A 72089-nucleotide genomic window follows, 5' to 3' on the forward strand; every position below is an offset into this window, starting at 1 on the left:
CTTCTATCCCACCTGGTGTAACAAATATTAGTGTTGAAATTTGGGTCGTTGGAGTGGCAATCTACAAGTACAATTCATGTTATACGACTTTTCTGGTAGAACAAAATGCAAACAACTTTTTCTTTATAGCTATTCGTGATGCAAGAAAAATAAAGATTGTTAATGTGGTGCTTGATTGAGCAATTGGCCATGAGACATGTCAACATGTTCAAAAATAATTTGACAAGATATGTATGTAAGGCAATGCAAAGTAAGTGTTACGATTGCAACAACAGTCCCAGATATTGTTGCAAAGGCTTCTATGGCTTTCAAGGAAACCCGTACCTCCTTTATGGTTATCAAGGTACACTAAAAAAATGTTTATTACAAAAAAAAAAATGTTGCAATAATATTAGAGTCATTGCAATAGTTTATGCAAGGTGTTGCAATAAAATTTAAGGTAATATGTTTGTAACGACCCAAGGAAAAGCGCTAGTCACATCTGCGCTATACCTCAAAAGGACTAGTCACAATTGAAGCTCTTTGTAGTTGTTAATAAAGCTCGGATCTACCTAGTAAATACCCGATGTGGGACTCATCACACACCCACACAGATCACACAATCAATCAAATTGGGGCATCACAATCTTCCCCACTTAAATCCCTAAAGTCCTCATTAAAGCCCACTTTGTAGAGTAGTGTCTCCGAGCCCACACGGGGTTACTAGGCCGGCTCTAATACCATATATAACGACCCAAGGAAAAGCACTTGTCACATTTGCGCTATACCTCAAAAGGACTAGTCACAATTGAAGCTCCTTGTAGTTGTTAATAAAGCCCAGGTCTACCTAGTAAATACCTGATGTGGGACTCATCACACACCCACACAGATCACACAATCAATCAAATTGGGGCATCACAATGTTTGTGCTACAAAAAATTTCATTGCAATAAACTTTCTCTCACATTTCCAAGTGTTTCTCTCTCACATTTCTTTTCCTCCTTCAAAACATGGCTTTGCTACTTTTGTTGGTAATCTTAGCCGCCGATGTAGAAGTAGCATTTCAGTCTGATTTTAACTGCATACGCAGCTAAAGGTCATGCATCCCTTACTCTTTTGAAACTACTCTTTTGAAACATGGGAGGGTTGCTACCAAGGAAGTCAATTTCGTATCAAAGATCGCACCGGTTTGGTAAGAAAAATGAAATATTTCGATACCGACTAATATCTGTATACCATTTCGGAATTATTGCTAATTATATATATATATATATATATATATATTTATATATACCATTATATATTTATATATTAATTAGTCAAACTTCATACGATTTAATGAAAATATTTAAAATTATAAACTTATATCTCATTTAATAAATATATATATATATATAATTTTATTTTTCTTCTTTTCTTTGTCATTTTCAAGATTGCACGACAATAGTAGTTAGTGTGTACAGTTCATAGTTGAACTTAGGAGAAAAAAATGAAAATGGAGCAAAAGAAAAAGTTATTTAAGTTTGATTTGATGTTCACATGGGTCACTAACTCAAACACACAAAACAATAAAAGTAAAACAAGAAAAAATTATTTAATTAACCTTGTGTCAACAGACTCAACACATAAAATGAGAAAAGACAAGTAAAAAGTTTTTTTTTTTTTTTAAGAATAAACGGCAGACAAGTAAAAAGAATTTGAAAAGGCAAATGAAATAGAACAGAAGAAAGAGGCAATTGGTATGGTCGTATGAGGAAGAAGAAGAAGGGAGTTCGACCAAATGGGATCACCTTCAGTAACGTACTCACAACGGCAATGTGAGGGAAAATAAATCAGAATGTTACTAATATTAGATCTGTAAGAAATTTTTTTTCTTTTCTTTTCTTTTTTTCAAATCTGAAAGTCTTGATTTTTCTGTTTTGGACCTGTATAAGTTTTTCGGCCAAAATACAATATTTGCTCCGATAAGGCCGAAATAACCCGATATGACCGGTATTTGAACTGGTACGAAACAAATGTGTTTCTGTACCGGTTTTGATTCTGGTAAGAAAAATTCCAGCTGTACTGACCAGTACAGTACAAAATTGACTCTCTTGGTTGCTACTTCAATAAGTAATTCCTCATCATTTGTTCTAATTCTTCAAGGACTTCAAAGCCTCTTCTTCTTAGTAGTAATAATACAAGGAAAGAAAATGTACTTCCATATCCTTAGACAGTGAGCTAAGAGTCCCCACATTTGTGGTTTGAGAGTGCTACAACACGTCATTTATTGAATCGAGGCACAAATCATTACAGCTCATCACATCAAAGTTTTCCATCTCGTTTAAGAAGAATAAGTTCACAGCGGTCAGTTATGACATCTATGTCGGTTTTAGCGGTTCAATCACTTATATGAACGATACTTCAATGATACAAACTTACAAAAGTGTTTCAAGAAAAACAATGTAATAAAATTATCTATCATTTGTAACTAAATTATACACTTAACCTTGGAACCAAAAATAGGTGAGTTCCAGTTAGCTCAACTGGTAAAGTCTCTGATGAGTGTATAAGAGATCTGGGGTTCAATCCCCACCTACACCAAAAACTGATTGGTGTCTTGGTCTGATGATAAAGAGTTATCATCAGGAACGAACGCTATAAGTTGAAACTCTCTCAAAAAAAATCTTGGAACCATAAATAGAAGTAATACTTTTCATATTATTCTTGATGTAAACATTGGATATATACATTGAAAGCAGTAAATGTGACATCTAGCCCTTGTCACTGTTCTTAAAATGTAAACCCTTGATTCTTTATCATCTTATCTACAATAGTGGCTTCCATCCTCTTGTTCTTCTCAATAACCTCTTCCTTATTATCCACAATACATCTGCAACTTTAAAAAGGAATCTCCTCTTTTGTTGTAGTTATCACCTTTGGTTAAAACTTTTTTCTTTTGCAGTGTAAGAAGTCTTACATTCAACAATTGATAGAGGAGCGAAAGCATTATGGGCGTTACCACTATTTAATTACATGCATATCAATTTGACTACGTAAGTGTTTCAAGTTAGAAGTAAGATCTAAAGTTTTCTTCAAGATATATATATGTGTGTGTGTGTGTTAAAATCCATTTGTTCAATCCTTTTGTTATCAATGCCTCTATTCTTTATTCATTTATTAGTTTAAAATCATACCCAAGTTTTTGTTTGATGTACCATACTTGTTCATCCACAATGGTTCACAAAATTCACCTTCTATACCTTCATCGTTCACCCCCACTTATTCAATTGCTAAGAACAAACTTCTCACTCCCTCACTCTGTGTTCCTTCAAGCCCATAGTTAGCATGCAATGAATCAGATCTATATTTTTAGCTCTAATACTTGCAAAGGATTGTAACACAACATGAGCAGGTTAGGGCTTTTAATCCTCAATATTATATTAGAGCCATCAAATGGACCAATTAATAAACCCCCCCCCCCCCCTCGACTAACTACATAATTTGATAAATTACAACCAATTAAATAGTAAAGGAAAAAAAAATAACGAAAAATTGTTACAAAATACAATTCCTTACCGCAGGGAATTTTTAAAAAAGCAAAATGAGAAGGCGTGAAGGGACAGAGTTTTGGTCTAACTTTGTACTGGGTTTTTTTTTTTTTTTTAAGAGAGAGAGAGAGAGAGAGAGAGAGAGATTCTATTAGATTTTTTTTTAAAGAGAATAAACTCCTTAGTTAGTGGGCAAATGTTAATGATTCAAGGAAATATTAAAGCAAACAAAGAGTCTTGACTATTCAATTACCTTATATCTCGGTTTAAGGCTAATGAGTACATAAAATTTGAAGTTAAAACTAGTATTTTATTACGAACCAGTGTAACAAAATGGCCAACCAATTGACCTGGCAGTGTTTCTCAACAAAAAAAAAAAAAAAAAATGGCCTGGCAGTGCCTTAAAAAGATGAGTTACCAAAGATATTATAAAATTTAAATAAATAAATAAACCATATGTGTTACAGGAAACAAATTATATTAATTATTATTATTATCCTAAAGAGAAATGATATGTTCACAACATTTTTACAACATTTTTACAACAAATCCTAAGTGCCAGGATGTTACTGGTTGTTATTGTTGGGGCAAAAAAGTAATCTTAGTGTTAGGTTCAAATTTGAACCAATTACAACTAACCACCTATGATTTGTTGTAAAAATATTGTGGACGTAGCACCTCTCTATCCTAAAATTCAAATGAGAATGGCAATAAATAGTAGTGTGAAATTCAAAGTGGTACGAGTGGTGTAAGTGTATTTAAATAGAAAGCTTTTCTTGTCTCATAAAAATAAGTAAAACAACTGACAATTTTTTTCCTTTATTTGATGTGTAATACAAAAGGACGTGTATGATACTTATGGGTCATATTTAATTGTCCTAATTTAAACCCAAATCACCTTAAATATGGTAGAATATTAATGAAATTAATTGTGAATATTTAAGAGCATTTAAGAGCAAATGTATTGACATGTATAAATAATTTTTTGATACGGCCGGGGCCTAATTCGTCCATAGACGAAGTTTAGCTACAAAATTTGTTGTAGCTTTAGGCTACAAACTCATGCAATAAAATAAATATTACTATATATTTTGAAAATCTAACCATTAAATTGCATATTCTTTACGCTCTTAATACACATGTCAAATTTTGTGTCAATCGAATGTTATTTACTATATAATCTATAAACTTATATTTTATGTATGATTTTAAATTACAAAAACTTGCAATTTAAAATTTTATTGATGACATAGCTATTAATCTTTAATTTTCTTGAAAATTTGCAAATATGGAGGATATAAGAAGAAGATGTTATTCAATAAAAAGATATTGAGTGAGTTTGTAACCTAAGGCTACAATCGATTTTGTAGCCTAAGGCTATAATTGATTTTGTAATTAAACTTTGTCCTTCGTCCTTTGTCCATATCATATCAATTTAATATAGGAAGTTGACATTTGTCTTTGAAAATGAATAAGTGTTATCGTAATATGTATTCACCAATTTTGGAATCTAACTTTTATAATATATTATTATAGATATTATAAAATATAAATAGATAGATAGATAAATGTGTTTTTTTTTTTTTTGATACTTAATAAATGTGCATATTAAACATCTAAATTTGCATGGTCTCACATTTGTTTCTTTTACATCATTCATTAATGATTCAGAACAATAATATTGGATCGATCAAACAACAGAATTGAAGACTGTCAACTAACCTGCTGATAATCTTCCTAGGCAGATGTAAGTTGTAACTAATACCATAAAGAATAATTTGTATCAGGATAATCTTTCAGAGTCTGACTGTTATTATTACTCAGATAACAGAAAACTATAAGTTTCTGTAGTGCTTTAGAAAATAAAAAGTAGAAAATCGAAGGAAACAATGGCAGGAGCTCCAAGTTTCATTTTGTTACTTCAAATTTCAAACTCGTATTCAGAGAAATTCACACTCCCAATATAGTTTCGAAAATACTTTTAAGGGCTTATTTAAGACTTAAGAGCCTGCCTGCATCAGTGCTTCTATTTACACTTCAAGTTCACTATTTATTACATAAATTTTTCAAGGGAACCAAACAGAAAATAGTCTGAAAAAATTAATCAAAGAAAAACATTGTAAAATTAAATCTTACCTTGGAATTTGAGTTCCGTAGTTTGAATGTTGAATTGATTCCCAGTACTCACAACTATGAATATTAATCCAAAAGATGAAAACAATGTCCAAAAAAAATGTACTAGTTAAATTATTTCTTTGATACATCTAGTTGAGTTTGATAGACTTGAATCTTAAATATCTTTGTTTGAAATATCAAGAAGTAACAATCAATTGAATTACAAGGCGAGGAAGGAATTAAGTCTAAATATCTATTTTGGAAATTGTGAGAGGTGATAGTTTGTTTTTTTTTTTTTTTTTTTTTTTTTCAACTTATAGTGCGGGAATAGAATCTCAGATTTTTTATTTGAAACAAAAAATTTTACCAATTGAACTAATTAGAACCCACAAATAACAATTGAATTACAAAGTTTTTGGCAAGAAATTGACTAAATTGATACCGCTCAATTTAGGAAGAAAGGACCAAAAATAATATTTTACCTAAATTGTAGTCGGTAAAACCGTAAAAGTTTTTTATTTTTTTGAGAAGATAGTTGGTAAAAGTTTGATTTACCAAGAAACGTTATTCACGTTTGCATGTCGTCAACTTCATAAACCAAGAAATTCCGCAAGTGCTTGCTTCCTAACGCGGCCACTAAGTTAAAGAAGTGGGACGGCAACGTTTTCAAAAGTGAATTAAAGTTATCAGTTTTTTTATAGTTAAAGGACCGTTGTACAGTTCATCAAAAAAGGACTGTTATACAGTTTCTCAGTTTTTTAAAGAATATGGGTTTGGTATGGTACGAGGTGAATATGAAATGTCTAACAGTCACTCCAATAGAAGGGAAGATTCAAATTAATAAAATCCTTCTTTTGCATTCCTTAATTTCTTATATAAGAGCGAATAAACAAGGTTGATTTACAATCATAAGTTATGGCATCCTCTTTATATCATTTAAAATTTGTGTACTTGATTTCTCTCCTCTCAATGTTTCATCTCATAGCCATTCACTCGTTTTCCTCAATGCAGCATCTTTGCCATGGTCACGAAAGGTCTTACTTGTTGCAATTTAAGGAAAGCTTTGTCATCATCAACAACGACAAGTCTATTTCCTTTGATCCTTGGGCTTATCCCAAGGTTGCATCCTGGAAATTAGAAGGAAACAGCAGTGACTGCTGCTCATGGGATGGGGTAGAGTGTGATGAGTTCACGGGCCATGTCATTGGTCTTGACCTCCATAGCAGCTATCTCTACGGCTCTATTAACTCTAGCAACAGCCTTTTCAATCTTGTTCATCTCCAAAGGCTTAACCTTGCTGACAATCATTTTAACCACTCTCAAATTCCATCCACAATTTCCAATCTATCCAAACTAACATATCTCAATCTCTCTAATTCTACTTTTTCTAGTCAAATCCCATTAGAACTTTCACAATTGTCCCAAATGTCATCCCTGGATCTTTCTTCCAACCATTTGGAAATCAAGAAGCCAAGTCTAGGGCGACTACTTGAAAATTTAACCCGCCTAGAAAATCTTGATTTGAGTTTGGTGAGCATAATATCCACTGTGCCTAATATTTTGGCAAATTTGTCTTCTTTAACGTCCCTTCGTTTACGTGACTGCAAATTGCATGGGGAATTTCCAGCAGGCATCTTTAAGCATCCAAATTTACAAGTTCTTGATGTGCAACTCAATGAAGGTCTCACCGGTTATCTGCCTGACTTTCAATGGAGCAGTCCCCTTGAGGAAATGATTCTTGCACAGACAAGTTTCTCAGGTAAACTACCAGCTTCAATAGGAAACCTTGGCTCTTTGACTAAAATTGATATGAGGAGATGCAACTTCTCTGGGCACATTCCATCTTCACTTGGTAACCTCACTCATCTAAATTTTCTGCTTCTTTCGCTTAACACTTTCAAGGGCCACATTCCATCTTCCTTAGGAAACCTCATCCAACTTTCTTTTCTACACCTTAACGAAAATGAACTAACTGGTCCAATCCCTTTTGAGCTTGCAAACCTGACACAGCTGACTCACCTTTTTCTATTTTATAATTTTATTAGTGGTCAAATTCCTTTTGGGCTTATGAACCTCACAAAATTATCTGTCTTGGAACTTGCGGGCAACCACCTTTCAGGCCAGATTCCAACCTCAATCTTTAACCTTAAGAATCTTGAATGTCTTGATCTTTCCATGAACAACTTTACTGGCAAAGTGGAGTTTGACAAGTTTGTTAAGCTCAGAAAATTAACTTCCTTGTATCTATCTGATTGTGGGGTTTCATTAATTATTAGTGAAAATACTACACATCAAAAGTTCGAAAATTTAGGATTCGATAGGTGCAACTTGAGCAAGTTTCCAGACTTCCTAGCAGACCAAGTTGAACTAAAATGGCTAGAACTAGGCACCAACAACATTCATGGTCAAGTACCGGAATGGTTTTGGAACGTGAGTAAAGAAACTTTAGAGGTTATCGACCTTTCTGAAAACTTTCTTACAAGCCTTGGTCAACATCCAATTCCTCTTCCTTGGACCCGTCTAGCCATTTTAGACCTCACGTCTAACAAGCTCCTAGGATCACTTCCAATTCCATCCTTCTCTATCTTGGAATATCATGTATCAAACAATTCATTCATTGGAAAAATTCCAGAGTTGATTTGTAACATGAGTTCTCTTCAGGTCCTTGATTTGTCAATTAACAACTTAAGTGGTTCACTTCCTCAATGCTTGCACAACTTTGGTGATTCTCTGCTCATATTGGATTTACGAAGGAACACAATCGAAGGAAGCATCCCACAAACTTGGACAAATGGAAGCAAATTATTGATGATTAGCTTCAGCCAGAACAAGTTTCAAGGGAGGTTACCAAGATCTTTGGCCAAGTGTATAATGTTGAAGGCCCTTGATTTCAGTAATAACCAATTCAAGGATACTTTTCCGTCATGGTTAGGAACCCTTCAAAATTTAAAGATTCTCATTTTGCGGTCCAACAAATTCCATGGCCCAATAAGGACTCATGAAGAAAAATATGAGTTTCCCAGCTTGCAAATCTTTGACCTCTCTTACAATAGTTTTACTGGAAGTTTGCCATTAAAATTCTTTCAGTATTCCAATTCTTCTAGATTTGATCATGCAAACCACTTAACATATATTGAAGTAACTTCATCCTTCATTTTGCAAAACAATTTTCTAAATCTCGAATGGGGTTTTGATTATAGTTTCGCAATAATAATGACAAACAAAGGAGTGGTCACGATTTACATGAAGGTCCAGGAATTGTTCATAGCCCTTGATTTCTCAAGTAATAGATTTGTCGGAGATATTCCAAAATCCATTGGAAATTTAAATTTAAAAGGACTTCGTTTGCTCAATATTTCCAATAACATTCTCACTAGCCACATCCCACAAAGTTTAATAAACCTTGTAGATCTGGAATCACTAGACCTTTCTCAAAACAAGCTATTTGGGGAAATCCCACAACAGCTAACGCAACTTACTTTCCTGGCATTCTTCAATGTTTCTAATAATCATCTCATGGGACCTATTCCACAAGGAAAACAATTTAATACTTTCCCAAGCAATTCATTTGAAGGAAATCTAGGATTGTGTGGAAGCCCATTGACAAAGAAATGTAAGAATTATGAGGTTTCACTGCCATCACCTTCAACTCCTGAAGAGAGTCAAGATTCAGGGTCTCCATTTCAATTTGGTTGGAAAATTGTTTTGCTTGGGTATGGATTTGGACTAGTTGTTGGAGTGACAATTGGGCACATTGTGAGTGCAAGGAATCCAGATTTGTTAATGAAGACCTTCGGATGAGAAAACTGGTGAGGGGATTGATTTAAGTTGTTGGATAGATGTCTTCTGAGGATATGACATTTTTACATTATGCTCTTATCAACTTTTTTTCCTTGTTTAGTAATATTAGTGATTATGTTGTAACTTGTAAAGTCTCTTGTCGTCGAATAAGAGATTTTGGGTTCTTGTAGTTTTTGTTGGGTTGAAAGGGAAGCAAATGCTTTTGCCCATGTTATGGCTAAAGTTGCTACCCTCAAATCCTTTTTCAATTGTAATAAGAACTCTATGCCTGAGTCTGTTCAGGATGGGTGGAGGAAGGATGTTGTCTTTGTTTGTGCTTAATGAATTTGATGCGTAAAAAAATAAAAATTTCTTTGTTGGTGTGCTCCTATTTTTCTTTATTGTTTTGATGTACGTTGGACCAACCAGCATTAATGTATCGTACGTAAAAAGTAACTATGACTGTATTGATTCTTCTTTTTTAGATAGACTTTAGTTATTTATTATGTATGGAATAGAATTGTTCAATGACCACAATTTTTCTCTATCACTCACAATCAACCACTCTAGAATTGTCATAAAATTTGTAGGGGTAATTGCATTAAAGCTACATGTGATTTGGCCAGTTTTAACAAAGCCTACTTGTGGTTTAAAAGTTATCACTTAACCTACTTGAGATGCCCTCCATTAGACAACTGTAACTCACCTCTCTCATTTCACCGATAAAAACTATAAAAAAAAAATTTAAATCATGATCTAAAAGTGACATTTGTAAGAATTGTGAGAGTTTTTATACTTTCACTCAAGAACACTAAAAGCAAAACCCAGATCAATCCAAAACTAGATCTAGAACCCAACTTAAAACAAAAACTTTCTAAGACTCAAGGTCAATGCCAAAACCTTTGTCAAAGATCAGTGATTGAAAAAAAATTCACAAAATACTAAAAACCCAGGTCTGTTAAGGCTTGTAAAAATAAATAAATAAATAAAAGCTCATCTTCTTCTCTTTTTCCTTGCTCCAAAACCACTTTTATCTTTCAAGTGTTCCATTCAAAACCAAAAACCCACATGCTTAGATGCCCTCCCAACCATAATTAATCCTCCATACACATTCAGATTCAAACCTCTTAACCCCAGTTTCAATTTCACAACAAATGGGTTTAAGTTGTTCTCTGTCAAGACCTCACAGCCCACCCTAATGCAAATTTCACCAGAAATTTTGTTGGATGAGCTAACCACAACTCTCTTCTCACTTCTGCCAAAAGCAAAGGACACTGTGTTGGAAGCCAAGGGTCATCGCTGAACATGGTAGTAGAAAGTGGAGCAATGATGCTCGGAGTCATCAACGAAGAAAAGGGAGAAAGTGAGAGATCAAGAGAGTAAATGGAAATTTTAGCAAAATAAAAGAGAGAGAAATTAGATAGAGAAAAAAAATTTCACAATTGTAAATCTAACTAAGCAAGTAGATAGAGATTAAAAAGAGACAAGGAAGATTGTATCAGAGAAAAAAGCGAAAAAAGAGGAGTTAAGAAGGGAAAAGAGGAGAGAGACATAAATATAATGAAAAAGATACATTTACCCTTATTTTTAATAGTAAAAATGGTGAGGTGGGTTACGGCTGTCTAACAAAGGGCACCTAAGGTAGGTTGAGTGATAACTTTTAAACCACGGGTAGGCTTTGTTAAAATTAGCTAAACCGCAGGTGGGTTTACTGCAATTACTCCAAATTGGTCAAACAAATTGTATGACTCACAATTAACCACTCTAAAATTGTCATAAAATTTGTAAGACAAATTGTGTCAATCGATTTTCTCTGTGGAATAATGCAGCTAACTAAAGGTCAATGAATAATTGGACTTTGCCCACCACAAGTGTGTAAGATATGGATTAGCAACGCTTCAATGAATAGTTGGACTTTGCCCGCCACAAGTGTGTAGTATATGGATTAGCAACGCTTCATTGGAAGTTTATGTTAGGCTGTTTTTTTTTTTTTTTTTTTTTTGCTCCTCTTCTCTTCTCTTCTCTTCTGTTTTCTCTAAAAAGCAGTAGTCTGCAATCTCTTTGTTTTTGGCTTGGGGCTCACTCAAACTCTATGTTGGGTAGTTTATAAGACTATAGATACTTTTATTAGTTTTATATATGCCACACGAATGTATCAATAAGTAATAAATATGAACGAACCTTGATTGTTTTACCTTTGACAGTGTTTACACTCTTTACAATATGTGTAGAGTGTGCACATTTTTTTAAAATGTGGACATCTTGTGTGAACATTGTGTGAAGTAGTGTACATGTAAAAGTGTGGAATAATTATTTTCCTTTAGGAAATATAGCCTCCTTTTTGATGCATCAACCATCTCAAATATTCTCTAAAAATATAGCAATTGGTCTGGGCAATCAGTGAACCAAAGCAAGTTGAGCATCTTTTTTTCGAATCACACTCTTTCCTCCACCCGTAGAACCATCAGTAGGCAGTAGCATTCTTCAAATCAAAACCCTCAAGAAAGATGCAGTCTACCTAGGAGCACCTCTTTTCTTATCCAAGTCTCCATCAAAAGACTTCGCATATCTCCAATCCAAGCTGGAAACAAAGTTGTCTAGGTGGAGAAGTAAATGTCTCTCCTGGGCTAGGAGAAGAACCCTCATCACATTAGTTGCCCAAACCTTGCCCAATTACACCATGTCCACCTTTAAAGTCCCCAAAAATATTTGTGACACACTTGACTCCCTCTCTAGAAGATTCTGGTGGAAACCCAATAAACATGAAGGCAATTTCCTTGCATGGAGAGCTTGGGATAAACTCTGCCATCCTAGGGATCTCGATGGTCTTAGATTCAAGAAAGCTAAAGACATAAACAACGCCGTCCTTGCTAAACTGGCCTAGATCATTGCAATCAAAAGGGATAGCCTATGCATGGAAATTCTAAGGGCCAAATACAAAATCAGCAAGGATTGGCTTCGCGCTGATCCCCCCAAGTCCGCTTCTCCTGTATGGAAAGTGATCAAGCAGGCAAAGAAAGTAATCGTCAAGGGTGCATGCTATGCCATCAGGGATGGTACAAACATTAATGTCTGGAAGGATCCTAGGGTAACTTGAATTGAAGGCTTCACCCCAACCCCAAAAGTGGCTGCCTACAACTATTTACCTATCTAGGTCTCTCAGCTAATCAACACAAATATGCACTGTTGGAAATCAAGCCTCATCCTTGAGCTCTTTGCTCCAACCTCAGCTCAGGCTATCCTTAGCATGTCAATCCCAACCACACCCACCCCAGACAAGCTGATTTAGATACCTAAATCCATAGGATGCTTCTCGGTCAAATTTGCCTATCACACAATACTTACTCATTCAAATCCACCCCATCCCACAGACACAGACTGGAAAAAGCTTTGGAAACTTAAGTTGCCTGAAAAAACCATAATGTTTCTCTGGAGACTGGAGTTAATGTCCTTCCCACTAGAGATAACCTCTCAAGGCCCCTCCAAGTAGCTAATACGAGCTACCTACTTTGCAGAGAAAACATCGAGACTCCTACCCATTTATTCACCAATTGCATTGCCTCTAGAGCATTCTAGTTTTATGCTTGTTGGGGATTCAGACCTGAACAGATCACAATTTCGAACACCGAAGACATCATCAAGCTTGTCCTTCACCCACCAAAGCTCCTTAACCTTGCCTCTGATCAAGAGAGAGTCTCACTCAACATAGCCTTAATTCTTGAAGAGATCTGGCAAGCAAGGAACAGGGTGCTGCATCACAATATCAGCTAGGATATTCTTGATTCCACCCGGCTTATCCATACCAGGTTCCAAGTGCACTCAGCATCTCTCTTCTCTCCCACCAACCCCCAAATCCACCCCACACAGCAACAATGGACTCCCCCTCCTTTGGGATGGATCAAAATCAATTTGGATGCCGCTATCTCATCCAATCTTGCCTCCATTGTTGTTTTCGCAAGGAGCCACTTGGGCACCCCCATCAAAACTTGGGCAAGAACCATCAGGAAATCCACCCCTCTCCAAGCTAAAACCAAAGCACTTCTATGGGCTGTTTAACTTGCTAGAATAGAGAAATGGAGCCATGTTTTATTCGAAGGGGATGCCAAGCTGTGCTTCGATGCCATCAATGCCCTGAATTCCCAAGTTCCTTGGTCTATTCTTGTCCCCATCTCTGATATTCGTTGTTTAGCTATTTATTTTGTTTCCTTTTCTTTCATTTGGGCCCCTAGATCCTGCAATGGTGCTGCGCACCATGCAGCTAGGGCTGCTTTAGACTCTAGGATGTCTTTTTGCTTCAATAAGGATAATCTTCCTCTTGACTTGTTGGCTGTGTGTAAGGAAGATTTCCCCAATTGTATTTTGTGTTCTTAGTAATGAATTGTAGATTATCAAAAAAATAAAATAATATAGCCTCCTTTTCAATGGTTCATAAAAAATAAAAAATAAAATTATGGTATCAGAGCTTTATAGTCAATTTTTCACAATTGTTCTTTCTAATAACCAAGTTAAATTTTTGTTAATGGCTATCGTCTATCGATTCTTCCTTCATCTTCCACAACCAAGTATCCTTATCCGCCATGTCATGTTCCCAACCCAATAAATGAGTTAGGCACACTACAACGGTCAAACTTACAAAGTTTTAACCTTACAAATGTGCAATGCTTTCTCACTTCTTACAAATTAGTCCATATTTAATAGATACATAAGTTGAAATAATCACATGCTATCGTTTTCTTTAAGCATTTGTTGTTAATGACATCACCATGGATGGGTGTATGGTTTAAATTGAATTGTGTATGAAAATATTCCATTTTAATTTGAAACCTTTTTTTTTTTTTTTTTGATTTGAAACTTCCTAAGGAGTGAGATTTCATTCAAAACCAGCTCTAAACTATAGGTTTAAAATGTAATTTGCCCCATCCCCCTACTACTCTATATTTAAGTGTGTGGAGAATCAGAAAATCTGAACATTGTTGAGAGTATTTGACACTTAATAGTAACATACTAGTATTTTTTTTTTAGGTAAGATGATAGTTTTATTATTATAAAAAGCCTAAAGAAAGGCACTGACAACAAAGGGGAAGGAAATCTTTCCATCAACATGCTTACAAAAGGCCCAAGAATGGATAGATGAGATGAGTTGGGATCCCCAAGTTAAACAAAAAGAAGCCAAATGAGCAAGCAAATGAGCCTAGCCATTGGAAGACTTAGGGCAAAAAATAAATTTAACATCAAAGAAATAGAGGAGCAAGAGCTATATATCGAAAATGATGGCCCTAAGATCCCATAAATGACTAGAGCTAGGGGGGACTTAATTGAATTAGTAACAATCTTTGCATCACCTTCAAAAAGAGCCTGTATGATATCAGGGCTAGCTACAATGGAGACTACCAAGAGAGCCACTTTAACTTCGGCCAAGGTTAGAAATGAGAAGTTCTCTTTTGTAGTGGTACTAAGAGGAACTGACTAGTCGAGTCATGACAAACTACTAAGAGGAAGGAAGTAGTAGGAGTGATGGTTGTATCAAAATTAAATTTCACCCTTCAAGGAGGAGGTTCCCAAGAGGGGACATGAAGGTTTAATTTGAATTTCCAAATGCTAGAATGGGAAAAGAAAACCCGGTTGATATCGATAGCAAGCTCTATTAGGAAGGAGGGGAGGAAATGTTTCCAAAAGTTAACTTGTTCCCACTCCAAATTCGATTGCAAGTTATCATTGCCAAGAGAGAAAAAGCATGTTCATCTTGAGAGTGTTTGTTTACCAAACCCTTTAAAATTCAAATAAATGAAACGATTTTATAATCTTCTCTCTCTTTACCAAAAGCTAAAGCTAAAGTGCAGTTCAATGGTAAATCAATTGCTAAAAGTTGAAACTTGAAAGTTACAATTCACTTTTAATGATAATTTTTGTATTATTATTATTTTTTTAACTTTTTAACCCTTTTTTAACAATTTATCCTACTTGTTTTTACCTTTGATAGGGATAGGGCCATAGGTATAAAGAATCCAATTAATAAACAATTATATTTATTTAGGCGTGCAAGGAAGGTAGGTCTAGTCCAGAATTTAACAAAGCCCAGCCCAGTCATTCAAAACAATGGCACAAAACAACGTTTGTTTTATCGTACACAAGGCAGGTGCATTTTAGGGGAACGTCACATTACCATGGGCCATAGTGGGAAATGTGATGTCTGGCTTGGTTAAAATAGAGTCCAAATCTTCTATCCCATTTTTCCTACTCCACTATATACTTCAAAAATAAAAATAAGAAATGATATATCCACAATATTTTTACAACATTTTCACAACAAATCATAAGTGGCAGGTTGTTACTGGTTGTTATTGTTGGGGCAAAAAAGTAATCTTAATGTTAAGTTCAAATTTGAACTAGTAATAACTAACCACCTATGATTTGTTGTAAAAATGTTGTGGATGTAGCATCTCTCAATAAAAATATGTCACATATTCATCTATTTTATTAAATACTAAATTTATACCTTATATTATTTCAATTACTTAAATATGATGGGTTATTTATTTATTTATTTATTTATTTTAGAAAATTGAAATAATAGAAGGCATAAATTTAGCATTTAATAAAATAGATGGATATGTGTTATATTTTTATTTGTGGAGTATATAGTGGAGCAGAAAAAGTGGATAGAAGATTTGGACTCATATTTAATAAATACATGAGTTTAAATATTCACATGTTATTTTCTTTAAGCATTTATAACTCTAGTATATTCTAGGGGTGGCAAAATTGGAGACAACCCACGAACCCAACACGACACGACACGAAATTAGCAAGTTATGAGTTAATGCTTAATGGGTTCATGTCATATTCGGATAAACATAACTAACTCGTTTAATAAATGGGTTGGATTAGTGTTCAACATATGGAACCCGTTTGACCCGTTTAATTAAATGACATTTTACCAATATACCCATCAAACCCAATATACATAAACTTATTAGTTGTTGTGGTTTATTTTCTTTGACATATATTTAATTGATTATTTGTGATATTTATATATACTTTAGTTTTGAATGATTATTTGTGATACAATTACTCGTTAGTTCTGAATTTTGTATTAAAAATATTTATTTGTTTGTTTTTTCATAAATATTTTTTTTTCATTTTGATAAAAATTGATAAACAAGTTGACAAAACTGATGCGTTAATAAATTGGTCGTGTTAGGGTTGAGGAATCTTGGCCCGTTTAATAAACATGTCGGGTTAGTGTTGACCTATATAGTTGGATACTCAAGAATTAACACAAAACGAGCCCGACACGCGAACACAAATTGTCACCCCTAATATATTCCTCTTTTTAGGAACTATAAAAAAAATTATAAATTTAAAATTTAAAACAAAATATACAAGCTCAACAATAATTATTACCAATAGTAAAACTACAAAAATTAAGCCTAATCAACCAATTTTAACCAAAACAAACAACTCAGCCTTTTAAAAAATTTTAAACAAAATAATTTTATCATTACCCAACAATAGATGCATGCAAAAAAAAAAAAAAAAAAACACACAACCTCAGTTACTAAGACGTTGTACACAACTAAGAATAGAGCTACCCTAACTCCAAATTTTGGCTCCGTCGCTAACCATGGATGGGTGTACGGTTTAAATTGAACCATTTCCAAAAATATAACATTTTAATTTGAAACATTTTTCTTTTTTGGTTTTGATTTGACACATCTTAAGGAGTGAGATTTCATTTAAAACCTACTCTAAACTATAGGTTTAAAATTTAATTTTCCACATCCTCTTACTACTTCATATTTAAGTGTATGGAGAATCAAAAGACCTGAGCATTGTTGGGACTTGTATTTGGCACGTGATAGTAACATATTATGTTTTTTTTTTTTTTTTTGATATGTAATATGATAATTAATTAAGAAGGCCCAAAGGACGACATAGACAATAAAGGGAGAACATGTCCATTAACATCCTTATAAAAGGCTTAAGAAGGGATAAATAAGATGTGTTGAGGTCCCCAAGTTAAACAAAAAAAGCCCAATGGGTAAGAGAATGAGCCAAGGCATTGGCAGACCTGGGGCAAAAATTAAATTTAACATCAAAGAAACGAGGGAGCAACCAAGCAAGAGCTATATATCAGCAATGATGGCCATGATATCCCATAAAGGAGTAGAGCTGGGGGACTTAATTGAGTCAATAACAGTCTTAGCATCACTTTCACAAATAGCCTATATGAGATCAATGTTAGCTGTAGTGGAGACTACTAGGAGAGCCATTTTAGCTTCAGCAAGAAGGTCTCATTTGCATTTAACTGAGAGGAGCTAACCATTTGAGTAATGGCAGATTGCTGAGAGGTAGGAAGTAATAGGAATGATGGTTGCATCAAAATTAAATTTCACCCAACCAAAAGGAGGAGGTTCCCAAGAGGGGGCATAAGGGTTTAATTTGGATTTCCAAGCATCCGAATGGGAAGAGAAAATTCAGTTAATATCCATAGCAAGCGATGAGGAAATGTTTTCGAAATTTAGCTTGTTTCGACTCCACAAAATTCGATCACAAGGTATCATTGCCAAGAGATAAAAAGTATATTCATCTTGAAAGTATTTGTTTACCAAATCATTTAATATTCAGATAAATGAAGGATTAATCATTCATTTTAGGAAAGTTTTTATGAAAAATTGAAAAATCTGTTAAAATAATTAATCACTTTTTCAGTTTTACTTTTACATAAAAAGTTTCTTAAAATGGTTTACTAATATATACCCTTAGGGCATACGGGTCTGTAAAACCCATAAATGAAACAACTTTTTAATCTTTTTGCTTTTCCAAAACCTAAAGGAAATAAATGACACTAGGATTTAGATTTGATGCAATACATACATACATATATATATATATATATAGAGAGAGAGAGAGAGAGATGGGTTCAAGTTGCACCCGGTGTAACTCTAAATAGTTACACATTTTTTAAACCATTGGATTTAAGTATATCCAACAGTAAAAAATATACCATTATTAATGTTAATATTTTAATTGATCTCATTTATTATCTCTTATTTAATACATTCCATACTTAATTCTAAACCCAAAAAAATTTATAGGTCTGACTCTCTCTCTCCACTACACGACTCTTTCTTTCTCTTTTGCACGTATTTCTCTTTGATTGTTGGTATGGCTATTCAGTTTTTAGCGGGTGACATTTTTTTCTTATAAGATTGGCGTGGAATGTGACGATGCTGTGATTTCTTTGAAATCACACGTGGAGGAGAGCAATTACGCTGAGAAATTAGGTCTGAGGAAGTGGATAGATGAGAATGATGTGGCTGGAATGGTGGATAGGTACACTACTAAGTGTTATGAAACTGTTGGATCACATTGATAGTATAGCAAAGCAGTATAATATGACTGAGCTTGTCACTAGGATTAAGTATTTTGTGATAGAGACACCTGTTAACGATTCTGTGAATTTGAATTCAATGTCTTTGGTTGAGTCTTTGCCTTATACTGAGAGATCTTTGAGCCTAAGGATTAGCCATAACTTTGTCGCCTGTGAAACTGCTAGTTTTTCTATGACAAAGATGTTTGGATGTGTTTCAATTAGTTTTAAGAAGAAAAACTGTTTCCATTCTACCTTAAAAAATTGCCTTTGTTTGCTATGACAAAGATGCCTGTGATGTTCAGCATTTTCATTGGTAAATCACTATTTTCAATTGTAAATCAAATATTGAACGGGAGTCATTCTCATCCATCCATTTCTTCAAACTTAATTTCTCAGCATAATTGCTCTCCTCCACATGTAATTTCAAAAAAATCACAGCATCTTTACATTCCACGCCAATCTTATATGAAAAAAAGATGTATAAATTTTTTTGAGTTTAGAAATAAGTATTGGGTTTAAAAATAAGTATGAAATGTATTAAATAGGAGATAATAAATGAAATCAATTAGAATATTAGCATTAATGAGAGTCTCTTTTTTACTGTTGGATCTACTTAAATCTAATGGTCTAAAAAAGGTGTAACTATTTAGAGTTACACCAGGTGTAACTTGAACTCATCTCATATATATATATATATATATATATATATATATATATATATATATATATATATTACATTATGGAATTGCAATTCTCTGTTCAATACTTCTTGTAAGGTTAATATGATATCACCATTGGAATATGTCACCTCTGCCGGGACAAATTCCTGAAGGGATGTTGCACTACTGGATTTTATTCCAGAAGATGCACCTTCATGCATTACAAAAGGATGTCCCGCTGGGAACTTTTCGTCTTGAGGAAAGTCCTGAGCAGGTGCTTTCCCCTTATTCTTCTTCTCTGCCGAAGAAGTCATAATATTCCACTTAGTAGTGGTAGTATTAAATCTTACTTTCTCCTGCCAAGTAAGGGAGAAGATGTTAAGCCAGTTGGCCATATTCAATAGCTCAACGATAGAATGTTTTTTGGGAAAATTAGAGTAAATATTATCATTAAAATTCTTTTGAAAAATATGTTTCAAAAGCCAAAGTATAGTAGTAATATATCTTAGTTGTGCAGGACAATAAGCTTTAGGATGACAATGATCATTTTTGGAAATATTGGGGTAAGAAGAAGACTTGTTCCAGACATACTTGATCCATTCTAAGGACTTGGTCAAAAGTTTAGTGCAAAGGATTCTTTTTTGAATTGTAGAATTTGTAGGACATTCTTTGGTGAAGATATTCTTTTCACTAAAGTTTTTGTCATGATGCAAGTCAACAAGAAAGATATCAATATTGTCGGGGTAACTATCATTCATCAAGACTTTGTGACAATTAGCAATTATTGTTGGCAACAAATTATCAAAGAGTTGTTCACTAGTTTTCTTAGAGCTATCATTTTGTTTAATAAAGTTAAGATGTTTATTAACGAGATTAAAAGCATTATCAGTATGGGTTTCACACTTTGAGCAAAAATCAAATTTCACTTTTTGTCCAAAAGGATCAGTAGTAATTCCATCATCTTCAGTAAGAAAAGGGTATAAAGAGTTAATAAAAGGTAAACCAAGAATCACTTTATCAGTCATGTTTTTAACAAGCACAGAGGGGATCTTAAAGCAAACATTATCATGGCAAACATGAGCATTGTTCAATTCATACTTAATTTTCATTTTAGTTCCATTAGCAGAAACTAATCTTTCAGTAGATTTTTTAAAATATTTAGAAAGAATCAGTCCTTCTTGAATACAATTAACATCAGCACCAGAATCAATCATAGCAACAACATCAAAAGCACAATCATGAGCAACAACAATTTTGACCTTAGTGTACCATTTGGGTAGCATATGTTTAACAAGAGACAATTGATTATCAATCAAATTAATCAAGACACGATCAGAAACATTACCAGAAGGAGAAGCTTATTGATCGGATTCATCTCCGTCTTTTTACTCATCATCATCAGATTGGTGTTTATTCATATTTTTATTAATCTTTAGAATTAACAATTCTTGTTTAAGATGATCATTATCATGTTTAATAGTTTTAACATCATTTTTTAACTGAATTATTTCTTGTTTAACAGTTTTTATTTCATATTGAAGATCGTTAACAGTTATCTCTTTTGATTTATTTTTATTAAATCTTTTCAGAGTTTCTTTAAAACTTATTGTAAATTTAGGTTTTTTTACCTTTTCATTTTTTGTTAAGTTTTTCATAAACTTGTCAAGATATTCTTTCTGTAAATTAGGGTCTTCAACTTTGCTTATTAATGTTAATAGTATATCATCACTTTCTTTACTTTTAGTTAACATTTTAACAGGTTTTATCACATTACAACAAGAATCTCTACAACCAAGTTTAATATTAGGAGATTTAGAAATATCACTACAAGAGTGATAATCAGAATCAGATGAGGAGGAGAAATCCTCTTCAAAAGAATCAGTTGAAGTAGCAGATTCAAGAATTTGAAATAGTTCATTTTGATCAATATCATTAATGTTTAATATGTTCAATTTATTTTTCAATTTACCAGGCATTTGGTTATAGTCTTTACTGAAATGGCCAGATTTGCCACAGTTAAAGCATTTACCTTTACCTGATCTTTGTTTATTATGTTTTCGAAAAGTAGATTTCTTTTTATCATAAAAATCATTGGGTTTAACAAAGTGGGTTTTGTATCTTTTATACTTTTTATAAGAATAACTTTTGTAAACCTTATCATGTTTACTTTTTCCTTTTTGCCTAGAAGGGGCAATAGGAGGTAAATCATATTGTCCACAGATATTACCTATTTCATATTTAGCTTTCTTTTTATCTTTTAACTGTTGTTTTAACCATTTTTCATCATTGCACATATTAATTCCAAGTTTTTAATAGTGTTGAAAATATCACCATAAGTTAAATTATCAAAATCAATAGAATCATTTTTACCAATTAATTTATTTTTTACCTTATGAGCAAAGATAGGAGGTAGACCGACAATAACCTTGGTACCATCTGTAATCAAACATAGTAGGACATCTCAAATTATTCAAATAATCAGAAATTCGAGACGAAATATTAGATGGAGTACCAACAAAATGTTTAAGAATGGTGTAAACCAAAGTATTGACACCATCAGGAACACCACGATTAATATTTTCATAAAAAATAGACATACCATCAGTATCTCTTTTAACAGCATGTTTAATAGATTCTCTGGATTCTTTCATGAAATGTGAATCCCACCAACCTCGAAGAGAACTAGTAAAACCAGATGCAAGCAAATCAACAATATTAGGATGATCAAGATTGTCATGGTTATTCATGTATGCAATACCAACTATAGACATGTGAGCCATTTTGTTAATAATTTCTTGTTTAAATAAACCATCAATATTCCATTCATAAAGTTTATCAGTAGAAACAGAAAATTGAGTTTGAGGTGATCTTTCTTCAAACTGTAAATCAGGAGGAGTAGGTTTAGAATACCAATTTTTTGTAAAAGACGTGGGATTGGGTTTTCCAACAAATCTTTTAATTTCAGGCAAACTTAAACCATCATCAAAAGAATTTTTTAAAGAATCAGAAGATAATGAGTCAGAATTTGTATCTTCTTCAGAAACAATTTCTTTCTCATTTCGTGAAATAGCACAAGTAGAGCTTCTAAAAGTAGAAGTTTGCTCAGTTTTAACTTTTAAATCAGCAAGCATTTTTTCAATCTTTTCAACAATTGATCATTGGGAGTTAACTAAATCAAAAGTCTTACTCTAAGAAGTTATAAAATCAATAATTTTTCTTTGACTGGGTAAATCAATTAAAGGTTTCTCAGGTTTTAAAACAGCAGTTTTTTCAACAATTTTTTCTTCAATACGATCAAGTTGTTAACCAATAATATGCAAAGATTCATTAGCAAAAAAATTTTGTTCAATAATGGCAGAAACAAGAGTTTTATCATCAGCAATTTTGAAAGGGGAGGCTTTCACCTCAGTGCTTTCTTTATCATTTTTGCAAGTAATCAAAACAGTTTCAAGAGGTAGATGACAGGATTTAATAATGGTTTTATCAGGTTTAACAAAAGCAGATTTTCTCATTACGTTCAAGTAATTGGTATGAACCTCATTTCTTGAAATATAATAATTCTCAAGATAATAAAAAAAAAACAAAAAAATGTTGTTTTAGCAAATTCATTTTTTCTCTTAATTTCCTTTTGATTCTGTCTTTTTCAGACTGAGAAAAAGTACTTTGGTAATATTTTCTTTTATCACGGTTTGCTTTAGAAAAGAATTCATTACTTAAAGCAACCATATCAATTTGAAAAGCAGGGATTTCAAAATCCATATCAATCAGATTAATCACACGTAATTGATTGTCAAAATCAAGGTTTTCAATAGGTGGAAAATCAGATCCAAAAGGAGCATCAAATTTAGCATCTTCTTCTTCTTTGTTAATATCAGAAGGAAATTCAGGTTTTGTTGAATAATAAGTATTGCTAACTTGAGAATTGTTGCTAGCAACTCCTTTTAGCTTCAAATCACGTGGTTCAAAATTCTTTTTCAAAAATTCATCAACATCAGAATTTCTTTTAACAAAACTTTCAGATCCAGCAAAGGACTTTCTTCCTTCATTGATTCTTAAAGGTTTGTTAGTAGAAAAACATTTGGTATCATTAAAAAATATTTTAACAGTTCCATCAGTGTATTGTGCAATTTTAGTAAGATCAAGTTCATCAAAAACAGGTTTAACAGGTGGTGCTACTTGTTCCAAAGTCCATTTTCTAGGAAGAGTAATATCTTGCCATTGAATCATTTTAGAGACTTGGATCTTAGAATCAGGGGTGGAACATTGAATTAGGATCATCTAAAGCTTTAATAATAGGATCATCTAAAGATGATTCAAAGTTAAAACTTTAATAATATTAGGATCATCTAAAGCAAGAGCAAGATCAGGATAACAATCAAAGTAAACAGAACCATCATACAAAGAAGCAGTAATCATACCAAGAATGCTATCATTAAATTTCTTAAATCTAGCATCTCGTAAACACATAAGCACAGAAGTATCAATTCCTTTTCTGGTTAAAGGTTAAACAACAATTTGAATCAAACCAATGTGTAAATATTTAAGATTTTTCTTGAACAAAAACTCATTAATATTTTTCTTGGAAAATAAACAACATTTTTCATGAGTTTTAGAAATAGAAAAGGTTTGTTCAACAGCTCTAGCTCTATATTCAGAGAAAATACTTTTTTCAATCCAATTTAGATCATAAACAGTTTTAGTAGAAATCTTAGGGATATTCCATTTTCTAAAATCTGGGTACTCACTTTCTCCAACAGTGAGGTCTTCTTCATTCACAATATTAGGAGGACAACCAGTCCTAGAGCTAACAGAGGAGTTAGATCTCCACATCCTATCAATATCTAACTTAGTTATATCGATAGTGTTGTTATGTCTTTCATATTCTGTCCGTGTCTGCCTGACCTTGTGATACTTCGTTGTTGTGTCGATCTTACCATCGTTGGCGCCACCGCCATTGTAAAAAGTCCCAGATCCGAACAGTAAGGCCCGTGAAGCCAGGAGAGCGTGAAGGCGTGAGAGGAATAGGGTTAATGAACGATATGTGTTACGAGATGCAACGGTTGTGAGAAAAACATGATAATTGAGTGTTATAACTAAGTTAGATATTGATAGGATGTGGAGATCTGACTCCTCTGTTAGCTCTAGGACTGGTCGTCCTCCTAATATTGTGAATGAAGAAGACCTCACTGTTGGAGAAAGTAAGTACTCAGATTTTAGAAAATGGAATATTCCTAAGATTTCTACTTCTCCAACAATGAGGTCTTTTTCATTCACAATATCAAGAGGATAACCAGTCCTAGAGCTAACAGAGGAGTCGGATCTCCACTTCCTATCAATATCTAACTTAGTTATAACACTCAATTATCGTGTTTTTCTCACAACCGTTGCATTTCGTAACGATTGTGAGAAAAACATGATAATTAAGTATGAATTTGTTATACTAATAATTATTGGTAAAAAATCATCTAATAAGTTGATGATTTACAGATGATTTACCAAACATTAATACTTGATAGAATGTTTTTTGGGAAAATGAGAGTAAATATTATCATTAAAATTCTTTTGAAAAATATGTTTCAAAAGCTAGAGTATAGTAGTACTATATCTTAGTTGTGTAGGACAATAAGTTTTAGGATGACAATAATCATTTTTGGAAATATTAGGGTAAGAAGAAGACTTGCTCCAGACATACTTGATCCATTCTAAGGACTTGGTCAAAAGCTTAGTGCAAAGGATTATTTTTTGAATTGTAGTATTCGTAGGACATTCTTTGGTGAAGATATTCTTTTCACTAAAGTTTTTGTCATGATACAAGTCAACAAAACAGACATCAATATTGTTGGGTAACTATCATTCATCAAGACTTTGTGACAATTATATATATATATATATATATATAGCAAATCAATTGCTATAGGTTGAAAGTTACCATTCACTTTAAATCTTACTTTTTGGATTAATTTATTTACTTTTTAAAAACTTTTTTTAACAATTGATCCAGCTCGTTTTTACCTTTGATTGGGCCACTAGTGCAAATGATCCAATTAATAAACAATCAGATTGATTTAGGCCTGCAGGGTAACGTAGGTCTGGTCCAGAATTTAACCGAGCCCAGCCCACAGTCATTCAAAACCCTAGAATCACATCCAATGGACAATACAAACCCTGAGAAACCAATCGTGGCCGTTAAATCCGTATCGCAAGCACTATATAAACCCGTAGCTCTAAACCCTAGCTTTTCACTTTGCACTGTCAGAGCGAGAGAAACAACATCGCGGCTCAGCGCCTCTCTCTCTCTCTCGTTCATTTTCTCTCTTTTTCTTCGATCTTGAGGTAACATCGTTACTTTGCTTCTGATTCTGTATAATTCAATGTAATAGGTGTTTGGATTCCTAGAAAATATGTGAAATTTCGTTTCTTTTGAGCCCATTTTGGAAAATTTTATGAGTTTTATGTAATGAAGTGGTTTTATGCTTTTGTTTGTGAGGTCTTTGAGGTATTTTTCTCAGTAAGCTTTTTGGATCCCGAGAAAATTAAAATATGTTTTGTTTTTAGCTTTTTTTTATTTATGAATTATGTGTTGGATATTTCTCTTAGGTTGATATTACTGGATCTATATTTATAAGGAAAAAGATAATAATTTTTGATGTATTTGTAAGCAAAAGTTTTTAGAGCTTATTGAAAGCTCTGGATTTAGCCATTTAGGTAATAAATTTTGATGCTTAGTTTAGTGTATTGTCTCTCGTTGAAATGAATTTGTTTGTGTATTGAATATTTGAAATGTGTGTATGTATTATGACATGTATGCATGTGTATGAATTTCAATTCATGTATATATATTTGTTTGTGAGAATGCATGATTGTGTTTCATAGTTGAAGTATATGTTAATATGTATGTATGCTTGTAAAGATGTTTATTATTCTGTAAAATATGTGTTTTATGTAAAGCCTTGATCTGGGTTTTCGTGATTTAAAGGTATTTTTGAGTATACTATTTTGTGCCCATGGCATTGTGAGCATTTTGATATTGCCCATCTCCCTTTGATGATTGGAATGACAAACCCTTAAAAATTTTGGTGAATAATCAAGGCTGGAGTCTCGAAGGGGCTCTTTTTTGCCAAAACCCTCAAATGGGTTTTTGTAAAGAAATACCAATGAGCCCGAGAATTGGCATAATTATTGCCATAGGTCTTTGGTCTGGGATCATTCCTTCTCATTTGGTGGAGATTGTGGTAATATCGTGTGTTTGCAGGTCTAAGGCTCATTTTTTTTCCATATTAGAAAAGAAAACTATACATGATTTGAATACTAATTTCTAAATCTTTTTTTGTTCGAAATTCTGAACTTTGGAATTTCTCTTTGAACAAAATTCAAATGAATTTGTTTTTACTGCATTTCTTGATTTTGTTTTTGTCATTTCGAAAATTTGTAAATTCTGAGGCTATGAATTGTGTGTGGATTTTGTATTGTTTACAGAATAAGTTTTTTGTTACTTGTTTATTTAGCTCGCAAAACTTTAACAATTTTTAGATTTTCCATCCATTCTTGTATTTTATAGTGTGTGGAGAGTTGTGATAGAGCTTAGAAGCAAGCCTGTTTGTTAATTCTAACGTGATACAGAAGAAACTATGATAGATTGCCGCATTTCCTTTCTTTTGTTGTTTTGTTAAAGTGTGTTTTTACTCTAACTAGATTAATCAAAATACATGTATATTCACATGATTATGAGCTGTTGTTTATACTTCTAATATTGTTGTGAAATTTTATGATTGAGTTAGTGAGTTTTGCAGATAGTGTTACCAGAAAGAAACCATGTCTCATCGCAAGTTTGAACACCCAAGACATGGTTCCCTTGGATTTCTTCCTAGGAAAAGAGCTGCCCGTCACAGAGGAAAAGGTTTGTATTCTTTAAAATATAACGTGCCTTAATGTGATGCAGTATTCCAGTTTTTAGATCCACCTGGATTGGAATATGTTTTAAAAGAATATTTTTCCAACTGTTATGTTTATGCTTTATTGATTGTATTGTTCCATTCAGGATCTGTAAAATTTGTTAGACCCATATTATTCTTTTTGTAGGACCATTTGTGTCAACTTGAATTAAATTTAAACACTTAGAATTATTCTTTGATTTAAAAAAAAAAAAATAAATTTCTTGTTACTTCTAAACTCTGTTATGGTACTAGGTGCATCGTTGAACATATTATATTTGAGTACAATTTGATATGGTCAATTGCTTTAGTTATGTGAACATAGAACTCTTTATATATATGTCAACAAAGTTATTGGGGTAGGCTTTTGGGTTAACTGACATAGAATGTGTTGGTGTTACCTGCATCTTCTATTTGTTGATGGATTCCCACTATTTTCTGATGCAATGTTGATTTCTGTTACCTGATTAGATGTTTGATTTAAAGCCTAGTGTTTAGTAGTGCAAAACCAGTTTCCTCTACATTTTTAACTTTAATCCTTTTGTTATTAGTTCAGTGCATGGTTTATTTCAATTCATTATATTCCCAGTGGTTGAGAAACTTGTCTTTTGTTTCTGATATTTGAATTTTCTTTTGTTGTTACACAGTGAAGGCATTTCCAAAGGATGATCCAACAAAGCCCCCCAGATTGACTGCTTTCCTGGGTTACAAAGCTGGGATGACTCATATTGTTAGAGAAGTGGAAAAACCAGGATCAAGTGAGTTTCCTTGTTGAAGCTAGGTTTCTTCTTGATTGGGATTGTTACTGAGCATTATCCCAATTTTTTCGTTCTTTTTGTTAGTGTTTCCAATGATTTTATCTGGATATTTTTTTTAACCGTATATCAAAACATCAAAGTGGATTTGCTATAACGAAGTTCAGGAATGCTGCTGTAATGTTCTTATTCTTGTCAATAGTTTGTATTGCATTAGCTCTTATTGATGAATGCCTTTTTCTCATTGTAGAGCTCCACAAGAAGGAAACATGTGAGGCAGTGACTATTATTGAAACACCACCTCTGGTTATTGTTGGTGTTGTTGGTTATGTGAAGACCCCACGTGGTCTCCGTTCTCTGAACACTGTCTGGGCCCAGCATCTTAGTGAGGAGTTGAAGAGGAGATTCTATAAGAACTGGTGCAAGTCTAAGAAGAAAGCTTTTACCAAGTATAGCCACAAGTATGAGAGTGAGGAGGGGAAAAAGGACATTCAGTCACAGTTGGAGAAAATGAAGAAGTACTGCACTGTGATTCGTGTTTTGGCCCATACCCAGGTATTACATTTTGCCAATTTTTATCTGATGTGCTGTTATAAATATTCCTTGTTCTAATTAATTTGTATGTGTCCATCTTTTGCTCACCCTATCCTTGTGTTCTGTGTCTGTCTGCAATATTTTTCAGTAATGTAACTTAGTCTGTATATAATGTTTGCATTGCCTTCCTTCTTTTGTTTTTGTAGATAAGGAAAATGAAGGGATTGAAGCAGAAGAAAGCCCATTTGATGGAGATTCAGGTGAATGGTGGGACTATTGCCCAGAAGGTGGACTTTGCTTATGGTTTCTTTGAGAAGCAGGTTCCTATTGATGCTGTTTTCCAGAAAGATGAGATGATTGACATCATTGGTGTGACTAAGGGTAAGGGTTATGAGGGTGTTGTGACCCGTTGGGGTGTTACTCGTCTCCCCCGTAAGACCCATCGTGGTCTTCGCAAGGTTGCCTGTATTGGTGCCTGGCATCCTGCTAGGGTGTCATTTACGGTTGCTAGGGCTGGGCAGAATGGTTACCATCACAGAACAGAGATGAACAAGAAAATTTACAAGCTGGGCAAGAGTGGCCAAGAGTCTCACTCTGCAATGACGGAGTTTGACAGGTTAGTCACATATTTTCTCATCACTTCTGGGAACTTTAAAATTCAAACTAGGTTTGTTATTTGTTTTTTTTTTCGTAAAACTGCAATCAATGTTCCTTGCGGTGATGTCTACTAATGGATTTTTTTTAATGAACAGAACTGAGAAGGATATTACTCCAATGGGAGGGTTCCCTCACTACGGTATTGTGAAGGAGGACTATCTGCTTATTAAGGGTTGCTGTGTTGGTCCCAAGAAGCGTGTGGTCACCCTGAGGCAGTCACTCTTGAAGCAAACATCTAGGGTTGCCTTGGAGGATATCAAGCTCAAGTTCATTGATACATCCTCCAAATTTGGGCATGGTCGCTTCCAGACGGTTGGGGAGAAGGCTAAGTTCTACGGGCGGGTTAAGGCTTGATCTGCTTGCTAGAAGAGATCTCAACATCGTTTTTGCATTTATTTTTTCCAGAGTTTTTGTGGTTTTGTCCCTGTTCGGATTTATTTATGAACTTGCCTTTTTATATGCATATGCATGTTGGATTTTGTGATACTGTGGAAAGAATTTGGTTTTTGACATTCAATTGGCTAAATTTATGGACCCCCTAAAATCTGTGGTGTTGTTGAGATTGTTGTCTACTTATTTTCTATTTTATTTGATTCAAATCATACATTGAACCCCCCAAAAATCCTGAAGATTGCTCCACTAAGGTTCTTCTTTTCTTTTACTAATATAATAGTAATATAATAGAACCCGAGGATGATTTTTGTTTGATTCCACTCCAAACTGCATAGTTCTGGCAATTTGTGCCAAAAGAATTTTTCAAGGCACTTTTAATCACTTTTATTTTCTGCTTTTCAATTGAGTGAATAATAACAAAAACCTAGATTCTGAGCTTATCTTCTCTATCGACCCATTCAAGGATGTTAGAGATGCGCTCGGCCCCCCTGGACGGTAAAAGATCTGCCAACTTATCTGAGTTCACTAATTTATTGCTCGGACTATGTTTTCGCAATTACCTTCGCGGACGACAATGAGTTCCAAATTGGAATTTCATTTTTGCACCAAAAAAGTGGCTTGAGCCTCATCCCAATTCGTAAAACCAAAAACTTGGGATCCAGTTCAGGCATGGCGTAGGTTACCCAGATTATCGAGGGGGAAGAGGGTTTGTGGGAGTGTGGGGTTGCCAAGACGTCGGTTTTAGTCTGAATTCCTCTTCCTAGGCCATAAGGTTTGCTTCGTAGGTCTTGCTTATTTCCTTCCTACTATGCACTAATCTTAGTAGTCTGTTCCTCCCAACAAAAAGGGTGAACATGTATTCTCTTTATTCCTCTTTTCTTAATACCCAAGTATCAATTTGAGTATAGAATAGTTCTAATCCTGTCCAGGCAGTCCTCAATCAGCTTAGAGGGCATACCAGTGTCAGTAGAGTTGATTGGCCAAACTGAATTCCAAATTATGACTGAAAAGGGGCGTTTGAAGAATAGGTGCATCAAGGGCCCGTGTCATCTCCCCAGTATGGTGGATTCCAGCATTGAGTGTGGACATGGAAAGGATAATATTCCTGGCTATTTTCCATAGGTTGAGTTCCAACCTTTCTTGGATTTTGTGCTTCCGAAGATTTTTCCATTCTTCCTTTTTAAGCACACTTGTGTTTGTGTTAGTTAATTTAGCTCTCTTACCTGATTTTACATTGAAATTTAATGATGAATTTTAGGACCACAAATTTTATCACATATTTTTTCACAACTATCTTATATGGTAAGTTTCTATCATTTTCACATAAATCTATTACTTTTTCTTTAGTGCTTATAGCTTGCCACATTAGAATTGTGGCATGGTTGTGGTCCTAGATTTTTTCTTCTTTTTAGGCACTTGATCATTTTGTCCACTAAGGTAGAGCTAAGGAGCTAAATTTTGGGGATGATGTTTATTGTATTATCATAAAAAAAAGAAAAAAAAAGAGCTAGTTTGCTGCATTCCCATTGCTCACTTTGATGATTAATGATAAGATCATAGACCCAACTAACATACATGTATCATCACATGAGCAACTTTAAATTTGGATACGAGTACTTCATTATTTATTTTCTCGAAAAATGTCAAAGCTATTATTAATTTAACAGTCAAAAAAGAACTTATAGACTAATGATTATGATCGCTGATTGGTGAAATATTAATAATATAACATTTTTTTTTTCATGTTTAAAAGTTGATTCAATAAGATTTATAACATGTTTAGTACTCTTATTTTGATAAACATTTAATGGCTTACACACAAAATAACATCACATGAGAGTTTGGTGTTACTCTCAACTTCGTGGATTGTGTTTTACTGAAAATTTATAGAAAAGTTTTGTGCATTTTTTCTTGATGTAATTATCAGTGAACTGCATTTAAACATGATATTATTTCAAACTTATAGCATATGTTCTATGATAATTGCTCTTTATCATCGAGATATCAATTGATTTTTGGTGCGTTCCCATTGCTCACTTTGATGATTAATGATAAGCTCATAGACCCAACTAACATACATGTATTATCACATGAACAACTTTAAATTTGGGTATGAGTAATTCATTATTTATTTTCTTGGAAAATGTTAAAGCTATTATTAATTTAACAGTCAAAAAAGAATTTATAGACTCTCATGATTAGGATCGCTGATTGTTGAAATATTAATAATATAATTTTTTTTTTTTTTTTTGTATTTAAAAGTTGATTCAATAAGATTTATACCATGTTTAGTACTCTTATTTTGATAAATATTTAATGGCTTACACACAAAATAACATCACATGAGAGTTCGATGTTACTCTCAACTTCATGGATTGTGTTTTACGGAAAATTCTTAGAGATTCATTTTTTCTTAATGTAATTATCAGTGAACCACATTTAAATATGATAGTATTTCAAACCTATGACATATGTTCCATGGTGATTGCTCTTTATCATTAAGATATTAATTGATTTTTGGTGTAAGAAATTATTAGATCTCATATTACTTAATCCACGACAAAATATTTTAATATGTTAATTCTAATATTCCCAACTGAGGGAATGTTGGTATTGTAGCCAGAGTACTCTTTGTGTGCATTATGTGGTGAAGCAATGAGCCAATGACAAGAATTTTGTTCGTCCATCGTTAGATGGGTCTTTTATGTCTGATTTGGTTGTGCTGTAATTTTCTATTCTTCTGGCACTTTCACATCCATTAATGTAATGTACCAAACGGTCTTGTGGGGAACCCATGTCTTTTGTTTGAGCAGCTACTTCGTTGTTTTGAAACTAATTTCGTTTTCAACCTTTCATTATTACCTATATCCAAAGTAGGATAGCAATTTTTCTTGGTCTGCAACTATGCATAATTGAGTAATTGACTAATTTATGTACAAGTTGGGGAGTGTCGTGCTTCATGTTTATTAGCTTAAAAGATCCGGTATTATTGGGTTGTGTCGGGTTATATAATGGTTTTTTTTTTTGAATAATGGCAAAGTAATAAACTATGAAATAATAATTGTTACAATTTCTCTCTATTGTGAAAATAGTTATAATTTCTTTTTCTTTTTCTTTTTTTAAGTTCGTAAACTTCGAAAGTTCAAATGTTTTAATTTTGAGTAAGGATGACAATAAGATGAGAGGGGTAAAGGCAAAGGCTTTGGGATAGGAAAAATTTGTACGGAACAAGTTGGAGATATTTGATCAATCTCTAATGAAGTGGCTCTTTGGTATTGATAATACAGAGACGAGAGAGAGAGTGTGGAGGGGGGGTCATGAGTGTAAAGAGCATGACAGAAGTTTTGAGATAATAGAATATGTACAAAAAATTAAATTATAAATTATATATATATATATATATATATATATATATATATATATATATATATATATATATATATATATCCTAACCTTTGAGCACTCGCGCGCATGCTCAAAGTCTCTTCCAATTTTTGGGGTAAAAGTAAAAAATTTGCATAAATTATAAATTGAGATTAATATATTTTCCAATCACAAAAAAATATTAGGTGCGATGAGTAGTAAACATTTGTAGTGAAATAAAGTTGCCCAAAGGCTAGTGTTTTTTTAATTTTATGTGACGTGAGTAGTTTTTTTTTTTTTTTTTTTTTTTTTTTTTTTATATAAAAATTTTTATAGGAGCCAAGGGTGGGTAGCCTTTCTTTCTTATTTTTGGTTAGAAATGTGGAGTAGTGGGGGTTAGGAAGTGGGAAGTGGGAACTAGGAACTAGGAAGTATGAGGGTAATGGGAAAATTTTAGTTGATTTACCAACTTAACCTTATTTCTCTTTTTAAGGAATAAGAATAGGTTAATTAAATTAGGAGTATTTTTTACACTAAAAAAAGCAATAACTAACTTTTCGAATTCTCTTAATATATACTAGCCTCTGAGCACGTGCTCAGATACTCTTCTATTTTTTGGGTAAAGATTAATAATTTGCATTTATTATAATTTGAAATTTCTACTTTTTCCAATCACAAAAAAAAAAAAAAAAAAAAAATCTAAGAGTGTGATGAATACTGGGGTGAGTTTTGTAGATTGGAGAAGTTTTAAAACTAACAAAAGAGTAATCCTATTTTGTAAGGAGTTAGTGAGTAGATATAGGAATTTAAATCAACATAAAAGTAGGTGTTTATTAGAAGCAGGAAGACATTTTAACGTAGATGTAGGAATTTATTATTTTTGTCAATTTACTAATTTAACCCTATTTTTAAGTTTTAGGTAGGGGTATTTTTGACAATAAAAAAGTAATAACTAACTTTCTTTTGCCAATTTACTATTTTAACCCCATTTTTAAATTGTTAGTTAATTAATTTAGGGGTATTTTTGACAGGGAAAAAAAGTAATAAGAAACTTTCTGAATCCTTTTAACATATACAGACGACTAATCTCTGAGCAAGCAGCCACGCACTCATGCGCATGCTCAGAGGTTTTTTTTTTTTTTTTGGGGGTAAAGGTTAATAATTTACATCTATTATAATTTAGAAATTTTTTTTATTTTTTAAACAAATAAAAATGATAAACTTTAAAGATAAGCAGTAATTGTAATTTTTTTTTTGAACATGAAGAAGAAAAAATCCTAAATTTTAGGAATTTTCTTTTTGAAGTCAAAATGAATTTTTTATTTGACATTTATGACTCTATTTCTAAATGAAGTTATCTTTTATTAATAGAGGTATTTTTGAATCACATAAAAGTTAAATAGGAGAATTTTCTTTTTATATATATATATATATATATATATATATATATATATATATCTGTATATATTAAGAGGATTTAGAAAGTTATTATTTTTTTTTTGTCAAAAATACCCCTAAATTAATTAACCAACAATTTAAAAATATGGTTAAAATAGTAAATTGGCAAAAGAAAGTTAGTTATTGCTTTTTTTGTCAAAAATACCCCTACCTAAAACTTAAAAATAGGGTTAAAATGGTAAATTGACAAAAATAATAAATTCCTACATCTAAGTTGAAATGTCTTCGTGGTTATAATAAACTCCTATTTTTACATTGATTTAAATTCCTACATCTATCACTAACTCCCTACAAAATAGGACCACTCTTTTGTTAATTTTAAAACTCCTTCAATCTACAAAAGTCATCCCACATATTCATCATACCCTTAGTTTTTTTTTTTTTTTTTTTTTTTTTTTGTGATTGAAAAAAGTAGAAATTCCAAATTATAATAAATGTAAATTATTAATCTTTACTCAAAAAATAGAAGAGTCTCTGAGTACACACAGAAGTGCGTGCCCAAAGACTAGTATATATATATAAACATTTGAAGTTGGCGAGTGGGGAGGCAAAAAACCCGAGTCTTTTGGGTAAATATTGGTAACAATGAAGTTTTTTGGGGTTATAGTCACTGTTCGAAGTTATTTGGGAAAATGAGGAGAGAGAGTGAATTTCGGCAACAGTGTTGCCGAAATTCGAAGAAAAGTATGAGAGAGAAAATCCAAACTGAGGAGAGAGAAATTTTGAGAATTTCGGCAACAGTGTTGCCGAAATTCCTTCTGCCCAAACCCTGCCCGCTTCACTGAGTGCCCATGCGCGTGAGTGCCAAAAGGAAAAAATAAAAAAGGTTTGTGGCAATCCCATTGCCGAAAATGGAGGGAAAAGAAAAAGAAAAAAAAAAAAAGTGGCCATGTAGTGCCGAAATAGGAAAAAAAAAAAAGGAAAATTCGCAATGGGTTGCCGAAATAGGGGGAAAAAAAAAAGTGGCCATGTAGTGCCAAAATAGGAAAAAAAAAAAGGAAAATTGGCAATGGGGTTGCCGAATAGGGGGAAAAAAAAAAGGAAAATTGGCAATGGGTTGCCGAAATAGGGGGGAAAGGAAAAAAAAAAAAAGAAAAAAAAAGAAAATTGGCAATGGGGTTGCCGAAATAGGGGGGAAAGAAAAAAAGAAAAAAAAAAAAAAAGAGGAAAATTGGCAATGGGGTTGCCGAAATAGTGGGGAAAGAAAAAGAAAAAAAAAAAAAAAAGAGGAAAATTGGCAATGGGGTTGCCGAAATAGGGGGAAAGAAGAAAAAAAAAAAAAAAAAAAAAAAAAAAAAAGGAAAATTGGCAATGGGGTTGCCTAAATAGGGGAGAGAAAAAAAAAAAAAAAAAAAGGTGGTTATGTAGTGCCACATTTGTTTTTTTTTTTCTTTCCCCCTATTTCGGCAATCCCATTGTCACATTTTCTCTTTTTTCTTTTTTTTTTTTCCTATTTTGGCACTACATGGCAACTTTTTTTTTTTTCCCCCTATTTCGGCAACCCATTGCGAATTTTCCTTTTTTTTTTTTCCTATTTCGGCACTACATGGCCACTTTTTTTTTTTTTTTTTCCTTTTTCTTTTTCTCTCCCCCCTATTTCGGCAATCCCATTGCTGTAATTCTCTCTTTTTTTTTTTTTTTTTTTTTTTTCTTTTCCCTCCATTTTCGGCAATGGGATTGCCACAAACCTTTTTTATTTTTTCCTTTTGGCACTCACGCGCATGGGCACTCAGTGAAGCGGGCAGGGTTTGGGCAGAAGGAATTTCGGCAACACTGTTGCCGAAATTCTCAAAATTTCTCTCTCCTCAGTTTGGATTTTCTCTCTCATACTTTTCTTCAAATTTCGGCAACACTGTTGCCGAAATTCACTCTCTCTCCTCATTTTCCCAAATAACTTCGAACAGTGACTATAACCCCAAAAAACTTCATTTTTACCAATATTTACCCAAAAGACTCCAAAAAACCCCCTAGAAAGATAATATAAGGCGGGACCAGTTGAGAGAACCAAGCATTTTTGCCATCCCTACATGGAAGGCATTAGTGTTGCATATATAGCATGTTTGTATTAAAACCCAGGATGAAATTGTTGATTTGCATAAGAGCACAGCAAAAGGCTAGTGGAATAATGTAACTTTGATTTTAAAATGTTTATTACCTAAGAGCTGAGCAAGAAGTTGAACTCGTAGGCCACTTTGATCCGGTCGTTTTCCTGGTCTGTAGTGCCAACTTCAAGTTGTCGAATAATTCCATTTATACAGTAAAAGTTTTTGCTTAATGATATCTTTTTATTAACAAGTTAAATATACCCATTGGTCTTGAATTTACAATCTCAACCTATTGAAGCTATAGGCTTATTGACAATTTTGGCTCAATGTGATTGGCATCCAAATTAATTGAGTACACTTTATAGTGAACCCCAAGATTCCATTCTCTTTGAAGATATGATCAATGAATAAAATCCTTGTTGCGGAAAGAAACAAGGATTGAGTGAGTTTTCCATGTTGCTCATACCTTTACCATCTTAGCTTTTGTAGGACTCACGTGACTTACAACCAATTTCTACATTTTACTAATCCTTGAGAAACTTTAACCTTTTTCTCTTTCCCTCTTCTGACTGTTCATTACATGATAAAATCAGGATGGTATCAACTATGAACATATTATATAATCTTTCATATATGTCATTGTCCCAAGGGACCACGGGAAAAAAGTGACCACAGAAAAACCAGCACCAATATGACAACATATGGACACACGCAAAGGCACTCTTAACTCATTTTTATTTACACATTTTTCCCCCATAACTCTTTTTTTTTTTTTTTTTTTCACACTGTTGAACTTTGAAAATTTATTAGCTGCTCTCAAGATATGATGATGTGCTATTCCACACTAATGAATGCTAGTCATGTAATTTAAAAATATGAATAGACTTAACAAGTAATTAAGTGCTTGTGGGGTGTGAGAGGTAAGAGTCAGGTTCAAGTCTCTAGCAGTGAGCTTTACATATATATACATTTAAATTAGGTTAGAGTAGAACTTTTATCTTGTATAAATAATAATAATAATAATAATAATAATAATAATAGGCAAAAGCTAATTCTTGTATTAGATAGCTTGCATTTATTGATGAGAAGTACCACATTAGTGTATTTTGAAAGTATTTAATAATTACTTGTTAAACATTTTTCCATTGTGATGGAAATGTTGGGTTATATAGAGCCTAGTTGTGTTTAATTCAGATTATGACTCAACCTGTTATGAAAGTGCTAAGGTTTTTAATGGAAGATTTTCTGAGGCTTAGTCCATGGAACGGAGGCTTAGGCCACCAATAAGGAAAATTTTTTGCCCATTTTTAACCCATTGTGAATCCACTATGTTGTTGCTTTCAAATTAGAGTTTGGTGCATGTGTTGTTTTAAGACAGAAAACTGTACTGCAACATCTTGTATTGTATATATATTTTCTATTTTTGCACCTCACAAATCTAAGAATTTTATGTATATTCCCTATAGAAAAATTATTAAATACTTTTAGAGTACAATTACATGATACTCCACACTTATTCAATATAAAAAATATGATATAGATTCAAAAAGTGATATGAAAAAATTAATTCTTGTATTCATGACCTGCACTTATTAGTTTGAAATACCTTATCATTTTTGTTATGAAAGTAATTAATAATTGCTCTATTTGTATTATAAAAGTACTTAATAATTGTTCTATTGTGATTGATACATAATAAAAATTGTATTAACATAAATTTATGTGAAAGTAATATTATTCAATTTATTTACTACTATTACAGGTGGTGAAAAAGATATTGAAAATTTTTGCGGCTAACATTCCACCTTTTTCAAATGAGAATGAAGAGAGGAAAAGATTTAAAAACATTGAAGAGAAAACTAAAATTTACTATAATCATTACAAAATCAACCAGTATCTCATATTCCCATTTGTTCCAGCCAAAGCCAAAGAAAATAGCAAACAAAAATGGTTAAACAAATCCAAAAAATTTCATTTTTTCTTTTATTCAATGATGGCCATCATGTCTTCAAGTAGAGCGCGCCAGAGAGAGTGAGAAAGAGAAAAGGGGGGAGAAGAGGGGGGGGGGGCACATGCATGAAAAGTGTGGGGACACTGGTGAGTGAGCCAAAAGAGAAAAAGCAAAGCCATGAACGTGATAAAGAGGTAAGTAAATCATGGAGTTTTAATATTACTTCCATTCATTTTTTTCATGCAATATCATATCTTTGCTTCAATATTCTTTTGCTTGGAACTATAACAAATTTGTTAGCTAAAAATGTTGGGAAAGTAAAAGGTTGCTTAAGGTGGAGACATGGTTGAAAAGAAAAAAAAAGGAGGGAGATGTATATGCTTCAATCAATCTATTTTCAACCTCTTCTTTAGTGTGCTTTCTTGTCATGGGGCCCTTCTCTTTTAGAAAATGTCTTACATGGATATAGGGGAACAATCATCTTTTCTTGAGGTGACTCTTGTGCATGAAATGGGTGCTGTTTATTCAAAAAAAGATATAAAATATTGGTTCGTTATTTTTCTTGTAAATATATTTCTTTGGTCCTATACACTATTTTTCTATATGCAAAAAACAAAAACAAAAAAAATCTACCCTTTAAGAAAAAAACAAAAATTATTGTGTTTTATTTGATTGGCGCATAATAAAAACTGTGTCGGTAACGTGGTAACGTGTATCCAAGTATATCACAACTTAAAAAAATTGTGTGTAACATTACCCTTTAATATGCTCTTTTTCCTTTATAGTGAATTTGGAATTTTGTTTTTATCCTTTATTTGAGAGATGGCTAAAGACTGAAGCCATGAAGGAAGGGCCTCAATACCTTTTCTCTTTTTCTCTTTTTCTTATGCCCTTTTTTTGTGTTTTTTTTTTTTTTTTGGAGGGGGAGGAAAAAAGAGTGTGTTGAGTTGATTAATTGGTATTAATTATACTTTATTGACTTTTAGGTTGTTAGTTTTCCCAACTTGATTATCATATTGATAGAGGAAATAGTGCATGGTTTTTGTAACATGAAATGCTGTTCGGATGAAAATGATGTTCCTTTACAAAATGAAAGAACTTCTCTTTTGAGGTTAGTTCAAGAAGAGCTTTCATATCATTCTCAGACATGGTGATTGTCATGTTGACAAAAGAATCTTACTCAATGAATTTTAGGCAAGGAGCTCCCCCCCCCCCCCCCTCCCTCTCTCTCTCTCTCTCTCTCTCTCTCTCTCTCTCTCTCTGTGGTGTTTTAGGTGTTTACTGTTTTTAATCATTTTTGTTGTAATTATTGCACATTTCTTTTCTAGAATACAAATTTTTTTTGGTAAATGGTGCTGGCTTAATAGAAATTTTGGGGTGAGTGTGTGTGTGACAGTGTGAGAGAGAGATTGATAGTATGGCTTCATGGTTGATTTGCTAGAATTGAATTTTGCAAATAGTAAAGCTATTGGCTTTAGCGTTTCTGACAAAAGCTATGGTTCCCCTCAAGAGGTTATTTGAAAAGAAATATGAGGAATAAATGTGGTCTACATCACACCCTTTTCTAGCTTCCTTCTTTTTTCCACAGACCCATTTCTTTCTTCTCTTGAATCATGGCTGTTCTGGTACTGCATAGCTGTAAGGTGTCCACCATTATTCATTCATTCATTCTCTCTCTCTCTCCTCCCTTTTATATGTTTATTTTGTATTACTTTCTTGTGCTGCTGTGATTTCTTCTTCTTGTTATTTGTGTAGGTTTTTGATCCAATACCTATTTAATGCTAATGCCATTTAGTAATTCTTATATATATATATATATATATATTTATATAAAAGTAAATATAAAACATGCATTCACTATACCTTGCACTTGCAGCAGCCTTTGAGAATATGTTAGTGTAAACTTTATGTGGTAGCTTTTTATTTCTTTTGTCTTCTTTTCCTTGTGGTAGATTATATGAGATTATGTGAGATACTGCTACCTTTCCCATGATTACATCTGTATGGTAATGTTGGATATGAATTGGCTAGGCATTAATGCTATCAAAAAGACATTTAACCCTAATCTTGGCCAAAGTAACCCGTGTGTAGTCCCTCTTATATTATGTATTAATTCTTGTTAATGATAATTATAATCATATTTTAAAAAATAAAAAATAAAGTGGCAGTGCTTAATTATGTTTTTCCTATATTTATCATAGAAATATTGTTCATTATGGAGTGGGATGAAAAATGATTACATGGATTAATCCCTACCAAGAGCTGGATGGTTTCATGTGATGGTTTGGGGCTATTTAAATTGCCACCTCAATGAAATTTAGCACTTAAAGGTGACAACTTTTAAAAGCACCAATAGGCCACTCTTGTTTTGGCTCCCCAGACAGCAAGGCCCATTCTTTTGATTTCTTTAAGTTTGCTTCTTCAGACAAGGTATAGTATTCATTAAGTTAGGCATCAGGATCATGAACATCAAAACACCAAAAAGAAAAGAGTACCACTGGGATTATCATATAACTTTGTCTTTACATTTTCTATTGGTGTATAAAGCTAGCTGGGTTGAGCTGAATTCTTAAAATAATGCATTGAGAAGTGTGTGTGTCTTGTTTTTCCATGGCAGGTAAGCTATAGAGTCGGAAGACTAAAATAATGGGTGCTCCTATGTCATAGGACCAAAATTAAAGGCTTTATAGCTCCTAGTAAAGGTTAGTTTGCATTGCCAAGGACTATGATATATAAACTCGCTTGTTTCTTTGCACCAAGAGGATAGCATCATCCAGATTCCAGGTCTCATTGCAAATTCTTGGTAAGTAATGGCATTGTGTTAATCATTTTCTTGTCTCTATCATTGGCATTCTAGTTCCTGCTTATGATGAATTTAAAATTAGTCCTCATCTTCTGCATTCAAGTTATTATCCTGTTACAAGTTCTGTATCCTACTCTTGCTTGTTCTATAGCATCTCAAAACACTAAGACAAATGACAACAACTAAGCCTTAATCTCAAAATTTTGGGGTTGGTTATAGATCCTCAACAAACTAATTAGGATCGGCCACATGTATTCTTTTTTGCCATTCTATTTTAACTGGGAACAAATAGAGGAAAAATAACCATTGCCTTTCTCTATATGTTGTCCTACTTCTACCAGACCAATCTTTTAGCTGGGATCTCACCTAAAGTCCATCATAGGAAAATGGCACTGCTCAAAGTGATTATGTCATTTGGAATCATTTAAACTTTCTGATCTTTGCAAATTTTATTTGGTGGTGGATGACCTTATCTCTGGACATGTATGCAGACATCTTTGTTTGTAGGGCAGTATAGTTGATCAGAATAAATATGACCTATATATGCCATCAGTCTTTAGCAACAACAGAATTTCCTTGTGTGTGTGTGGTACACCAATTTTCATAAGTAGCAATTGCTGATATCACCTGGGAATGATTAAATGATCAATGAGTTCTAGTTCAAATGGCACTTCCTCCCCTTTTAAAAATGGGATGGAAGGTGAGGTCCTAGATTGAAAATCTTCAAGAACCGATCAATTGATCACAATAAATTTGACTTTTCATTATCCTTTGAGCATTTGAAGTTCAAGCAATGAATTTGGCACACATTGTGATGATGGTCACATATTCTGTAGTGTTATGACTTTTGTACATTCAACAGCAAGTGGATAACATTGTGGTAAACTTTGAAATTTATGCGTTTACTTGATGTTTTCAAATAGTAGAACTTGCTGCTTTCGTTTCTTCAATTTTGTGTTTTGAATAACCTTTAGGTTCTACTGATGCATCTATAATTTTAGATATTTTAGTGGCACAGTACAGTTCAAAGTTGAGATTTCTTTGAACTTAATTTACACTAGAATCTGTGGCTAGTATTACGCTTATTTGACCTCTTGATTTTGGGCATAACGTACTCTGGAGAGTCAAGAAAAGAGACATGTGAAACACAAGTGGAGCATGTGACCCAAGAACATAGGAAGAGTGATAATAGGATAAGTCTGGAGTCCAGAGAAAACTATGAAAATCGTATGTCCTTTGTTTTTAGGGAAAATTTTTCCCGACTCTAACAAAATATGGTGGAAGTCCCTTACTGAAAAATTTATGAACCATATGTTCAGTACTTATTGGAAACTTAAATTAGCAATTTCCTCAGTTGCAAAATTTCATTTAATAGGAAATGCAGTTTCAGTTTTGATTGGTTTTTTCATTAGTTTCAGAATTGGGTTTCCAAGATGTATGTGTCCAAGCTACCATGAGGGTCAAACTATTCCTTTTGAGGTAGGTCTGAGGCTCATGCCTAGAAGGCCTTTATCCACCCCTCCTTCTCACTTAGGAGAAGAAAAAAAGATAAATCCTCTGGACATGTGATTACGCTTCATCTCAATTGTCCAACTCATTTCAAACTTATCCAAAAAAACAAATTCCTTAATAATTATCCCCTACATTGTGTTTGACCTTGACATAAACAAATACATACTTCATTCGGTAATTTTTTTTTTTTTTGCTTAATGTGGGTGTCCAGGGTTCTTCAAGCATCAGATTATTCCCTTGAGTGTATATAATCTCCTTGTAACTTCATTCCAAAGAATATAATGAGAGGGCTTAATGATATTGGATCATCTACATTTATATCACCATTTCGTGAAGATGACTATATTTCCTGTGTATGAAATTCATCGTTGTCTTGAAATGCTAAGAGGATAAAGTAGTAGTTGAGCAAAAAACAGTGGGAATCAATATGAAAAGGTATATTTTCTTGGGACACTAAGTGGTCCCTTAACATCGATAGCGTCAAGGTTCTGTCTGTTCCTAGCTTTGGAATTCTTCCAGCATATGTGATATATATTGTTTGTATATTATAGATGTTGACATGCTCTTTGTATTATTTGTTTCAGGACCAGTGACTATCAGCAAATCAGCCAAGATATTCCTATTGGAGAATAAGCAAGTTACAGCCATGTTTAAATTAGCTTTAAGCATGTTTTAGACAAGTCTCAACAATTTGCTTCCTTATCTGTCTTCCCTGCCTACTTGTCCCCCTTCAGAAGAAAAAAAAAAAAAGAAGAAAAGGAAACAGGAAATCCAACACAGTTCAACTATGAGTGACTTAGGTTCTGAAAGATCAAAGCCTTGGAACATATATACAAGTTCAGATCCAAGCCCATCACAAACAGGAGTGAGTCAAGAGGCTCCATGGAAAAACTTTGGAACATCTATGAATGCCATTTCTTTTGGCTTTGTTGCCACAGCTATCTTGATATCTATGTTTCTTATCATGGCCATCTTTGAACATCTGTTCAGGCCAGGTCCTTCTTATTCTTCACCTGAAAATGTGGCCAATGGTTCTCGTGAATCCAGACCAATGAAGAAACTTGGCAAAGAAACAGTAAGCTTCTATTCTGTCATGTTCTCGAGTAAATTTTCTGCTGAAGCATTTTATATTTGGGTCTTTCATGGTGCATTCATGTTCTAATATGTCTATTTTACATAATCCTTGAATTAGATAAAACTCCCTTTAGTAGTTTATAATGTTAAACTCTGGTTGACTCTTGTTCCAAAATAACCAAGTGCTCTTGATGCTAATCAAAATACTAGTCATCCAGAAAATTTTTGTATTTCTCCCCATTGTTTAGATTCTTTAGAAAGCTACCAAGATGAGGATAATGTAAATCAAGAGTTTACAACCTTTTTACTCTCATAAACTCTCTATAGATCAAAATATTGTTGGAGAGAAATCAGTTCCTTCCAAAAAAACATTTAAGAATGCACCTTTCGTGCAAACCTCTTATAAATTAGACAAAGAAAAGAGAGTTTTACACTTCCAATTCCCTCTTCAAGACTGAAATAGTGAAGATAATTTTGTATAATCCGTACAGTTTCTTAGATGTTGTACATTAAATTCCTCAATTAAAATTAAACACGTGGCTGCATTGATCTATACAACCCAAACCATGTTTTTTTTTTTCAAAGATAATTAAATTCAATACATTCAAGTATAATTTAATTGGAGAATTTAAGGTAGAATACTAAAGACCTATATCTAAGTTTTACCCTTTTCTTTATATATCATTGAACTGATTTAAATTTGGTCATTTTTGTAACAGGTGTCAGAATCATATGCATCTGATTTCTCAGTTTTGATGCCAGGACAGCAATATCCCACCTATATTGCACAACCTGCCCCTCTTCCCTGCCCAAGAGAAGGGATATATTGGCCTGCCCATGGCCATGAACATAATTTTGTACTTCCATAGCATATTAATAGTATACCAGCACTGCAGCATCACAAAGGTTCTATGTATATTTACAGAATGATCAACTTTTTGTTGGTTCCTTAAGTATCTAAGTAGATATTGTATCTTGATTCTTGAAGCCTGCGCTTTTTGCGAGAATTTGCTATCCTGCAGGGTTTAACAAACCTTCTGAGAAATGAGAATTCATCCTCATGTCTGTGTACCCCGTCTTCTTCTCATTAGTTTGCATGTTTTGCCTTTGCCTTTAATACCTTTGGAACGCTGAGTGATCCAAAACAAAGTGAAGAGCCAATATGATGAAATTTATGGCGCATATATAGTTTGCATTTTGTGTGTAGTATGCATCTAGTATGTCAGCCACATATCACGTGCAAGTTTTTATGTGAGCACAACTTTAGTGACTTTTATGTGATCATAGATGGTCATTTTCACATGAATCCACCAATTTTTCTCCATCACTCATGGTTAATTACATCAATATTTTGGCAAGAGTTGTGATACAAATTTTGTGTTCACAAACTTTCTCATCAAGAATAAGCCATGGCAAGAAATATCGAGTTGCAAATGGCTATTACAAATGTAAATAGCTTTTAGTTTATCGTGCAAAGGGATTATAGTATATACAATACCGCTATGTTTATGCGGATATGGCATGCATATTAAAGTGATTCTTTTTTTTATAATTTCATAGGGTACTTAGGATTTGAACCCAAAAATTTTCGTTGAAAACACTAAAAAGTACTAATCAAACTAGAAGGCGCTTGGCATATATCAAAGTGATGTTAAATATATACATTTCTTAATTTTTTCAAGGTGAAAATTGCTTGGATTTAAAGAGTGGCTTAAGGAGAAGGTTCTATCTTTAATCTTTGTGTAGGGTAGAGCTTATAGATACTATTCTTTCTGTTCTGACTACAACAGCTTTCTCTGAAGTCGTCACTCTCTATGGCAGAGCACAAGAACCAAGAACCATAGTATTGAAATTGAAGTTACAGTGGAAGCAGGCACCCTTCTCCAAAAGAGATAAGGGTCGGAAGGCAGTTGATGTTGATGCAACCATCAAAGATGCTTATTCTAACATTATCGAGCAAAACAAGGGTCGCCCTGAAGACATTTAATTGATCCTAAAGAAGAGAGGGGACCTTGCTACCTGTTTCCTTGTGGGCCTGTCCATGTTTTTTGGTGAGAGGATCGAACCAAAAAATTAAAAGGCCTAAGTGGCATCATATCCACCTCCTTCTTAGTATAGGACAGTGACCATGAATGGGGCTTTGTATCTCCTCCTTATCTCAGTGGCGGTGCCACATTCAGCCCAGGGTATTCCTAGGAACACCCTGACCTAAAAAAAAAAAAATTTATATATAATAATTAAAATTTTTTATTTGTTAACCCTTTTAGAGAAAATTAGGAACACCCTCGATCAAAATTAGGAACATCCTCAAATAAATAAATTTTGAACATGGTAACAGAGCAAGCCCACCAGGGAAAAAAAGCCCAACATCAATTGGTAAAGCAAACCCAATCTAAAAAAAAAAAAAAAAAAAAAAAAGGTTAAAACAAACCCAACAGATTACAGTAGCAAACCCATGAATTCTCCACCCAAAAAAAAAAAAAAAAAAAAAAAACCAAAACCCAATATACTGAAATCAGAAACCAACAGACGGTGCAACCAAACACTAATTGATGTTGAAAGAAAGAAAGAAACCTAACCTAATATACTGAAAGCTCCAGAACAATAGAACCAATAGATTGGAGAAGGAGATCACCAGATCGAGCCTCAAACTTGAGCTCTAGAACGGCAGAACACATCAGATCGGAGATCGATCTTCCTCGCCTCGACGTGTTGCCCGACAGCGCCGCCCCTCAGCCTTAGGCCTCCTTGCTCCCTCAACCTCAAAGAATTTCATCTCAATCTCAGTCTCTCTCTCTTTATCTGAAGAATGAAAGTGAAATGAAATTATGAGCTTGCGCAACAAAGCTTGGATCGGGCATCGGAGATCGGTCCAATCAGATCAAAGCTTGCAACGCTAACACTTGGCCTTGAATCCTTCCTCGCCTTCGACGCCTCAACGTGCTACCATGGCTTGCGGGTCCGCCCCTCAGGCCTCCCTTAAGGTATTTTACACTTTACTCTCTCTCTTTTTCTCTCTTAATCTTTGAGTTTTGCTGTGGAGTGTGGATTGTGTTTGAGAGAGAGAGAGAGAGCTCTTAATTCTCTTGAACTGAGTTACTGAAAGTCTGAAATGAGACTCTCTCTCTCTCTTTAAGTCTTTATCTGATTCTCTCTCTTTCTTTTTGAACTAATTCTCTCTCTTTTAAGTCTTTATAATTATTCAATTTATTTGCCCTTTTTTTTTTTTTACTATATCTTATATGTTGATGTGTCATTGTGTTGGTCAGTTGATGTTGGTGAGTTTGTCTTTTAGTGTATTGTGATTTGTAAATTTATCTAATTGGCTCCTCTTGTGTGAATCTTGTCTGTTGAGTGGGGGGTGGATGGGGCCGTGTGGGGTGGGATATTTGAATTGGGGAAGTAAAGCCATGCAAATGCAGGGGTGTGTGTGCACATAGGGTGTGCTAATGCACAATGGGGTGTGTGCTAAACTGTTAGTAGTTAGTAAAAAAAAATTAATGAAGCAACTAAACACTAATAATTAATAATGTAATTAGCCAATACATTACAAAAGACAAGAAATTAAATTATGTTAAGCTAGACAACAATTAATAATTTTATAATTAATGAAACAACAATACAACAAATTATAGTTTATAAAAGACAAACAAATTAAATTATATTAGGCTAAACAACAATTAATAATTTTACAATTAATTAAACAACAATACAACAAATTATAGTTTATAAAAGACAAACAAATTAATAAAACAACTAAACAAAAATAATTAATAATCTTATTAATATTTCAAATGAACTTATAGTTTATTGTTTATCCTTTTGCTAAAATTATGGACAAATATTTGATAATAAAACCACGTACCCAATGACCCGAAATAGACCAGAATGACCCGAAACAGACCGAAATTACCCGAATTTTTTTCCAAAGTGAAATAGGGTGTTACTGTTCCAATTTATTTACCGGCATAGTAGTTTCCGCCCATTACAACCAAAAAGAAATGAAATTAATAATATTGAATCAAACCTAATTACCTAAAGGCCAAAAAGAAATAAGATTATATAATTTATGTTTCTTAAGGAACATCCAAATAAAATTCCTAGAGCCACCGCTGCCTTATCTAGCAACCAAAAATAGAGACCTTGCAAAGCTAAATGTGACCCTTCAACAAAAATTCCGTTTTGTTCAGTGCTATTCACATTGATTGGTAATTTTTACTTTTCCTTTTTCTTTTCTTTTTTTTTTCTTTTTTTTTTTTCATTTTAACAAACCTACCCGGACGAACCTGGGCTTTAACAGACTCAATGAACACCAATAGCAGCAACTTCAGCAACACCCAAGATTGAACATTGAGCTGTTAAGCATGTTATAACGCCACTGCTATATTGCAGTATGAATCTAGATTGAAAAGCCAACCCACATCATAGGTGGAAAAATTAAGACAACTACAGATTGATACAACGGCGACCTCACCTGTCGACTTTCAACTATCACGCTTTAACCCCTCCACCTCACTTCTCTTGAACTCGATCTATTCTCACGATAAATGGTTTTGGTTTCAATACATACTTAATACTACCTATGTTTCACTGTAACTCCATCTCCAAATCTCAATCTTTTCATTTTATCCACCTTTGAATCCCAATCCCTTTTTTGCAATTGAAGGGAAGCCCAAAAAGGAAAAAACCGAAAAGAACAAAAGAATCAGCTATAGCTCCTCCACATCATCATCATCATCATCGTCAGGTAATATAACAGTTAATAAAGAATACTTAACCCTTAGCGAAATCCTGCCCTTCTCCACAACAAGTCTAGCCCCAGAGACAACCCAATAGCCGGGAGTTTCTTGTGGCCCCCTTGTCATTTCTGTTGTATCAACAAATTTCAGAAGCTTGGGAGCTTGGACGGGTACTGGAGGGCCTCCTGGGTAAATGGCAGAGTTAATATTCACATCAGCTGGCCGCGGAGGTGGCTTCTGAACTGTTGTGAAATGATGGCTGATTAGTGTTGAAATAAGTCCAGATTTAGGAGCCAACCCTGGAGATCCATCCCACTCAGGATGTTTCACAACTGTAGCTCCCAAAACATTCGAGAAACGGAGTCTTAGGAAGAGAATTTTTTTAAACCCATAGTTTTCAACCTGTAATTGGGCTCCAGTTACTATTGAAAGATCCTCATCGGACTCCACAGGAGCAGTGCAGATATGAGAGAAGTTCTTCCATTGAACTTTCTCATAGTATTTACGATCATTGGACTCTTGGCGGAAGTTTCCACTGGGATCATCTTCAAGTTGGAAGATTTTGGGAAGAGTTGAGAGGTGTTGCAAGTGGATAGCCAGACGGTTACTCCTTTTACCTTCTAGATAAAGGCGGAGACCAGTCACTGGCCTCTTACCTACATCAACCTACCATGCAATAAATAAAAAACTAGTTACAATTCAGTAGAAAACAAATGAAAGCATCCCAAATACTCATTTTATTGTCAGTACGTTACATGCTAAACATGAAGTAATAAATGAAAGAGGTCAATTAAGACTAGACAGCATACTCTCTGAAAAAGAAATCTCAGAACAAAGTCATTTATTGCTTTGGGGAAGTCTAGGACTTGTTTCTAACCAAGTAGAGAGTTATATGGATTATTTATAACTGTACTACTTTATTATCAAATAAGACAATGATCCAAATTTATTTCTTTTCTTGGATTTAAAGATAATTACAACTTGGAACTCAAAGTTTGGAGGGAATCATATTGCAAAAAATATGTACTTCCTGAAAGAAGATAGATGGCATGAAACCTATGAGCATAACACCTTTATAATCAAATTTTCAAATGCATCCAACAAAAAACAAGAAAACTTTCAAATGCATTACCGGTAAGGTGTTCACATAAAGCTTGGGGCCCAAAAAGCTAAACTGCAAAGATGCATTGCTCTGTTGTTTCCGTTGTGGACCAAGTGGAAGATCACTGAACACAGGTGCCCACTGCCTGGGCAGCTGAAATTCCAAAAATTGGTGGAGCTCCTCAATTGGAGGTTTATCTGCAAGAACAGAAGCCAGAGGATAAAACTAGGTAATCGAAACTATCATAAATATTTGAAAGGCAGAATTTACTGTACATTTGTATCATTGCGTGTCAGTTGCAAATCAAAATGTAAACTGTAAATTGTCAACCGAAAACAAAATTGTCTAATTTAATAAAATAACTGCAATGAATTTCTTGTTCAATTAAAAGTGTTTGTAGAAACCATCTGTAACCATTTTCTTAACAACCTATATGTAGGGTTCCACCAAAGAAGTTTTGAGAGGTGGACTTCACTCCAAGAATGGTTAACAATAATGAAATTATTATGCCTTGCTCAATAATGGGACAGCATAAAGGATTAACGTGCCTTTTTCTTCTAAAAAAAAAAGGGTGCCTTTAAGTCTTGCTTCTGGCCAAAAAAAAAATGCTTCTATGGTAAGATGTGTAAAGATTCATCAGAGAGAACATTTCTTCTGATATATAATTTATTTTCATATAATTTTTCCCCACCTATACCAAAAAAAAAATTGTTTAAAAAATAATAATAATAATAATAATCACCCCTTTTCTGGTTCATTCTGGCGCACTTCACCAACATGTTGAGCCAATCAACAATACATATGTCTAAGCCAAATATGTTCTCAGGAATATTTGATTGAGAGTCCTCAACAGAAAAAATAAATTCCTAAAATTTTATACAGTAGCTTAAACCTCCCTTGCTACAAATATTATCATTTATATCTTGTAAATATTGGTCTAAATGGTATTAAAGAATACAAAATAAAACTTCTTAATGCCAGTTCTCAATTTCTCTGCCTATTCTGTTTTTGAAAACCAAAGGCCTTTCCAAGGCTAAAGGTCAAAGCTTGACTGTGTTACAAAGTTAAGGTAGGAACAAGATACAGCAGAGAGACCTACCTAAAGTAGCAATAATATTATTAATCATTTGTATATACAATGCTTTCTTTTCTAATAGTTTCAACTTTCAATAGAGGTTGGTGTTATGAATACCAGAGAAATGACATGGAATGATGAGATTCATCTAAAAAACATTAATGCAATATATATGCAAACATAGGAAGGATAATGCTCACATCGTAAATAAAGATTTATGGCATGGCTCAAGAATCCACTCCCTGGTATTCCATTCAATAGAGACGTAATTGGGATGAAGGACATTGAGATCACGTCAGGCTCAGACTGGACAGTTTGCAACCAATCATTATGAGGTAGGCGTCTATTATCACCTCCACCTCTCCTCTTGCATATGCTTACAATATCCTGAAATTAAACTAATTCAAAAAATTTATACAATATCAAAAATAATATCGTTTTTGAACCCTTTTTGAGAGTTCTTTCAACTAGGCTATTAAGAACGGTATAAAATAACACACCTCCTTGTGTGAATAAGAACTTGATGGACTGATGCCTACAAACCTCAGCCGCTGCTCCCTGATTTCAAACTGAAACAAAAATGATTAGATAAGACGACACCTTAATTGAGAAATCTACAAAATAATCCTGTTTTACTCCCCTAAATGGTTCAAAAAGTAGTTTGCAAATGGATCAAACCACATTACCAACTTTTTAGTAGGATTTAAAATGTCAAACAGAAAAATTCTAGCCACACGACAATGTACATGAGCACAAAGCAACAAAGACCAGACTCCAAAATCCAAAAATGATTCTACGTTATGAAGATGAATAACCATATTTATATACATAATTCACAAGCCTCTCCCCCCCCCCCCCTTCTCTTGTTGTACTGATGGTCATTCTGCATGTGAAAGCTACACTGCCATTCCAATTTATTGTTAGCAATGAACTTGCGTCCAGTGATTATTGGTCAAAGAGATTTCATCTCATTGAAGCCTATTTTGCGGAAAGAATTAAATAATCAAGCATTTTGGACTAAGATAAACTTGTTTATTGTCTAAGCATGAGAAGTGGGACACCATAAGAAATCATCTGAATAATTTTTATTTAGTTTATCAAAGTTTCACAGAAAGGACTACAACCTTGTATACAAGTAGTATAAAAGCAAGCATCTCAAACGAGAACAAAATGCAAGACTAAGATCTAAGAATGAAAGAAATTCTCTTCACAAATCTTAGCAACAATCCTAAAACTAAATACAGAATAACAGTCATAAATAAAATTCTGGGGATCTAAGGAAATACAAATGATTTAACAATACAATATAACAATTCAAATTCTCAAACATAAAATTTAGAATTAAAATTACTAGAATGAGCAAAATTGTCACAAACCTTTTCACTCTGGTAAACTTGTTCCATAGCCATGCCATTTTGCCCATTTGAATCTATAAACCTTTTATCTGCCATCTCTTTCAATCTTTTCTGCACATCAGCAGGTTGAAGAGTTGATGAATGCTGCTGCTTCATATATATTACATCCTTCCCTCCCATCTTCACTCCAACAATAATATGGGTACCAAATGTCTCAATAAATCTGGAACAATGAAATAAATAAATAAAAAAACTCAGTCCACGTACTAGCATTTGGTGTATAAGATCAAATATAAATAAGCATAGATAATGAGTGATGTACATTGAACTCGTTATTATAGTGACAGCATCATGTCAGAAAATGCTAAGGTAAAAAAGGTGATGGAGCTAATTGATTACTCATATAACCTCTTGCTTGCAAGCAACTACAGATCCACAAAGGTGAAAAGTAAATTTGAATTTGAATTGATACTAATTCAAAAAGTGCAGCATGAAATATATTGGAAACTTTAATTTTAAAACACAACCCAAACGTTCTGTTTCTGCAAGAGATGGTTTTCAATGTAATAGTGCTCTCTCTCTCTCTCTCTCTCCACTGAAAATGAAGCTCCAGAAAATTTAAAAACATTAAGGGCAGTAAAATATTTATTTTTAAAAAATTAAATTTAAAAAAATATAAATATAATAATTATTATAAAAAAATAAAAATAAAAACAATTTTGGGCAGTTTTTGAACAGGTGGGTCAGCCAACTTCTTCTTCTTTTTTTCTTTTTTTCTTTTTTGGGAGAGTTCTGAGATAAAACTTAACAGATCTCATTGGTTTTTTCATGACATAATAGTTGATCATGCAATCTACACTACATATGGATAAATATATGGTTTCTTATTATTTCAGAAAATAAATGATTTCTTATTATTTCAGAAGAACTTTTCAAGATGGCAAAAATCCAAAAAGTAAATTTTCTTTATTCCTCCATGTTATTGAGACCAACCAAAACCAATCATCAACTTGTTACAATGGCAATAAACACTTGGGACAGGCATATGGTACAACAATCTCCCGCTTAAGATGATACTAATGAAATTTTACCCATGCTGAATATCCTTCATAATCATTATAGAGGAGAGAGGGAGCTGCAAAGTGGTTCTAACGTCTATGGATGCTGGACAGACACATGCTTTTTAAACAGTTCATGAAGACAAAACAAATTTCTAGAAAGGAAAACAATGAGTAACTTCATTGAGATTTCTCCTAACATAGGAAAATATACTGTAAACATATTTATGCATTTTTGGTTTGGCATTGTAAAGACCACAGCCAAAAGGTAAAGGAAAAGCACACAGGAAAAAATATATATAGAATATTTGGACACTATGTATTAAGATCACACATATTGGACCATGGTTATTATTTTATGCTTTTTTGTTTCCTTTCCAAACATTTCTTAGAACTCTTACCCAGCCAAGAGCCTTGTAGCTCAACTGGCACTTCCTAGTGTTTCCAATGGAAACGTTCAGGGTTCAAATCCCCCCTCCCCCTCCCCCAACTATTGAATTATCCAAAAAAATAAAATAAAACACTTTCCTAAGAATATAGTTGCACCACAGATAATACAATAGTTTCATCCTGAACGACCAGAAATCAAAGACTAGTTCTCACAGACAGAAAGCTGTCAAGATTGAGCTTGGCATCAGAACAACCACAATGCCATTGCTCGGTTGAAAACACATTTAGGGAAACTCTATATTTTACCTTGCCAATGCAGCAGGTTCCCATGATGATGGGACTGCTTTCTTAACATGATCACAGAGTACCATCTGAGATTTCTCCAATGCAACTGTATATAGCGTGATGAACACCCCATCAAAAGCAAGGGTCTTAGTGTTTGCTGCATCTTTCTGCCAACTACCTGAGAATTCGAACATGGTATTGAAGAGGCCTGAAGGAATTTTTCCAGTCAAATTCATTTCCTGGTTGAACTGCTCTGACATCTGGGGAACATAGTGAAAGCGAGTGAGTCAAGAGACCTTAAAATTGATAAGAAATTTGTTATACTTTATCATTATTATTGTTAGACAAATACACATAAATGAAGATACAAAAATATGTTGTGGAGATAACTAATACTTGATGTAGTAAACAGTATGCAATCTGAAAAATCCTCAGCATTAAAAATGCTTTTTTAAATATTAATCGAATCCCGAACCCCAACCAATCAGAATCACAGGCGATAATGAGTTCAGGATTTTGCACTAAAGTTGAAAAGGGAGATTGGCTATGAAGCACGGGTGCGTTTCGGGATTCGGGTGCGGGTGCGGGAGCGGGTGCGGGACTCGGCAATTTTTGAAAAAGTAGGGTGCGGGTGCAGCGATTAAAAAATTATTAAAAATATTTTTATTTATATTTTTAATATATTGCTAAACATACTTTTTTTCACATTATATAAATATATACCAAATTTAAGAGCAATAGGAAATAATAACTAGAATACAGAGAATGGAAGAGAGCCTAGCTGAAGAGCAATAATTTTTTTTTTTTTTGAATTTCGGCCAGTATCGGCCGATATCTGCCGATTTCGGCCGGTATCAGTTTGCGCCCGATACGCACTGATTCGGGCCGAATCGGCCCGATTTTGCGCGCGTCGGCCCAAATCGGCGCGAATCGCGCCGAAAATATTATTTTTTTAATGCCCGACGCGGCACGGACGCGCAGGCAGCGGCGTCGCCTGCGCGTCCCCGCGTCGGGCTGCGTCGGACGCGGGTGCGGCGGCCCAAACGCCGCACCCGTGCTTCCCAGGAGATTGGTTAATATGAATTGATCTATCTACTGTTTCCCGTGTGTGTTAACATTGTCATGCTATAAGTTCATTACTTAGTATGAAGTTATTATTTTATTAGCCTGATGTTTTTAAATTTTAAAGTGCCTGACAGTAAACTTTGTTCCAAAAATTAAGTAAATGGGCTAATAATCCATATCAAGATTAGTTTACCCTAACAGTGACTTCTACAGGTCCTTTTTCCATTATCATTATCAGAATCCCAATCTAAGTTGGCGAACTCTTACCCTTTAGGAGTGTACAATATCAAGCTCACTGACAAATTTAGATTTTGGTAATAATATAATCAGGCTTCAAAATCTGAAAAATATCAGGTAAAACCTGAATGTATGAGGAAGTAAAGTAAAACATGGAATTTTATACCATTTTTCTAGAATAATTACATGATTTTGATACATTCTCAAAGAGTTTCCTTCTGCGGTTTGGCGCAGCCTCACTAATTGGGACCAAGGTTCCTCATCATTGATTACAAAAACTACTTACAAGTTATAATATATATTCCAATAGACAGAAGAAACATGCATCCATGATCCATCTAATGATCATGCTTAATAAGTTTTCTAAGGGATAGCTTCATTGGATAATTTTACTTGCCTTTTTCTGTGTCCTCCTGGCCCAACATAAGTCATGATAAGAAATTTGTAGTAGTTTAAAAGGCTCACCCTCAAATTTTATAAATTACCACAACTCCCAAAATGTTGAGCTGATGAAGTAGAATAATTAATCATTTAACACTCCCCTTCACAAGGCATTGGTGTCGTAGCACTACCATTAAAGATCTTATGAGAATATCCTTTGGACAACAACGCAAAGAAGTGATGTGACAGATTCTGAATTAACTAGCTCAACAATAATGCTACATACTTATCAAGAAGTTGGTAAAGAAAAAATACCTGTTGGAAAGATAGGGCATCTGACTTGAACCGTGTGCGTTCCCCTTTATCGCATTTGATTGATTTGGAGACTTTTGGGATACAAATTCCACCAGGCAAAACAATCTTGCGACCCTCATCTTCATCAATCTCAATCAACCGTGACTCCTTTGAATCCCCTTTGCAGTACTTAAGCCTTAGATCTTCTGATATATCGTACCCACGCCCAATGGACCCAATTGCAATCTCAGCAGCTTTAGGAGCTGGAACCTTTAACGCCATTTCTCTATCATCACTCTTCTTCCCCCAAACCAGATGAAAACTCTACATAAGGTTCACAGTTTGCTTACTTAGCAATAGCATCAATTAAAATCTTTCACACAGTTTCCACACACAACAAAAAAGTACCCTAAACTCTGCATAAATCTTAAACCAACTTATTCAGCTCCAATAACACAAATGCAAAACATTTTTCAACATAAAAGCATATCAACACCATACATCGGAGTTCAAAACATTAAAATCTAGCTCAAATTTTGCAAATTTCATACAAGTTTCACAAGAGAAACAAATCCAAACTCTCCAGAAAGTTTAAACTTTCATAGTCAGCTCAAATTATGCAAAATTCTTACAAAACAAAGCAGATCCAAGTTGTATGCATAGTTCAATTATCACATATTTAGCCCAAACTATGCAAATTTCACACATTTATAACATGCAAATCAGATTTAAACTCTTCTATACAGTCAAGAACATGCAAATTTAGCTCAAAACTAGAGCAAATTTCGAACTTTTTTTTTTTCATGCGTAGGATTGAATCAGAACCTCAGTCCTATATCTCTGTAAATCTTAAAAATCGCATATTTAGCTCAAACGAAGTAAATTCCACACATTTATAACGCATAAATCAGATCTAAACTCTTCTACACAATCAAGAACATGCAAATTTAGCTCAAAATTTAAGCAAATTCCAAACATTTTTTCATGCGTATAATTGAATCAGAACCTCAATTCTCTCTCCCTGAAAATCTCAAAAATCGCATATTTAGCTCAAACTAAGTAAATTCCACACATTTACAACGCATAAATCAGATCTAAACTCTTCTACGCAACCAAGCACAAGCTAATTTAGCTCAAAACGCAAGCAAATTTTGAACATTTTTTCATGCGTATGATTGAATCAGAACCTCAACACTTTCTCTCTGCACATCGTAAAAATCGCATATTTAGCTCAAACTAAGTAAATTCCACACATTTTACAACGCATAAATCAGATCTAAACTCTTCTACGCAACCAAGCACAAGCTAATTTAGCTCATAAATGCAAGCAAATTTCGTACATTTTTTTTCCATGCGTGTGATTAAATCGGTACCTTAATCCGTTCTCACCGCGAATTCTCAGCTGCAAACGCTGAGCTCAGACCAAAAAAAAAAATTTTGAGTAAAGCTCGCACAGAGTTCGGTCGAAGACGAAGCTCTCTCTTCGATCCGGAAGTTCAGAGATTGCGATGCGAAGAATCTTCGAGAACCTAGCTCGAGGTACTGGAATTTTCGTGACGGTTTTAGAGAGAGAAAAACCCTAATATCACAGAGAGAGAGAGAGAGAGAGAGAGAGAGCACGAATTGTGAATGACGGTGAGTGAAGTGAGTTTAGTGAGAGAGAGAGAGAGAGAGAGTTATGGTGATGGGTATGGGATATTTTCATTTAAGAGAGTAATTAGGTTTGACCGGATTTTGAAATAATAATTAGTTAATTAATAACATTAATAACGAACATTAATAAAAGTCTTACGTCGGTTGGAGAAATTCCTTTACGTTCATTGCCTAAATTACTACATGTGTTTTCTTTTAGGAAATAAATTACTACATGTGTTTTTAATGATACCAAGTCAACAACTATCATCTTCTCTCCAAAAAATAAAAAAATAAATTACATGTGTTCTCTTTTAGGAAATAAATTACATGTGTTTTTAATGATATCAAGTTAACAACTATCATCTTCTCTCCCAAAAAAAAAAAAAAAAAAGTTAACAACTATCATAAAACTCTTTTTATTTTACCAACTTTGGCTTTAAAATTGTTTGAAATTATATTTTCCAACTCATTACTTGAAAAATTATAAAATTGTGTATTATTTAAACAAATTGCATTACTCGTTAAAAAAAATTACGCGTCTAAAACTACAATTTATAGTCTTTACAATTGCCATAGAGTTTTTTCTAAGGTGTCATATAATAGGTTTGAGCAACAATATAGCTTCAAATATATTTGAAGTTAAAATATTTTATTTTATTATTATTTTAATATACGGTGAGATTTGAAACTATTAGTGTTTGCTATTTATAGATTGTAGTCACTTTTTATCCACGGTGAATATTCTTTATTCATAAACTATTACCACAAAGAAGATTTAACACAAAGTCAACCTATAATATTAGCGGTCAACTTGATTAACAGCCACTAGCTTGGGGCAATGTAGTTGCTATAGCTAAGTTGTCGACCGTACACTCACCTAAATATAACTGTCCACTGTCTACAAAACTCATTGCCTCTTGATTTAGCATTTTCTGCACCTATTTACCATTAAACATATTAGTTGATGCTATTTGATAGGATTCACCCCTCTACAAGGGACAACAATTCATCTCTATCTCTTCTCAGCCTATTTAGAAAACGATGAGACATTAGGCCTATTCTAGATTTGAGGGAGAGATTACAAATAACAGTACTTACAAAATAAGCTCCTAAAACTCTATTATTTTCTTCTCTGAAATACTTTCTCTAATTTAATTCTCTAATTAGTACGTTTCTTTTCAAATCTTTTCGGTTTCTAATTTTTGGTGAATCAAGAGTCCCCGAGCACAATTCCTAATCAAAATCCTCATCACAATTCCATACAATCTAATTCAATCACACCCACATATACATTTATTGTGGCCGGTGCCTGCATTTGCATCCTTGCTTGGAAAATGAATTTGACATTTAACAAATCCTGTTACCACGTTTTCAAAATGCAGCACACATGTGCCACAACATGTGAAAATGAACCCCTTCAAGTTCAAGATGTGCATGCATTCCTTGTTGGGCAAACCAGAATTCAAATTTTCTATGAGCAACTTTATTCCGTGGAGCCTTTTCCTTTGATTGGTCGTATAATTGAACATTCAATGATTCAAATATAGAAAGTCACGCCCTTTAGTTGCTACATGTGATGTGACGCATAATCTAAACAAGGACACGTGCATTAGACTCTTCACTTTATTAGTCTTAAGGGTCCGTTTGGATAGAACTTATTGCTGAAAACTAAAAACTGAAAACACTGTAGCAAAATAATTTTAAAATGTGTGAATAGTACCGCGGGACCCATTTTTAATGAAAAAGTTGCTGAAAAGTGAAATTTGTAGGTCCGTAAACAGTGCACGAATGCACTGTTCACATAAGATTGGGTCAACACTTGCGGCTGGAGGAAAAAAAAAAAACTGAAAACGCAGACGCAAGAATAAGTTCAATCCAAACGCCCTCTAAGTCAAAAAAATAAAAAATAAAAGCTAGCAATTTTATTATACACTCTTGTACTGTCGTACATATTTTACGTGAAGTCATATTTTTTACCATTTAAATTGAAACTGTGTTTCTGTGTGTAATAATAGTTTATTGTGTAATAATAGATATACAACAAAAAGAAATTAAGTTTAGGGTCCGTTTGGATAAAACTTATTGCTGAAAACTGAAAACTGAAAACACTGTAGCAAAATAATTTTAAAATGTGTGAATAGTATCGCGGGACCCATTTTTAATGAAAAAGTGGTTGAAAAGTAAAATTTGTGGGTCCGTGAACAGTGTACGAATGCACTGTTCACGGAAGACTTGGTCAACAATTGCGGCTGGGAAGGAAAAAAAAAAAAAAAAAAAACTGAGGGCTGGACGCTGGACGCAGCCTCCCAATCCAAACACACGCTAAATCTCCTCCACACACAATGAGTTTAAAAGTGCTGTGAAAAATATTATAAACGTTGCATTTTTTCCTATTTTTTATTTGTTTTTTATTTGGTAAAAAAATATTATTTTATTTATTAATTATAAATAACTGTATTATTTAGAATTTGAGGGGTTTTTTTCTTTGGGCCTTAGACGACCGCATCTCTTACTCTGCCATTCAGTCGATGCTGCCACTCATTCTAATTTTTAACGAGGAAAAATGTTCAGTCAATTTCATACTAATTTCTATCACTTGGAGTTTGGCATATTTACATTTTCTATAAAAACAGGTTAGTTTGGCCATCAACTTCAAGATTACTACACTTTAATAAGGAATCATATTTTTCTAAAAACAACAATTGAGTTTGGCCACCAATTTTCCGAAGGATAGTACACTTAATCATGGGTCCTAGAGACATATTCAATGCCTTTAATTGGTCAAATTATGGACGATAAGACATTCTCTTTTGCCCTAAATTTTGGACCACTCATTCATCCTTCCTCTCTCATCAAAAGGTTGTGTTATTATCCTACATGAGGTCTGCATCTCTGACTATTAATTGCCGTATGAAAAATCACTATTACTCTAATTATTTTGGGCTTGGATTGTTAACAATGATAAGGACAGCCATTTCTTGCCAATCACAATGGATATTATCCTTAAACATGATCTATCACAAGATTTTCATGTTTTTTAGCTCTTAAATTTTTTTAGCAAGGTAATTAATGTATTGTCAAATATTCAATATGATTTGACAAGAACATTGAATTAAAATAAAATTTCATTATAGAGTTCTGTAATTTAACAACATAATATGCTCGTTTTTCTTTTAAAAAATGAGTAGGATTTAAATCTCTTTCTTCCATTATACTATTAAATTATATAAAATAATAATCCTATTCTTGTTTTATCGCAAAATTAAAGGAAGAAAAAAAATGCATGCATCACATGGAGTTTGAACCTATGAGTTTACTTTCCTATCTTATACTTAGAAAATGAAAAAAAAAAAAAAATCATTGGGAGTTGCAATTTCTACGTTTGATAAACTCATTATGAAGAGGATGTTATAAGTATTAAATCCTATTGTATTTATACATATAAGAAAAAAAATGCTAGGACCCTCATATCCTCACTCTCTTTACAAATAAAAATCATGCACTGTATTATTAATATTTCACTTTATAGTTATATTTCACCAATTGCAACATATCATATATTTGATTTTTTTTTTTTTCATTTATAACTTTTTTCTGAGAAACTTTGGTTACTTTAAAACTAAAGAAAATGGACGTGTGGTAAGATAAAATTTGCGAGTAGAACCATATAATATAGTGAAGATACTCAAAAGGATTTTCAATATATAATACGAACATTTTACATGTCCATATGTGGAAACTTCATTTTTTATCCCCATATCCAAATCTACCAGTACTCACCCACAGCTTGTCTTTACTTTCTAACCCTTTCATCTCACAAAATCCTATCATTGGTCCTCCTCATTGGGCCCTCATCAGTCTTTTGCATATATATATAACCCTTTTCCACCTTCTCCAAGCTGTGCCTCTGACTCTAAGTCTCAAAACTAACATAGACATTGCTCCACCTAAAAAAGAAGAAGAAAAAAAGATGAATGGTTATGCAAAGATCAAAATCATTAACACCCATAACTCCAAATCAAGATCAGTAGATTTTTCAGCTGATAATGTTTCTTCATTCCTTCAAACCCCAAAAAACACTGACTCAGACCACACATCTAAAGCCCAAGAAAGCAATCAGATCAAAGGTACCAACACCAAGTACACCAAAGCAACCCAAGAGTCTTTGCAAGATGAAGAATATGGCAATGGAGGGAGCTTTGGTATGGTACTGAGAAAAAGTTTCTCAGTTTCTTCAACTACAGCTGGATTTCAGTCTGCAGTGAAAAGAGCATTCTCAATGACTAGATCTTCATCAGTTTCAGAGAGGTATAGTAGGATCCATGATCAGTCTGTGACATTAGTATCTTCTATTGATGATTATGAATATGATGATGATGAAGAAGTTGGGGACAATACTAAGGGGACAAGAAGATCTGGGAAGAAGAAGTACAAGGGAGGCAAGATCCTTAAAGTCTGTAAGCGACTTTTTGGACTGTAACTTTTTTATGTGGTAATGTATTTAAGAGTGAATCTACTTTTTTTTTTCTCTGTTTCTATTTTTGTTAAGTTAAGAGTGAAGTGAATCTACTGGGCTCTTTGTTGCAGACATGTCAACTGGGTCAGGCTTTATGTGTAATTTTTGTTAAGCAAAATCATAGGGTGCTTTAATGGTTTCCATTTTGGATTTTAATTGGGGTATAAGTAAATTCTTGGATACTTTTTTTTCATGATTTTCTTTTTCCTATTAAAAAAAGTAGGTCAGATTAATTTAGTATGCTTTTTGTTGGAGGGAATTTTCTTTTTTTTTAATTTGCATTTTTATATTCTGTTTCTGTGTTTCAGATTGCAAGTATGTTTAGCAACACAAATTCTATTGCAAAGGGATTTTACTTTTTCTTTTCCCTGTTTTGTTACATGGGATTTTGATCCCCATCCTTTTTTTTTGATAGGGCATCTTTAGAGCATTCTTATTAAAGATGCTAAAAATGCTAAATGCTATTTTTTAGCATTTTTAGCATCTCAAATGATAAAAACACACCTACATCAAATATCTTAAATGTTAAAAAAATTGACATCTTGCTACAGTGAGCTCTTATTTTTGAGAGCGCACTGTAATAAGATGTTATAATTTTTTTAATATTTTTAATTCTCTCTCTCTCTCTCTCTCTCTCTCTCTCTCTCTCTCTCTCTCTCTCTCTCTCTCAGAATCATACTCACCCTCACTCTCTCTATCTTTTCTCTCTTTCTCTCGGCTTCTCTTTGACTCCGATCTCTCTCCGTCTCCCTCTTTCTCACTAAGCGATAGTTTGACTCTGGCAACCAGTGTAGATAGTGGTTTGGCAAAACTGGTGAAACCGTTTGTGGTTCGTGGGTCTTTGCTGTTAATTGGGGTGGCTGGGTTGTGGTGGTTTGACGAGCGTGGCAGCGTTTCAACAAGTGTGGTGGATTTGGGTGTGTTTTGTGATTTGATTTTGGGTGAGAAATTTCTTCAAAATGCTCTTTTTGATTTTGGGTCTGTGATTTCTAACATAGGTTTGTAATTTGTGATTCGTGGGTCTATTCGTCACTTTTCACCGAGGGTGGGTTGTTTTGATTTTGTAATTTTGGTTGTGTTTGTGGGTTTTGTGCTTTGATTTTGGTGGGTGTGATTTGATTTGTGATTTGGTGGGCTTCTGGGTCTTTGTTGTGATTTGATTTTGGCTAGGTTTGAGCAGTGGTGCGTGGTTGGAAGTGATGAGCTTGAAAAGCTTGGTGGTCAACCATGGAGCACGGGTTTGAGAAGCTTGGCTGGCGTGGTTGGAGGTGATGAGCTTGAAAAGCTTGGCTGGCGTTGATGTTCAGAAACAAAGCTTGGTGGTCAGCCATGGGGCACAGGTATGAGAATAGAATATCAGAGAAAGGGAGAAGGTTCTTAATCTGTTGGGTTGAGAAAGAGAGAGAGAGACAGAGGGAGAGAGAGAGAGGAAGAATAAAAAATAATAAAGAAAGAATATTTGAATGAAGTGATAAAAAAAAAATAGAAGTTTTGATGTAGGTTGTATTGTAAAGTAATGTGTTAAATGTTATAAAGTTGGTTTTTTAAATGCTAAATTCTAAAAAATTTATAATCTTTGATGAGAATGCTCTTAGGGTTAAAGAGGAAAATTAGAGAATAAATGCAAAAAAGAGATAATTCAAAATTTGGGCCAAATTTAAATCTAAAACTGATCAAATCCCACTATATCTGAAATACTTGCTATTTGATTGTATTTGGGAAAATTAAACTTTGAAAATTTTTCTGTCACCTGTGATTCATATTTTGAATGCATTCTATTGTATTTAAATAGCTTATCCTGTAACTAATCTGCTTATATAAATATGTGTGTGTGTGAAAAAAAAATCTCTCTTTCTCCACACAAACAAAAAAAAAAAAAAAATCCCAATTTAGGTTCAATAAAAAAAGAAAAAAGAAAAGAAAAATGAAGGATTTTCATACTTCTGATGAAATCATATGTGAATTCGAGAAATACTAAATAAGTAAATATATTATCAGCATATAAAAAAATATATATTATCCTAAACTAGAAATTTAGAATGAAATTAATCTCTTAACTTATTTTCATGAATTTATTTTAAGACAAAATTTAATTACAAAATTGGTTGTAACTTAAAACCACAATCTTACTCAATATCTTTTTATTGGAGGTAAATTTTGACAAATTCATTATTGGATTACATTTTCTTCTTATATCAATAGTTATGTCATCAATTAATTATTTACATTGCAAGTTTTTGTAATTTAAAATTATTCATAAAATATAATCTAAAAGATCTCACAGTAAATAATATCTGATTATCACAAAATTTGACATGTATATTAAGAGTGTAAAAAATATACAATTTAACTGTTTGATTTTCGAAATATGTGCAATGTTAATGATATTGAGTAAAGTTATAGTCTTAAGTTACAACCAATTTTGTAGCTAAATTTTATTATTTATTTTATTTAAAAACCAACTACGTACAAGTATAATTGAACATTAAAAACGTAAAGCTTTAAAAACTTACACAAACTAACATTTTAAACTAAAACAAACAAATTCTAAGATTTACTGAGTTTATTAAATAACAATCATTGGTACGATGATATTTGTAGTACCTAGGCGATTTTCTTTTAATATAATTTTGTGAGTGTATCTGTGATGATGATGTCCCACGAAAGTATGATTAAGGAAGTACTATTGAATAGAACCCATTTTGTAGGACATTATAGATTGTCCCTTGTGATTATAGGAAGCCAATTTTTCTTTTGATTTTTTAAAGGAAATTTGAATGTTTTTGGCCAAAAAGCATTGCTCAAACATTACATAAGGACCAAATAATTATAGGCACATATCCTATTGTATTTTTAATTTCACAACTTATTAATTTGTGTGCTTATGATTGATGAACACTTTCTACCTATTATTGATTATATAAATTCTCTACTTTTTGTGGATTACTCACAATTTTACAAGTTACGAATTATGAAATTAGATATGAAAAATGGGACCTATAATTAGCTAAAAAGGAGTACATCAATGAAGGTTTTTTTTTTTTTGTTGGGGATCTCACCTCTCTCCAAACTTCTCTCTCCTTATCTTTTGCTCGGCAAGTATCAAGAAGAAAGCTCTCAACAATGGAGGTTTCTACTTTAAGAAGGAGATATAGAAATTCGTAAATTCTGGTTAATAACCAAAATAATTACATTCTGCTCTTATATACAAGAAGCAGGGATCAAAACAGAAACGAGGCTAATCCACATTATAAAGGAAGCAACTTGACAAACTAATGTACCAATGGGGGCCTGTTGACATCTGTCCTTTCTCACTAACAAGTAAATAAGACTACAAAGAATGAAACAAAGAACTACAAGTCGTTCTGTAGTGTACAATAATAATGCAGAAACAATAAACTACAGTAAACTTGCTTTCTCTTTTCTTTTCCTTCCCATAGAGAAAGGAATACATATTTCCATCACAGTTCACAGGTGATCGATCACCCCTGACCGAAATCAGATATCGACAAGTTTGAGGAGTCATACCTTTCTGTGTTTGTTTTCTTTTCAGCTCAATAGGTATGGAAGCCATCAAGCCAATTCTCTCTTATTCTCATACACGAGTAAGATCTTTCTTATAGCTAATCTAAGCAGCCTCAAGACAGATTTTTTGACTTCACAAGTTCACCAATAATTGCAATTCTTTCAAGTCTGTACATTGTCATGGATATTTGCCAATTTAAATCCTAAAACAGCAAAACGAAAACCCCATTTGGATTATGAATCAGCCACTCTATCACACAAACCTCGGGACCCAATTGACCGATTCGTGTATCACGTGTCAATTTTTATTTTGGTCATGTCATTGTTCCATTAGATGGCCTCTAATGGACCTTGATGGAAGGACCAAAAGTGATAACTTTAAGTTTGATAGTACTTAAAAATTTAAAGAGGAAATCACACTTTACCATCCTAAACTATGCACTAAATTATACTTTGCACCCTAAATTATTACACTTATCACACTTTGCACCCCGATGTTACTTTTGCTGTTATGTTTAACAGAATCTTGCTGCATGTAACAAGCACATGCTTCTTACTTAGGTGGAACAAACTTATAATACTAAAATGCCATTCTTCAAAATTAATTAAAACAGCAAGATTCTGTTAAACATAACAGAAAAAGTAACACCGGAGTGCAAAATGTGATAAGTGTAATAGTTTAGGGTGCAAAGTGTGCATTTGGATAGTTTAGGGTGCAAAGTGTAATTTGGTGCATAGTTTAGTATGATAAAGTGTAATTTTTCCAAATTTAAACGAATAAAATTGCTCATGTACTAAAGTTTACGAACAAACAATTAATTTGCCAAATTATTTATTTAGTGGGGCAAACGTATAATGCATGTTGTTACTTGTAAGTTGTAACATTACAATTGATTTTCTAAAGGAAAAGCCTAAAGAAGATTGACTTTGCATACTGGATTTTGACCATGTAAAGTATATACTCAGAGCATCAGCAATGAATGGGCTATATCTTAAATGTAGGCTTATTTTGCAATTGAGGCCCAAAATGCCACTCCATTGAATGATGGGTTTAGTAACAATTGTAAAAAAAAAAAAAATACAATAAAGCTACAGTGCGATTCTAAACATAGAATCGCACTGTAGCTCAATGGTAAAAATAAAAATAACTTTTTATTCCGTTTTTGACTCCCTTTTCTCCTTCTCTCTTTCCTCATCTTCTCTCTTTTTTATATTTTCTCTCCGTCTCCCTCTTCTTTATATGTTGGCGTGGGGGGTTAGCTATCATGGGTGATGGATTTCTAGATCAGCGTGGTGGAGCTCGGTGTGGTAGAGACCGGCGTGGTGGAGACCGATGTGGAGATCGACGTTTGGCTCCTTTTGGTTTTTCTACCCCCAATCTTTGTTCCAATAGTCACATTCCAGTTAATTGCTTTGAATTGATGTGGTGGCGAGGCTGGTGGCGCGGTTGAGATGGGCGTGGTGGCTAGAGGTCAGAGCGGTGGAGATCGGCGTGGAGACCGATGTGGAGACGGTGTGGAGATCGGCATAGAGACTGGCATTTGGTGGGTTTGGTGGTGTTGACATGGTGGCTGGTTTCTAGGTTTGGTGGCCGGCATTTGGTTGGTTGGGTTGCTATGGGTTTGCTGGGTTTTTAGTGGGTACTTGGTGGGTTTTTTTTTTTGATTTTTTGATTTTGGGTTTTTGGTTTCGGTGGGATTTTGTTGGGCAGAGGGTGGTGGGCGTTCCGGTGGCGTGGTGGTGTTGTTTAGTTGTGGCCGGAGCTAGAGGTTGAGGGAGAAAGAGAAGAAAAGGAAGAGGAAAAAAAAAAAGAAATAGTAAAAAAAAAAAGGAATAAAAAAGAATATTTAAATAAAATGGGGAAAAAATAGAGTTTTTGATGTTGGGTATATATGGTATAATTGATAAAGTGGGTTTTTGGGATGTTAAAATAGGATAGAATTAGAAAAATCAATGCTGATGCTCTCATAGAGAAGTGCTCTTTACACTTTTTCATATTTCATGTGTTAAATATGGATATTTAAAAAAATATATTAACATCTAATATGAAAGTGTGGACATTGTGGGTCTGTTTGGATACCGCTTATTACTTATATTGAAAACTGAAAACACTGTAGCAAAATAATTTTTAAATTTGCGAATAGTGCCGTGAGACCTAGATTTATTTATTTATTTATTTTTTTGCATTTTCCGTACTTGTGGGTCCCGTGAATAGTGCATGGGACCCAGTAAAAAACATAGACGCCTGTTGCGGGACGCTATCCAAACCAATGTTGTGTATATGGACTACGGAGGGCTATACATCACAAAGAGTGAAATAATAATTTTTCTCTATGTTTTAGTTAACATTAGCTAGATTATGTGTGTGTTTGTTTCCGCTTTTGTAGCCCCAAAACGCGCTTTTTGAAAAAGCAAACGAACGCGCATAAATTTTATGCGTTTCTTCAGACCAATTAGAAAACGTGGAGTGCGCGTTCATCAATGTATCCGTTGGACCACATGTCATGTTACCAAATTGTCCTTCAGAGCCTCTCATCTCTCATCTCTCTACTTTGCCCTCTACCCTCTACCCTCTCAATAACAAATTTCCAAATCCAAACACAAAAAAATCTATAACAAATTCCCAAATCAGCTAAGAAAAAAAAAAAAAATCCCTTGAAAATTAGGATTCCTTAAAATGCAAAACAAAAAAAACATCAGAATATAGCAAAATCTTTCAAATGAAGTTTGTACCCATCTTGCGGTGGATGGATTATGGAGGTTTGGAGAAGAAGTTGGAGATTCTCTCCAAGAGGATGGATCTTGCGGTAGCTCTGTGGACGGATGACTTCTTGCGGAGAGAAAAGGGAGAAAAAAAAAAAGAGGAAGAAGGAACGTTCTGGAGTTTGGAGGAGTGGTAGGAAAAAAAAGAGGAAAGAAGGATAAAAAGAAAAGAGGAAGGGTACGTGTTTGGAGAAGAAAAAAAGAGGGGAAAAAAAAAGGAAAAAAAAAGAGAGAGAAAGAAATGCGGTAAGTGGAGGATAAAAAAAGAGGGAAAAAAAGGAAATGTTATCACAATATTTTCACAATAAATTTTAAGTGGTAGGTTATTATTAACTAATATTGGTCTAAAAAAATAAATTTTAATAGTACGTTTAAATTAAAATCAACATTAATTTTTATCACAATATTTTCACAATACTTTCACAATAAATCTTAAGTGGTAGGTTCTTATTAGCTAATATTGGTGAGAAAAAAATAATTTTTTTAGAAAGAGAAAAAAATAATTGTAATAGTAAGTTCAAATTAAAATCACTATCAATTATCACAATATTTTCTCAATACTTTCACAATAAATCTTAAGTGGTAGGTTATTATTAGCTAACATTGATGAGAAAAAAATAATTTCACAATATTGATTTAAGTATGAAATAAACTCTTTTATATATACTTTGTCCATTTTGGTAATTTACCACTCAAGCCACCACTTATATAAATGCTAGCCAAATACTCAGCTTTTTCAAAAAATACTTTTTAACAGTTTTTACCAAACACTTAGTTTTTTCAAAAAACACTTTTTCATACTGCACTTTTTGAAAACCCCACTTTTTCAAAAAGCCCAATTTTAAAAAGCTGAACCAAACTCACCCTATATCATAGTATGTGTCTACAATATGTGACTTTTTTTTGTACTTTTTTTGTGTATGGATACATTGGTAGTTGGAAATAGGGGGATTTGAATATGGATAGGGTAATATGGGATAGTTCTCTTGTTGGAGTAATTGAAAATATTACTAATAGAATAAATACATTTATTTTGTTATATTAATTATTTTAATTGGTACATTAATTATTTAAGTTAATAAAAATTATAGTGTCATTTTTCTAAGATTTACATAACAATTGATTTGAAATATAGTTTTCTCTTGCTCAATTTTTGCTACTTTTGGAACCATTGAAACAAAGTCCAAAAAAAATAAATAAATAATGACACCCAATCAAGAATGTGAAAAAAAAAAAATTCAATGATATTTGCATTTTTTATTTAATCAAAAAAATATTTGCATTCTTGAGTAGGCACGAAACATGCTCTCTCTCTCTCTCTCTCTCTCTCTCTCTCTCTCTCTATATATATATATATATATCAATCACTATATCGTGCAATTTTCATATTTGAAAACACAATTAGCATAATCAAATCACTATACTGTTAGGATTAGTGCCCTTAAATCATATTTTATGATGCTATGTATGACTTAATGTTGTGATTAATAAAGTTATTTTATTATTATTTAAAATAATGGTAACATGAATATTTGAACATTATCATATAGTTCATGAGATGCATAGTATGTGATTTAGTCATAGAAAATATAGGTCACAAGGTCTTTGTAAACTCAAAATTTTAATTCGTAGTTGGTGATGAAATTAGGCATTTCATTTGCAAAGACTATACCATATCAACTAAGATGACTTGATCATGGAAGTTGAGACTTCTAGTTGATGTGTTGATATGTTTTAAGAGTTAAGACATATTCAACTGGACCGCTGTGAGATTTATTATTCTCCTAACGACTGTCAAATGAATAATAAATCTCACGACTTTTATTTACATGAACTCTTAATCCTAAGAGAATAATGGACCTGATCATCAAGTATAGGTTGCTTTGATATACCAAGAGTGAGATCTAAAGTCACGATCAAAATTTTAGTATGTTGGGCAGTCACATTTAATGTTAATAGAACATATATTTTCAAGATAGAATTTATAATCTCTTAACGGAGATATAAAATATTTTCTTAAGGTAAGACCTAAACACTTTAGTAAGGAGTTACTAGAATATATATTTATAAAATTGGATTTCATAAATATATGATGGATAACTTAAAGAATTAAACCGAGTATTCAATAATTAAGATGTAGTAATCTTCAAAGTGGCAGTTAACATTTATGACTTTGTTTTACTACAAATATTTTATGAAAAGCTTGCATGTATAATAAAGTCTTGAGATATAATTTATTAATAAGGGTTAGAGTGCAATTATATTTATACAGTGGTATTAAATATAATTAATAGTAACTTTAGATTTGTCAAGAGTTGACAAAAAAGCCCAAGGCACATTGGAGCTATAGTTTTATTTGTTCCCTTTTAGTTCCACTCCAAGCCATATACTAAAACCCAATTGGAATGACCCAAAAGGCTAGCCTAATTAGATAATCAGTTAGATATAATGAGAGAAACATACAAAATTTTGGGTTAGAGGAAATGGTGTGTATGTGAGTGTAAGCCACTCTTTTATTCTCTCTTTAGAAATTGATTGAGAGACCACACTTCTTGGGCATTAAGTGGAATTGGAGTGAAGATTAAAGGTGTTCTCGAGTACTTTTTATCTTTGGTTTTGAATTTCACCACACTAAGGTACGCTTTCTTGTTCTTGAATTCTGAAATTTACATAATACATGTTAACAATTGCAAATAAAGTAGATCTGTTAATTTTTTTCGCTACGTATTTTTTGTATGAGATACGAACATGTATTTTTCCAACATATACCACTCTTATTGTCTTTCTATTTTGTCTATAAAATAGAACACTAAAACTTACAATTTTAACTAGAAAAATTATTGAAATATTGGAGGAAACTAATCAAATCCCACTATACCTAAATACTTTTTTTTTTTCTATTTGATTATATGTGGAAAAAAATAAACTTAAAAAACTTTTCTGTTTTAATGATAGATATTACTTTTCACTTTAAAAAGTGATAATCTTTATTAAACTATAGTAGTTAAGATTAGATCGGTTCAAGATTAGCTAATAAATAGGAGCTCTCTTTTAAAAACAACACTCTCATATTGCATTTTCAATTCATATTTTGAAAGAATTTTGTTATATTCAAATATATCTTATTTAGAGATAGTTTCTGAATAGGTAACCTAGCACCTCTAGATTCATTCTTTGTTATTGGCGGTGGACCAAGAATTGAACTTCATGAAAGTTCATTCCACGATTTATCCTTCTTACTGGCTTGTAGATACTCCTCTTGGATCTTGGCAAGATCAAATGTAGCGTTGTACACAGGTTGTGAGGGTTTAACATTCTCACTTGAAACTTAATTTCATTTTTCTACCCACCCCAGAAACAGCTTAATATGTGCTTTTCTGAGAGCCCTTGATTCTATTGTATAATGCCTCAAATTGTGTTTGTAAACCATCACAGAACTCAGTTGCCTCAGCTTAGTTAAGATCTCCATTGGGTAAGAATTCCCCCAAAAGGATCAACCTTGTTAATTAATTGGAACTTAGGTGGGAATCATTACTTCACCTTGGCCATCAAATTGAACCGATGAGCACTATTTGTAAGTTTATGCTGAAATGTTGTCGTATTACCAAGTAGTGGGCAAGGGAGACAGTTTCCACACCATAGGACACATATATTCTTTTCTTGGTAGGGAAAATTGATTCCACACCTTTCATATTAATAAAAGTGAGAATATGAACTCTGTTATACAATAATAGATATTAGTTACAATTATTTT

The 72089-nt window shown here is 33.4% G+C and overlaps 4 protein-coding genes across 10 annotated transcripts; 3 read left to right on the forward strand and 1 right to left on the reverse strand.

Annotated features, from left to right (window-relative positions):
- Positions 1-6539: 6539 nt before the first annotated feature.
- LOC142636778 (receptor-like protein 7) lies at positions 6540-9425 on the forward strand. The gene has a single exon (XM_075811077.1). It carries the CDS (start codon positions 6540-6542, stop codon positions 9423-9425), a length of 2886 nt encoding a protein of 961 aa, XP_075667192.1.
- A 16206-nt stretch (positions 9426-25631) lies between these two features.
- Positions 25632-29860, forward strand: LOC142619243 (large ribosomal subunit protein uL3y-like). Of its 2 annotated transcripts, none has more exons than XM_075792308.1 (6): positions 25632-25772; positions 27230-27336; positions 28018-28128; positions 28376-28680; positions 28866-29275; positions 29412-29860. In XM_075792308.1, exons 2-6 carry the CDS (start codon positions 27252-27254, stop codon positions 29668-29670), a joined length of 1170 nt encoding a protein of 389 aa, XP_075648423.1. In that variant the 5' UTR covers positions 25632-25772; positions 27230-27251; the 3' UTR covers positions 29671-29860. The 2 variants fall into 2 exon arrangements, with proteins under 2 accessions (XP_075648423.1, XP_075648430.1); XM_075792315.1 differs by having other exon boundaries at positions 25651-25772; positions 27218-27336.
- A 9511-nt stretch (positions 29861-39371) lies between these two features.
- LOC142628195 (uncharacterized) lies at positions 39372-44986 on the forward strand. 5 transcript variants are annotated; one of them, XM_075802244.1, is made up of 4 exons: positions 39372-39720; positions 41144-41329; positions 43426-43916; positions 44635-44986. In XM_075802244.1, the coding sequence occupies exons 3-4, from the start codon at positions 43629-43631 to the stop codon at positions 44782-44784; spliced, it is 438 nt and encodes a 145-aa protein (XP_075658359.1). In that variant the 5' UTR covers positions 39372-39720; positions 41144-41329; positions 43426-43628; the 3' UTR covers positions 44785-44986. The 5 variants fall into 5 exon arrangements, with proteins under 5 accessions (XP_075658359.1, XP_075658382.1, XP_075658374.1 ...); XM_075802267.1 differs by having other exon boundaries at positions 39382-39637; XM_075802259.1 differs by having other exon boundaries at positions 39686-40169.
- A 3294-nt stretch (positions 44987-48280) lies between these two features.
- LOC142619226 (MACPF domain-containing protein At4g24290) lies at positions 48281-57586 on the reverse strand. 2 transcript variants are annotated; one of them, XM_075792296.1, is made up of 8 exons: positions 57270-57586; positions 55918-56220; positions 53941-54179; positions 52208-52409; positions 51332-51400; positions 51032-51218; positions 49787-49953; positions 48281-49320 (listed from the first exon to the last, which is right to left on the reverse strand). In XM_075792296.1, exons 2-8 carry the CDS (start codon positions 56176-56178, stop codon positions 48625-48627), a joined length of 1821 nt encoding a protein of 606 aa, XP_075648411.1. In that variant the 5' UTR covers positions 56179-56220; positions 57270-57586; the 3' UTR covers positions 48281-48624. The 2 variants fall into 2 exon arrangements, with proteins under 2 accessions (XP_075648411.1, XP_075648417.1); XM_075792302.1 differs by having other exon boundaries at positions 57286-57426.
- Between the last annotated feature and the right edge of the window lie 14503 nt (positions 57587-72089).

The sequence above is a fragment of the Castanea sativa genome, chromosome 1 (assembly GCF_040712315.1).
Source record: "Castanea sativa cultivar Marrone di Chiusa Pesio chromosome 1, ASM4071231v1".
NCBI classification, from domain to species: domain Eukaryota; kingdom Viridiplantae; phylum Streptophyta; class Magnoliopsida; order Fagales; family Fagaceae; genus Castanea; species Castanea sativa.

Bases quoted from the DNA above. Each gene is read 5' to 3' on its own strand.
- LOC142628195 (XM_075802244.1), top strand. From the start codon at position 43,629: ATGAGTGACTTAGGTTCTGAAAGATCAAAGCCTTGGAACATATATACA. The intron at 43,917-44,634 runs GTAAGCTTCTAT...TTTTTGTAACAG, and splicing joins AGAAACTTGGCAAAGAAACA to GTGTCAGAATCATATGCATC.
- LOC142619226 (XM_075792296.1), bottom strand. From the start codon at position 56,178: ATGGCGTTAAAGGTTCCAGCTCCTAAAGCTGCTGAGATTGCAATTGGG. The intron at 54,180-55,917 runs GTATTTTTTCTT...TATGTTCCCCAG, and splicing joins ATGCCCTATCTTTCCAACAG to ATGTCAGAGCAGTTCAACCA. The intron at 51,401-52,207 runs GTTTGTGACAAT...TTTTTGTTTCAG, and splicing joins AAGTTTACCAGAGTGAAAAG to TTTGAAATCAGGGAGCAGCG.
- LOC142619243 (XM_075792308.1), top strand. From the start codon at position 27,252: ATGTCTCATCGCAAGTTTGAACACCCAAGACATGGTTCCCTTGGATTT. The intron at 28,681-28,865 runs GTATTACATTTT...TTGTTTTTGTAG, and splicing joins GTGTTTTGGCCCATACCCAG to ATAAGGAAAATGAAGGGATT. The intron at 29,276-29,411 runs GTTAGTCACATA...TTTAATGAACAG, and splicing joins GCAATGACGGAGTTTGACAG to AACTGAGAAGGATATTACTC.
- LOC142636778 (XM_075811077.1), top strand. From the start codon at position 6,540: ATGGCATCCTCTTTATATCATTTAAAATTTGTGTACTTGATTTCTCTC.